Consider the following 71,312-nt stretch of genomic DNA (forward strand, 5'->3'; position numbering starts at 1 on the left):
AAAATATGGTCTGCAATCTGTCGTCGCGATATCGTGCGATAGCGGATGGGACACCCCCGCCCCGATAGATGGTGCTTTACCGTAACGGCGTTTGAGATAAACTGTTTACTTCCATTCCATCCTCTTCAAAGTATGTACCTACCTATGATTACATTTAAGCAGCCTGCGGGCTCAGCATGGTCCCATTTTTATCGACTATCACTATGCCCGTCACTTTCGCACTTACATACTTGTTATAACGTGATAGACATGGTGACAAACGATAAAAATGCGACCGTGCTACTGATATGTATGTATTCTGTTTAATTTGACTAATCCGCGTATTTCGTGCAAAATGAAAAACTGCATGTGATGTGGATTGTCAAAATGTACAAAAAGAAGTACTACAAAGAAAATCCTAATGTGTCTTTATTCACCGAAGTAGCATCTCATCCATTAGTGTATTACAATTCTGTACCTACCTTGCCCCGGCTCTGAACCGAACAGTCGGCTCGGCTGGCTGCTCTTTTGACAAAACTTCTCCGTGGTGTGTGATTAGTCTCTTTGGTACTTAATGCATTGGGAGGATTGTAAGGCAGGATGTTGCACTATATTCTTTGGTAACTTTACTGAGCGTCTGACCCGGAGGTGGCGGGTACAAAACCCGACTTTTACTAATGACATTTTTGACTTTAATGACACGAAATGTATACTGACTTAGGTAGATATATCAAGTCAATGGCGACGAAAAGGTTAAAAAGTACCTATATGTACTTATTCATACATATATTATACCTACATATATGATATCCGAAGGTGAGGCGTGAAGACTATATCCCAAATATTGGTGTATTCTAATAGCTGTAACCGTAACATTGATGCGACAGCTAGAGGCAACATTTGTAACCCCTCAGTAGGTATATAAAATGCTTATAAAGTGACGTACTCTCAAAGATGAATTATGGATTGATTGCCGCCCTGTGGCATCTTCCCCGTCTTCCCCGAGGGACTCGTAAACTAAATGTGAGTAGTTTGTATCGTTCTTGAACGTATTAAGTTACGTTATTGCCATACTTTATTGGAGCAGCGAGAGCTGTAAAAACCATTCTCTTGAATTAAGGCATTTTATTTCCTGTTTAATTTGCCTTCCAAATGAAATTGACGCTACTAAATAACAATTCCTGGTGCGGCAATAGCGTTCGACGATGGACACAAGTAAAGGGTGAGTAATTGAAACAGTTGAAACATGTACACGACACGATTAGGCGTTTGCGAAGCTCGGTTGTATTAGGTACCTAAATATGTAGAAGCGGGGCGGCATCGGCTTGAAGCTGACCGGCTTCTCTCCGAGCCGACTTGCTCCATCACGACACACTCCTTAACATGTTCAACACAGTTTTCAGGAGGGGCTAGGTTAAAAGGCTTAAATTTAAACATTTGGGATCATTTGGGTCCCTAACACTCAGAACTGCCATACGTCAGGATGTCACCAGGATTTTCAGGATATTTGGTCCCTTGTCAGGATTTCGGGGGGATACCTATGGCGAATGTCAAGATGATTGAAACCTCACAGTAGAAGATAGTTATTAACATTCAGTTTGGAGTTGGGCAAAGGAAAGGGAAGGTCTCTGGATTCTGTGCCTACAAAATATGGTGGCGAGTTAAAGGGCTAGTGGCCCATCAATATTTTTGGAGAAGTGCCCGTCCAGGATATGTCATTTTTTTTTTAATATCCGTATTTTTTTTATATGGCAACCCTACCTGTGATAGTCTAGACCCTACCTATAAGATTTATATTGCATAAAAGATCCATTATACATATAGATCTAGTCTAGAGAACACTGAGGAGAATGTTCGAATCTGGGGGCACGGTAGTGCCCCCGCCAAGACGAGCAAAGCGAAACACCTTAGCCAAAATATGTGGCTTGGCCGTTTCATTATTACAAGAACTATTTTATAATAAAAAATAATGAATAGTGAATACATTTTTCCCCTAACGCCCATGTGACGAAACGGTCAAGCCACATATTTGGACTAAGGTGTAGAGTCTGTGAAGGTAAGGCCTGTAGAGTTAGAAGCTTGGCTCTACAAGAGATCTGATAACTTTTTGTCAGTGCGAGCCTTATGGTTTCGTCTTGGCAACATTTTACATAAAAATGTTTTTGGTGGGATAATATTATTGTATGACATAAATCTGGGGGCACGGTAGTGCCCCCGCCAAGACGAGCAAAGCGAAGCGCAAGGGCACTACCTACCTTTTCTCGAAGCGCTTCGTCGTTTTCTTGAACCCTCATAACTTGGGTTTGGATTATGCCAGATAAACAAAATTCTCGGGATATGATGTCAATAGTGGACTTATTAAACGTAAAAAATTTCAATTGCATAGCTCTTATACTTAAAATTTTATTCATATCTAAAATACCCCAATTTCGTCACTGACAACACTCAGCAGCAACTGGCAGCTCCTGGCAACACTGGCTGGGACTAAACGTCAAATTTGCTCTTCGTATTTAAATACGGAAAATAAATTAGTATAATGTAGAAAATAAGAAAATATTGTGATAAATGGAAGCATCATATTGTAATTAAAGTGGACAAGTGTTATTATAAGTTTTCATGTAACATAAGTAGCAAAATATTGACGACAAAAAACAAGGCAACTGTCAACGAATGTAACGTTTAAAATTTAAACTTGCACCGCATTTGCCTGTATTTCTACGAGGATATTTACAGATGAGTATTGTTTTCATAATTTATAAGCCCAGTTGTAGTTTATTTATCCAGAATTACTAGTTGCCATACTTCCTTTTGTGCTACCTGTTACATGTTTTGAGGAGCACTTTGTGTGTAATATGACAGGATTTTAACATATCAAAATATCATAATTCCTTATTAAGTCACCTTAAAAACAATTAAATCTTACCCTGTGGTGATCAGTTAACTTGTACGACAGTGAATAATAAAGTTTATTGTATGAAATCTTACATAGAAAATCACGTCAGTGGATTCATGTTTACATTATTCTAGTCACTATATTCTGTTAAAAGCATTGCAATTCATTCATTTCTCTGGCTCAGATATCTTACATTATGAATATGTTTACAGCAAAAACTACTAAAATGACTACACGCAGAGATGTCCTGGTGGCCAAAGTGCAACAACTACAGAAAGACCTCAAAGAAGCCAATGAGTTGAATAAAAAACTCCTTCAAGAACAGGAAGAGAGTGAACAGCAATTTGAGAGTGTTGTTCGAACAAATACTACTCTCAAAACTCAGCTTGCAAATCAGGATGTCGAATTTGAAGACATGCAAGGGCAGCGGGATGAACTTCAGGTTGCCGTTGACCGATTCCAGCAATGCCAGGAGATACACGAGCAGGCATTGCAACGCATTCAGGACCTGGAACAGCAGCTGGAGGAGTCGGAAGCAAAAAATACATGCAAGTATTGCGCAGGCCAGTCCGGACCTCCCGACAACAATTTAAGTATTTTTGCTGAACTTAATAGTTTTGAAGTAGATTTAGTTAATGACAGCACATCAATGTTAGGAACTGTAGGTTCGACAAGTTCTGTGCCGATAGAGGGCAGGAGTGATTATAATAAAATTACACTGAACGGATCCAAGAAAATTAAAAATTATTTAAAACTAAGTAGATTCATAAAGAGATCAAAACTTTTACTAAAACGCCACAAGTCAGTATTCAAGGCACTGCAATCTAAATGTAATAGTGTCGCCTTATGTGATGAACTTCTATGCTGTCAATATCAACTAGACCAGACAGTAGAAGAATTGAATTACCGCTCCGATGAATTAAGAAAATTAGAATCGAAGTTAAAAGATCTCAATAATAGAGACGAGCTATCAAGTAAAGCATTACAGGAATACATAGCCTTTATGAATAATGTTCTAGAACCGGGCAGCGGCTACCCTATGCGCATGGACTCGCCGCGGCCCCCGCCACGCCCCGCCGCGCCGGAGTCGCCCGCGCTGCGCGCCGTCGTTTTAACAGAAATAAATTGCTTGACAATAATCAATTTGGTTTTACCCGAGGTCGGTCAACTACTGACGCCGGTGCGGTACTTCTAAAACACATCTTTGACGCTTGGGAAAAAGCTCAAGATGCTGTTGGAATTTTCTGTGATCTATCAAAGGCATTTGATTGCGTTGATCACGAGAATTTAAGAAGAAAATTATGCCGCTATGGGATAAAAGCTACTGCCCTTGATCTTGTTTCTTCGTACCTTTCGGATAGAACTCAGCGAGTAGTTATCAATGGAGCTCAATCGGCGGGGTCTCCAGTAGCTCTTGGAGTGCCTCAAGGTTCCATTCTTGGTCCCTTTCTGTTTTTGGTATACATTAATGATCTACCAAAACTAGTGCAAGATAGACATGATATAGTGTTATTTGCAGATGACACGTCTCTTATATTTAAAGTAGACAGGAAGGAAAACAGCTTCGATAACATTAACGATGCACTTTCCACCATAGTAGACTGGTTTACGGCAAATAACTTACTTTTGAATGCCAAGAAAACCAAGTGCATCAAATTTACGCTGCCGAACGTCAAGCAGGTAAACAACAGCAATATTAAAATAAAAGGTAATACGCTGGAATTCGAAGATCGAACGGTTTTCCTTGGAGTCACTTTAGACGCAAAACTGCAGTGGCATGCACATATAGCCACTCTAGCCGGCAAACTTAGTTCTGCTGCCTATGCAGTGAGGCGAATCAGACAGCTGACAAACGTAGAGACGGCCAGGCTGGTATACTTTAGCTACTTCCACAGTGTTATGTCGTATGGAATCCTGTTGTGGGGAAAAGCGGCAGACATTCAGACAATATTTGTGCTGCAAAAACGAGCTGTACGTTCTATCTATGGACTGGGCGCTCGAGCATCCCTGAGAGAGAAATTCAAAGAAGTGAACATTCTTACCCTTGCATCTCAATACATACTTGAGAATATTATGTATGTTCGGAAAAACGTCCACGAATTTAAGCTTAACAGTGATATCCATAACTATAACACTAGAAACAAACATAAACTTTCTGTGCCCGCCCACCGCCTCCGTAAGGTTAGTACGTCTTTCGTCGGGAACTGTACACGTTTTTATAACAAAGTTCCCACTGATATAGCGAATTTACCACTTAACAAATTTAAGTCACACATTAAGCGCTCCTTGTTGAGTAAGGCGTACTACACTGTAAATGATTTTATAGATGATAGAGATGCCTTTAAGCCGGCAGCTTGATTTCGATAGTATAATAAGAGTTAATATGTATTGTTTTTCTTTTCTTTTTTTTTCTTTTCATTGTGAATTAATCATGCTAGTCTCCAGTAGAATTGACACATGAGACCATCATGTTCTCGATTAATTAGGTATATTGTTTATATTGCTTAATTTAATTTTAGTTTTTGACACTTGGAGACCTTATACATCTCTAAGTTTTAATTTTATTTTTAATTTGTTTGTACATATTTATATTTTTAATGATTCTGACACTTGAGAGACCTATACATCTCTTAGTCAATATAGGGCATTTTGCTTAGTAATTATGTGAAGATATACCGTTTTTCATGCAACATACAAGAACAAAATGTTGTGTCTCACAGCTATACGTTATTACAATTTAAATATTAATATGGCCCGGCAGCTTGAATATGTCATGCTCGCTTAAAAGTCTTTGCTTACGGTGGCGTTGTTGATCGGGTCGCCACTTTCCCGAATGAAGGTTGAGAGAGGCGATGGCTGAGATACGCGTCATACTCGTGAACGGGTGCTGTTTGTGGAGACTGGTCTATTTAAGCTAACACGAGCTATTATATTTAGTAACTTTATTTTTGAGTATAATTACATGGACACACCTCATTCGGTTCTCGTATGCTATTTTATTTTTACTATCATTTTCTTTAATTTAATGAATGTTTTAATTAGGTATACAGGATTTTGACTCTTGGAGACCCTATACATCTCTAAGGATAATTTGATTAACTACTATATATTTTAATCTTTTAGTTATGATGACACTTAGAGACATTTACATCTCTAAATAATTTTAGATTATAGTTTTTGTATCTTTGTGTTTTTTTTTTTTCAATACTATTGTTATTGCGTTTTCTGTAATTCGACATTTAGAGGCTTTATACATCTCTATGTTAGTTTGATTTGATATTTACGGCTTAGTTGTATTTTATAATTATTGATGTGTTTTTTTTTTTTGCTGTATGTAAATTCCATATTGACGTGTAAAAGTGCCCTTGTGGCCTATTTGCTGAATAAATGTTGATATTTGATATTTGATATTTGACTCACTCACTCACTGTTGATCATCAAAACCTCTAGGGTACTTCCTGAAGTCCTAGGAAGCTGAAATTTGGTATGTGAGATAGTATTAGTACACAAACAACAAAATAATTCAAAAACTTGAAATTTTTTGCCCCTAAGGGGGGGAAAAGGGGGGTGGAAATTTGTATGGGAAATCAATAACCGCTGAACCGATTTAGTTGAAATTTGGTATGTAGATAGTTTTTGTAATGGGGAATGGCATTGAATAGTTTTCAACCCCAAAATCACCCCGTAAGGGTGAAAAGGGGGTGGAAAAGGCGTTAGGGGAAAAGGAGGGTTGAAGTTTGTATGGGGAATCAGTAAAAAGCAGATTGTATAAAAGATGCCCCGAGGTACGTATTTCAGGATTTTTAATAGTACCTTAAATCACACGCGCAACCCTTTAAATTAGGGGATGGAAGCAACTTACAAAAAGCAGTGAAATCCCACCAAAAACATTTTCATGTAAAATGTTGCCAAGACGAAACCATAAGGCTCGCACTGACAAGAAGTTATCAGATCTCTTGTAGAGCCAAGCTTCTAACTCTACAAGCCCTTCACAAATTCTACACCTTAGTCAAAATATGTGGCTTGGCCGTTTCGTTACTCCAAGAACTATTGTATTATAAAAAATAATGAATAGTGAATTCATTTTTCACCTTACGTCCATGTGACAATAGCGAAACGGTCAAGCCACATATTTTGACTAAGGTGTAGAGTTTGTGATTTGTGAAGTTAGGGCTTGTAGAGTTAGAAGCTTGGCTCTACAAGAGATCTGATAACTTTTTGTCAGTGCGAGCCTTATGGTTTCGTCTTGGCAACATTTTACATAAAAATGTTTTTGGTGGGATAATATTATTGTATGACATAAATTATTTTATTGATTTTTATTTTTTTTATATAATATTACATAAATCCAGTTTCTTCGGGATTTCTCAGTGAGATGTGGTTTGCGCTAAATTATGCTTCTCCGTCAGCAGTGAGACAGTTGCCTTACAAAGGTAAGTTTTGCCACCAGTTAGTAACGGTAACCTCAGTTACGACTATTTATGAATGATGTAGTTATAATTATGATTTATTTCAGGTAAGAAATAAGGACCTCGTGTTCATACCGTACAACCGTTTTCCTGGTGGTAAGAAGGATCGTGGGAGCTGTTGAGAATCGTAATTTGATGACAGGTGATTGATATAAGTGACTTGAATCAATCCTGATGAAGTTTGAAGCGTCCGTCTACAATAATTCAGTATAGGCTACAATTACCACTTACCATTTTCTTGTTTATTTGACGTCACCATGGTTTAAAAGCCGGACCGTACACTATGAATGCAACACTAGGTATATATATTTATTTTTTTCACTCAGAGTATAACATTAACATTACCATTCCACGTGGCAATGCGGTCAGCGTTCTGGGCACACTCGGCAGCGATTTGGAGAACATATCCTATTTATAACCCTTTATTTTAAGCTCATATTATTAATTTTAAGTTTATTTATACACTATTTTTATAATATTGTGTCGTTATCGAATGAAAGTTATTGTGAGTATGTATATTCAATATCACCATCTAGACCACCCCGCCAAGATAAGATAAGATATGATACATGAACAATAATGGGCGGCGGCGCGACATTCAACCATATACCGTCATTACCACAGACATGTCATTGTCGTCGCTGACGCTTGACAGACATCTGAAGTGTGCGAAAGGGTGATCATCCCATGATGCTAAAGAGTCAGACTACAAATGAGAAAACGTGACCATTTTTGAGTTTGACGACGGCCGCGAACGGCCAAGAGCGTATCACCGTAATTTTTAATTTGAAAATTATGCACAGATCGGAAAGAAAACTATTAAATAAAGTAATACAGTGAAGATGGTGTCTTGTAGTGTGCCGGATTGCAGTGTCACGGGACCAAATAATCCAAGCAAATACTAATTTCACGGCTAATTATGATATTTCGAGCAAAATTTTCTTAACGATATTTTGTCAAATTAACAGCATATAATGTATAAGAAGCCGGTTTAATACGGTTCATTATTAGTTTTTCTTTCATTGTGTGCTAATATTTCAGTCAATGATTTAGAATATTTTGTGTAAAAACATAAACCGTTACTTTACGCTAGGGCTTGACAAAATGTTCCTATGACAGTATCGATAACTCGTCGGTATATTAATAGCTATGTAATTATTTCTTCACAAGACATCATTAAGTTATTAACCTTTATAACCGCCTTTAAATAATAACGGTGCGAGTGTTGTACCTTTTTGAAGGTGCACATGTTTAGCGGTAAATTTAAACTGTGGAGGGGGCTTTTGAGTTAGACTAGACTAGACCAAGATAAGTCTGTAGGTACTGACTTTGAATATTTTGATAGCACACGCAGGGCAGATGTTATTTATCTATTGCAGTTTATAATTAAAAAAACCTTTTGGAAAGTAGTCGATAAAACAATCAAACACCGATAGATTATTAATATGTTGTAACATGACATCACTATTTTTGATCTCACATAGACAATTTACGCAAATACGCACACAATTGCATTTCATTTTTGGTCGCAATTTTTAAGTTTGACAGTTGTTCTTGTACATACTATTTCTATGGTCATTACTAACCAAAGAAAATTGACAGATGATATTATACTAATCTTTGATTAAAAGGCTGAACCATGGCTGAATTAAAGGGCTGACACACGACTCGTAAAAAGGTCGGTGGTAAAACTAACCAAAGACAATCTCCTAGAGTGTCTTCCCCTTTCTTCCCCTTTATCCATATTAATATGAACCAGATATGAACTGAGAATACTGCGACAAATGCATATATTATATTATTATACTCTTTGGACAAATGTCACAATAATATATGTCAGCATCCTTGCAGCATCCTTCTTCGGTCTACAGAAATCTAAATATTCATAAATATTGAAATAATTTGTTCCTCTCGGTGATTAAGGTCCCTATTTGGCCAAAGCTTACATAAACCAAACACATTAAAGACTAGAAAAGAGAACAGACTCGCAACAAATCCCAATGCTAAGGACAGTGTTGATGTTATGCGCCGTATGCGTGTGCGTGGCGGCGTGTGGGGGCTACACGTTCTTCCGCTCCATGAAGATTGCGGGAACTCGACGGATGTTCGGCGGCAATGAGGTAAAGGCTAAATACTATTATAATACATACCTGCGTGTGCGTTACGTTACATGAGTTACATGTGTATAGCAGTTGATGAAGAGAACATGCCATGACGTTTTTGTTGTATTCTTATGTAGGTACCCAACTGGTACAGAGGACCGTAACGAGTTCACACCACCTATGTCCAATATAGGGTCGCTTCAGCTCACCTGAAGGGCATTTCAACAAAGCGAAAGCGCCGTCATGTAGGTAACTGTGCTGTTGATATTATGGTGATAGCTATTGACGAAACGTGCGCGTTGTGTGCTCATCAGTGTCAGCGGTACGTAGGTAATTTCTGTTAAGTATTGAGAAAGTTTCCAAAATTGCCAATTTCCCACATTAACCAATTTCGGAATCTTCTCGTAATTTTGTAAAGGGATCAAAACTTTCCATTCCCGAAATGGAAACAATCCTTATTTTATTGTAAAATACAGAAATTCCGTAAAACTTTTTCAACTTATTAATGCTTGCCTACTCGTACAAATTCACCTGTCATACACCTGTATGTGCATATTAGTTGCGCTCATGCGCCTATACGCCAAGCGCATACGCGCTTCCTGACTATGCGCAGTCATCGCGGTGCTCCTGCGCCATGTTGGCGGCGCGCCGCGCTGGGCGCTCACGGGGGCGCACTGCGTAACTGTAACGTTGTGTGTGTCGTGCGTGTGTAGGTCCGCTGAGGCGCCTGGCCCCGTGCATGCGCACTGCTGGACTATGCACAGTTGTTGCACTGCCCGTGCGCAGTGCTGGCGCCGCGCTGGGCGCTCACGGCCGCACACTGCGTACCTAACTGTAACGTTGTGTGTGTCGTGTGTAGGTCCGCTCAGGCGCCTGGCCCCGTGCATGCGCACTGTTGGACTATGCACAGTTGTCGCACTGCTCGTGCGCAGTGCTGGCGCCGCGCTGGGCGCTCACGGCCGCACACTGCGTGCGCCCCTTTATCGCCTACGTGCAGTACAACGGCTTGGAGATAGCCGAGTCCGATTTGGCGAGAGTTGACAAGCTGTACGAGCACCCTGAGTAAGCGATATTAACTAATACTTACTTCTTCTACTCCTATTACTCGTATTCGTCGTTTTATTTGCCACATTGAATAAGGACATCGACTAAGCGCCTGCCTAATTATGCCACTACCTGAGTCTGTCATCGGGGGCGGTTTTTTTGGATACAGACTAAGGATAAGGAGCGTCAGCAGTAGTGCCATACTTATAGTTAACATTCGCTGCCGTCAATCATGCCACACTATAAGCCTGACCAGGGCATGTCACAGGTTTCTCGTAGGAAACCCTTTTCTTAGAGACTACGGAAGACTAATAGGAAAACTCTTAGCTGACCATCGATCGGTGATGGACCTTCTACCTTCGCCATATGGTTTACAACTTGTCACTACACTGCGTGAATGATGGTTCACGGATAATAAAACCCCCAGGTACCAGGCGGTGATGAAGCCCGTCGATGACGTCACGGAAGTGGTCATGCTCCATCACGACGTGGGCCTGGCGCGGACTAGCAGCGACATGCGGCTGCGCGTCGGCGAGCACTGGCTGCGCTCCGTGTCCACGCCCTTCGCCGCCATCGGCCGATATGACGTCGGTGAGCTCAAAGGACGGGAAGTTGAAGTGAGAAGGCCATTTACTTGTCATCTGTCATATAAAAAATAAACTGCGTAAAGATTTCTGATAGTTATAGATAACCCATGTTGTGATCGGTTCGGATGAACTTCATATCACAATAATTGTACTCTGTAGCATATTATCTGAAACGCTAAGAATTTAAGCATCACCACATTAACTGAAAGACGACCACAGTAGGGTTCCAGTTTATTAATGTGAATAAAAAGTAGCATAGGGAGATTGGTCGCGGACCTGAAGAAGCCCTAAATGTTCGTAGTACGATGCTTTATACCAGGACAAAGCATCGTACAAGCAAGGACATGTCCTGGCGTACCGGAACTTGCATATCTAAACATATATCAAGGATTTCTACAGCGATTGGTGGTTACTATGTACGCTGCACAATCCAAAGTTTTGAATGCCAAATCACCGGTCCACTTTTATGAAATGCCTTGTGCCAACCAGTGATTGATATTCAGGTGCTCGGATTCGGCACGACGGACGAGAAGCCGACAGCGCGGCAGCTGCACCGGGTGCAGCTGGTGCTGCAAGACTGCGACCGCGAGGACTGGCTGTACTGCGCGTGCGCGATCGGCGCGGAACGCGGCGTGTGCGCTGGGGACTCCGGCGGGCCCGTACTCTATAACGGCACGCAGGTTCAGACCTAACCTAACCAGACATTTGAGACCAATAGAACTGCTGAGGGGCTAAATGATCTAAGTACACAGTTTTTCTATTGCCAAAAGTACCTAGTCAGGGCAAGTGGGGTTTTAGGGATAATGCGTGCGAGGGAGGTGCGTACTGTATTTACTTACCGTTTGTAACCGCCCTTTGCTACAAGATAGAAAAAATTACGGTACTATAGGTATTTAATATTTCAGAATAGACGTTCTTGCTTTAACTGCAAGGTTCCATTTACTTACATTAGTTTGTTGTTCCTTATTAGGTACTTAAAGGGAGATTTCTATTAGAGAAGGAATTAACAATAAAATTTAAGTACCTAATAAGGAACAACAAACTAATGTAAGTAAATGGAACGTGTGTGCAGTTAAAGCAAGAACGACTACTCCGAAATATTAAATGATGTAGGTACATCCACTGACCATTACGCCGTCGTCACCTGAAGGGCGTAAGATTCATCACCTTGTCCCATTCTGCTTTGCCATCGGCCATTGTCGTCACGCTTTCTTTGATCTGATCACCCTCCTCTAAGTTGCGTCCCCCCAACAGATCGGCTTGACCTCCCTCGGCCCCACATCCTGCGGCGGCCTCACCGCCAACCCCCTGCTGTTCCGCTCCGTGTTCACCGTCCTCCAACCATACACTGACGTCATCAACGCTACGCTAGACGCCACGCCGGGCGCGCTGCGCATGCGCGAAGTGTTGCGATCAGAGGCCAGGCGTGTGGCCATCAGCGTGGTGCTCTTGTATGCAAGGGTTGCTTCGTATGTGAACTTAAATGAGTAGTAATGTGACTATATAGTACCACTACATAGAATAAACAGAGGGTATTCGGCTTCTACTCTATAGAACTTGCTAACTATGTAAACAAAAGTCACTAGTAAATTGACATTCAGAGACAATTTTAATATAGCGGTTTGTTTACATAGTTAGCAAGTTCCATAGAATGACACTTTAGGTACTCGTACCTCTATTACGACTTTCCACTGCTCGGTGGGGTCTCCCTAGCTTGCATTAGTGATTAGTGTAGCTCTAAGAAATAGCTGAATTACAAAAGCTGAAGCCGGGACTACGAAAAAAGTAGTATAAAAGTACCTATTTATATTACCTACTTAAAGATTAGATTAAAAGTGTCATTCTATGGAACTTGCTAACTATGTAAACAAACCGCCATATTAAAATTGTCTCTGACTGTCAATATACTAGTTACCGTTGTTTAAACATTGTTAGCAAGTTCCATAGAATGACACTTTAGATATATTTATTTTTTCTTAAATAAAAATACACAGTATTGCACACAAAAGGATAAAACAAAAGATATTCACTAAAAGATATGTATATATAAGTAATATAAAATATTTTTATACTATGTTTAGTACATATTATTAAAATGTACTTAAATATTACTAATAAAATGCATACTTTCATACTGACTTGTATTGTTTAATTTCCCTAAATGTTGATGCCTGCCCCTGATGGCGCCATTTCTTCTAGCTACGCCCCTGATTGTACGCAACGCAGTTATACGGCTATATATCTAACTGCGTTCCACAGATTTTCCTTAGGTACCTACTTACACATCGTGCTTAACCTTTTCGACGCCGTGTCAAACACAAAAGCTGTCACGCGGACGCCACGTCACCGAAGTGTCTAAACTGAAATTGAACTTTATGCATATGCACGTAGGTCTATGTTGCTCTGTGGTCTGTGACCGATTAATCGGCGACCTGGGGTGCGGATATATCGGTCATTGGCGTCCAAAAGGTTAACAGTATGTTTTTACTTGTTCGCAGAGCGCTCTTGTAGCGCGGCGACAGCGGGCGCGGCAGCGGGCGCGGGCGCGGGCGCGGGCGCGGGGCGTGCCATGCCGCGATGAGCGGCGACGGCCGCAACGGCACCAACGGCACGCTCGAGTGCGACTCGGACGCCGACGTGTCCGAGTCCGACAAACTGATCCGATTCGTCGTGCACGGCGTGCTGCTGAATGTGGTGGGCTGTGGGGGGCTGCTGGGCAATGCGCTGTGTGTGGCCGTCCTCAGCCGGCCGCAGGTGAGAAACCTAGTTTCTTGTTCATCTGTTACGCTGTAGGCGGTAGCCAATAATCCGATGTGGAGTGACATAGAGTGTTACAGACTTTGGATAGAATGTGGAATGGCGAAACTAAATGTAGTTTAATTTTTTTTTAATGAATATAGCTTTCTTTTGTCAAAGTCGGTGAAGAGCTAGATTAGACGGATTTAATTTGATTCCGCTTCGTCATATATCCTTCTATGGAACTTTTCAGATGCGCTCATCGATAAACTGCCTGCTGGCCGGGCTCGCGGCCGCCGACGCGGCCCTCCTGGTGGCCAGCGTGCTGCTGTTCGGGCTGTCGGCCGTGTTCCCGTACACGGGCCGCCTGCGCTACTACTACTACCACATCTGCCCGCGCCTGGCGCCGCTGGCGTACCCGCTGGCGCTCGTGGCGCAGACCATGTCGGTGTACCTGACGCTGGTGGTGACGGCGGAGCGGTGGGTGGCGGTGTGCCGGCCGCTGCGCGCGCGCGCACTCTGCACGCCGCGCCGCGCCCGCTTCGCTGTCGTCGGAGTCGCTATATTCGCGTTTGCTTATAACGCGCCCAAGTTTCTTGAGGTCAGTTCTGTTTTAACTGCACGAGTGTACGCTCGAGTGGCGATGATCAGCGCGGAGTCCGTACGCGTTATCACTGTAAGCAGCGTATAACGTCACTTTACAGTTTATGTAAATGTGAAGTATTACTGAATGTTAACTCACATTTATGGACGGGTCTATCGCGAAATTATTTTATTACACAGACAACACATTTTCAAGCCACCCACTATACATAAATTCGCAAAATAAATTCGCGATAGACCCGTCTATAAATGTGAGTTCATATGTGTTCAAAACGCGAAAGTTTTAAATATTTTATTACTGAATGTTTCAATTCAGTAACGTTTGTCGAGTACCTAGCTCAAAGTTATTTTTTCTACTCAATTTTCCCATTTCTTTTAAAACTTGTTCTAGTACCTATTAAATTTTTCTCATATTAATTTTATTAATAAGATATATGTAATGAGATTAATTAGATGATAAAATCGTCAACTTTGACGTTAGAAGACTACATTCATTACCTTTCGTCACCAAATTCGTCAACCTTCAGATAAACGAAAATAATATGCGACAATTTACACATTCGTCAACTTAACGTTCGGCAGGTGGAGGTGGTCCGCATCCCGGCGCTGGGCGAGGGCGCGGACAACGAGGAGGACGCCATCTACTGCGTGGCCGCGGCCGAGTTCCGAAGCGAGCTCTATGTGGCGGTCTACGTGCACTGGCTGTACCTGCTCGTCATGTACGCCGTGCCCTTCATTGCGCTCGCCGTGCTCAACGCGGCCATCGTGCGGCAGGTGAACACTAGACACAGGTCACACCCCCCGCGGCCGACTCGGCGCCGCGTGCCGCGGATTTTACCAACAATTTCACCCACGCGCGTGCGCCCGCTCCGTGCACGCGCGCCAGCTAGCGGACGCATATAAACATACAAAGATTTATAAAGCAAAGAGTTGAAATGGTTGAAATAATAAACACTCCCTTTCCGCAGGTGCGTCGCGCGCAAGCGGAGCGAGCGCGGCTGTCTCGCTCGCAGCGACGCGAGCTATCGCTCGCCACCATGCTGCTGGTCGTCGTGCTGGTTTTCTTCCTCTGTAACCTGCTGCCACTCGTCACCAACTCCTTCGAGGCAAGTCCTTACTCGCTCTGACCATTGCTGGACTTTAAGTATTAGCGATAAGGTTTACGGAATGATTAGGGTCCGTCCCACGCCACCATGCTGCTGCTCGTCATGCTGGTCTGCTTCCTCTGCAACCTGCTGCCGCTCGTCACCAACTCATTCGACGCAAGTACCATCACACCAGTGTCTAGCAGAGCTATGTACCTATTATGCTTCTCTCACAATTAACCATCTCATCTGCTTTCTGGTATTAAGATCGCACAGAACCTTTGGATCAGAGCAGCACACATAGGGCCCGGCCACATGTCCACGGTGCGGCGCCGGCCACCGTGTAACGGCGCGGTGCCGCCACCGTGAGACGGCACGGCGTCGTGCCGTAGCACGGTGCCGTGCACGGTGCGACGGCACGATGCCGCCACACCGGCGTCTTCCTTAGTCTTGTCCCAGAGAACGGGACGAGCTTCCACTAGTGAAATTAAAAAGTCGACATCTAAATTGTCAGCCATTTTTGTGCATTGATTAATACGTGAGACCTACGCAACAGCAAAATAATAACTACCGAGCGGTGCGCCGTCCGCCGGTGTGGCGGCACCGTGCCGTCACACCATGCACGGCACCGTACACGGCACGACGCTGTGCCGTCTCACGGTGGCGGCACCGCGCCGTTACACGGTGGCCGGCGCCGCACCGTGGACATGTGGCCGGGCCCATAGTCCTTGGGAGAATTCATTAATTGAGGAGCTTTCCCATCTGGTGCAAAGCTCCTCAATTAATGATCTCTCTACTTTCATTTTGCTTACATTGAAATTGAAGATAATATCTGGGAGACCGAGCTTTGCTCGGAAAACATATAAATTTATATGATTTTGCATATAAAATCTCAAAAATTAGCGTTTTCCCAGGGATAAGACCTAGCTAGATTGATTTTTCGCCCCCGAAAACCCCCATATACTTACCAAATTTCATCGAAATCGTTAGAGCCGTTTCCGAGACCCCGAAATATATATATAAATAAATAAATAAATAAATTTACAAGAATTGCTCGTTTAAAGGTATTAGATTAGATAAACTGATATACGATGTTTATTATGCAGGTGTTCCTGGGCTCTGAATTGGAGCGGCTGGACGCGCTGGTGAAGATGTCGAACCTGCTCGTGACCATCAACTCCTCGGCCAACTTCCTCATCTACGTGCTCTTCGGTGACAAGTTCAAGCGCGTCTTCCTAGCCACGTTCTGTCGGCCGGCGCTGGCCTGGCTGCCGTGCATCCGCCGGCGCGAGGAGTCGCCCGAGCACACTAGAGACGATTCCTGCGCGTCGGGCCCCGAGAGGCTAAGTCTCCGGGTGTCTCTGGCCAGGGACACGACGCTGCGCCGGTCCGTGCCCCGCCGGCAGCGCCCGCGGCGCCTGGAGCCGGCGCCGACCGTGTACTACCCGGCCACGCCCTCCTCGTCGATAACGACTCTCCCCAACGACTTGCCGCATAACGGTCACGCGCGCGACCACTTCTAGACTGTGCTCAAATGTGAGAGACGGCGCTTTGACGCTGGGACTCTTTAGTAATGTTATCTGTGATTCGCTGTACGCGTTATAGAACGAGAGTGTCTCGGTTAAATAAACGTTCATCGATGTATTTGTGTGTCTCATTTCATTCCTAGCTAAAAATACTACAGAGTTATTTGTCATATTTTTATTTTACACTTTTATTTACAATTAGCTTCACTGCATAATTATATACCTAGGCATATCTCTACTATGTATGGTGCTTCAAATCTTGTAACTTAAATTTAAACCACTTCCGGGTGTTTGCGCTGAGCTGAAATTACGTATACTTTCATTTACTTGCATATTTCCGATGACAATGCAATAATGAGCTAACATATGGAGCTGATCTGATGATGCAGTCGGAAGGTAGCCAAAGGAACTCTTCGATGGAAAAACGTAAACATTGAATTTAGGCTCATTTGAAAGTTCTCGAGAAGTACTTGATAGATATTCTATGCAAATTATTTCCGTTCACTGCATCAACTGCATGCAAAAGAGAGAAAGTACAGTCGGCAATAAAAGTGTGTCAAGAGCATTTTTGACGGATACTTGTTATTTTATTTATTTGTTAGCCTGTTGTGCCCCACTGCTGGCAAAGGCCTCCCTCACGCGTCTCGTTCTGTGGCAACATTGGGCTAATCTTTCCGAAAGACGTCAAGATCGTGCCGCCATCTCCGTCGTCTGCCGTGACGCCGCACTATGTTTGGTGTCCACTCGGTAGTTTTCTTGGTCCACGAGTCGTTTGACACCAAGTGCTCACAAAGTTAAATTACTTCAAATAGGATCCCATCATCATTACCATGATCATTAATACGATAGTCTAATTGCGGCCTTAATATCAATAAATATTATATTCTGTTTACAGAAGCGCTGGTGGCCTAGCGGTAAGAGCGTGCGACTTGCAATCCGGAGGTCGCGGGTTCAAACCCCGGCTCGTACCAATGAGTTTTTCGGAACTTATGTACGAAATATCATTTGATATTTACCATTCGCTTTTCGGTGAAGGAAAACATCGTGAGGAAACCGGACTAATCCCAATAAGGCCTAGTTTCCCCTCTGGGTTGGAAGGTCAGATGGCAGTCGCTTTCGTAAAAACTAGTGCCTACGTCAAATCATGGGATTAGTTGTCAAGCGGACCCCATGAACCGTGGCAAAATGCCGGAATAACGCGAGGAAGAAGAGATTATATTCTGTTTACAGCCACACATCAATGAGCAATGTCATCGTGCACCACAGTGAAAGAGTTAACAGCGATTGTCTTTGCATGATAAGTGATAAAGGATCTTGACAGAATTGTTAGTAATCTTTTAGCATTTTTTTCATTATAATGTATTTTTCTGCACTATACAGCACAACCAAAAGGTTTGACATCACCACTCACGATTGTTAACCACCACACAGTCGCCACACATTTCCATAATAACTAAAACACAATGCTTATCAAGGCACTTGTTTAATAAAACCGATTCACTTTATAGTACAAACACAAACAGTAAAAATACACGATAGACTCTTAGTCACACGTTCCAAAATCTAAAGAAAAGACGTTAAGCACGCGGGGAATTTCGTAAGTACATTAGCCCGCCTGTTGCTATCTTTATTGCACGCGAATAATAATATTGCTATCCCGCTCGCACATTGACATCGACAGCCGGTATCATGGGCGGGACAGCAATATAATTATACGCGCATGCGATAGAGACAGGAACAGGCGGGTCGTGTACAACATTTCCGCGTGCTAAGCGTCCTTCCTTTAGCACATATGTTTAAATATAGATATCCAGTTAAAAATACTATACATTTATGAAAGACAATACAAATGTTGATCAAATTATTATAATTTTGGTTTTAGACAGGAATCGTCATACTAGTAATTTACTCGTAATTCCTGGGTATCTGGTATTTTGGGAACGAATGTCACAAACATAAGCTATTAGAGGCGTGAAGAAACAGCAACCACTGTTTGAAGCAACAAGACTTCAGGAGGCAGGACAGGAGACATCAGAACAGGATGACTGGAGAGTCGTGCGGGGCTGGCGGTTATAAGCTTCTGTGGGTAAAGTAATTCTATGATATTTAGAGTCCGATTCTGATTTTAATTTCTTGTTCTGAAACTGTTATGGATTTGATATGTTGATGAATTTGAACAGTTTGATAACCAGAAATTAAAATAAAAACGGAAATCTTAGACTAGGAACAAAAATGCATGCACATACATCATTTAAATAAATAAACAATCAACGAAACGTATGTGCCGCATATCATTATCACCTAATACGTAGAGTAGTCAGTAAATATAAATATGACTTGACTTCTAAAAATTATTTAAATACCTTCTTCGGTGAAAAAATCAGTAGGTTGTATTGTACTAAATTATTCATAAAATATCTACTTGCTTCTTTGTTATAAACGCAAAAATAATCGCATCTACAGGCACAAGTTAAGCATCAAGTAGGCAAGTAGTGAGCACAACGTACAAAGTGAGAGCCGTGAAAACGGAAACTCGAGAAGTACTCGAGTAGTAAGCAGAAGCGACGCCGCACACACACCTGCACACCGGTCCAGTGCGTCTCTTGGCCGCGGAGCGCGCCTCTTCGCGCATGCGCAGCGCTATGCCCACGTCGTAGATGGTGGAGTTGATGAGCGCGTCAGCAAGGACACCAGAGTGGTACCTGCAGAGTAGCAGCGACGCCGCACACACCACTTCCACGCCGGTGCGTCTCCTGGCCGCCGACCGCGCCACTTCGCGCATGCGAATAGCTGTGTCCACGTCGTAGATGGTGGAGTTGATGAGCTCGGCGTACGGCCGGAGCATCGTGAACACGGAGACGGCCGCATCCGAGGCCTTCCCGCCGAGCGGCGACGGCGCGCCGCACTCCACCGGGCCCATCGACATCACGCCGATCTACAAACAGACATATTTTTAACATAGGCCGTGCTGGCCGCCCAGGCTCAGTGGCGCCAGCCCCTACACCGCGCCTCGCGGTTAACTGCAGCCGCACCTACCTGCGTGCCGTTGTAGAGCACGGGCCCGCCCGAGTCGCCGGAGCACACGCCGCTGACCGCGCCGACCGCGCAGGCGCAGTGCCGCCAGCCCTCGCGCCCGCACGTGTCCAACCTCAGCCGCACCTCCCGCAGTCGCTCGCCCGCCGGTTCCGCCTCCGTCATACCGTAGCCCAGAATCTAGAAGGTTAAGCGGTAAATACTTGCAAGACACTCCTTGGTAAACGAGGTCTCTTTGTTAAGGCCCCAGTACACAATGGGCCATCGCCGGCCACTCCAAGAGACGCATTTATGCGTTAGAGGGAGCAAGTGATATTGCTATCTCATTCTACCGCATGGCTGCGTCCCTTGGAGTGGCCGGCGATGGCCCATCGTGTACTGGGGCCTTTAGGTTATAGGTTATAGACGGGGTATGGTGTGGGAAACTTAGTTTGATTTGCCCCTGCAAAGGGAACTCTTTTTGGCTTTGGCTAAGTGTCGTTCGGAAAATCTCTTAACTAAAGTAAATAGACACCTAAACTAACTTCTACTTATAGGGGTATAAGCTAATAGAGGAATTTGTGGTTTCTAAATAAAACATTCAAGGAAAATCTGTAAGAACAACACAGTTCACATTAGAAGCATTATTCCCAAAACCAATTATTCTGGTATAGATGTCAGTGATGTCACTGACTTGAGTGACTTACCTCATAAGTTTCGCACGTACAGTCGCCATCAGATATATCGGATAGCGTGTTATTGAGCTATTGTCAGGGCGTTAGAGTGCGTGTAAAGATATTGTGAATACCTTAGCCGCTCCGATATATCCGGTTGTGGCGCGTCACTATGTTGATGTAAACTACAGAGGGCCTACCGCTAACACGAATTCTTCCTCCGCCTCTCTGTCGCTCGAATACCTAATGCAAGAGTAATAGAGAGCCAGATAATTCTAATGCCGATTATATTATAAAGGACCTGTCGGATTCTCAGTTATCGATTTTCGCCTTGATCATAGTCAAAATGCAGAAATTCAAGATGGCGGCCGTTTATTCCAGTGATGACCTCAGATTCACAATAAAGGGCCTCTCGGGGATCCTCAGATATCGATTTCCATATTATTCTTAGCAAAAATGCAGAAATTCCGGCAGTCGTTTTTATTAGGGTTCCGTAGCCAAATGGCAAAAAACGGAACCCTTATAGATTCGTCATGTCTGTCTGTCTGTCTGTCCGTCTGTCCGTCTGTCTGTCCGTCCGTATGTCACAGCCACTTTTCTCCGAAACTATAAGAACTATACTGTTGAAACTTGGTAAGTAGATGTATTCTGTAAACTGCATTAAGATTTTCATACAAAAATAAATAAAAAACAATAAATTTTTGGGGTTCCCCATACTTCGAACTGAAACTCAAAAAATTTTTTTTCATCAAACCCATACGTGTGGGGTATCTATGGATAGGTCTTCAAAAATGATATTGAGGTTTCTAATATCATTTTTTTTCTAAACTGAATAGTTTGCGCGAGAGACACTTCCAAAGTGGTAAAATGTGTCCCCCCCCCCCCCTGTAACTTCTAAAATAAGAGAATGATAAAACTAAAAAAAATATATGATGTACATTACCATGTAAACTTCCACCGAAAATTGGTTTGAACGAGATCTAGTAAGTAGTTTTTTTTATACGTCATAAATCGCCTAAATACGGAACCCTTCATGGGCGAGTCCGACTCGCACTTGGCCGCTTTTATGTTTTTGATTTTGATCATATAGGTCCCTAAATAACGGCCTCTCGGATCCTCAGACATCGATTTTAATCTTGATCCGAGCAGAAAAGCAGAAATTCAAAGTGGCGGCATTTTTTATTACAATTCTGGGATTTCTGACCTCAGATTCATAACAAAAGGCCTCTCGGAGCAATACATACAATTTTCATTTTGATAAGATCAAAAATGAGGAAGTTCAAGAGGGCGGCCGAAATTTTTTCTTATTTTGACCTTAATTTCATAGTAAAGGGCGTCTCGGTATTGATACGAGATTCGGTCAATATTTGATCAAACAACCGCCGCTGATGGGTGAGGTTATTCTATTTAGGGCGGGGTGGAACGTGGCCAATCCGTATGAAATATTATTTCCACGATAAATTCTCATTGCACCAATAGACCGCGGGCCAGCCCTAGTAGCACGGTGGCATTTTTATCGTTTATCACCATGCCTGTCACGTTCTAACAGGTATGTAAGTGCGAAAGTGACGGGCATGGTGATAGTCGATAAAAATGGAACCGTGCTGAGCCCGCAGGAGCATATATCGTCAGCACTGTCAGCAGTCATCGCCTCCCGGCTGATACTTTGTCAGATGATAGTTTAGATGCTATTATGAATTAAAAAAATAGTCAGCCGGTTATATCGCGGTGAAAAGACCGTCAGTTGATGACATGAACATGTAAAAAAAATTTTTTTGTCATCGCCTCCCGTCTGATATTGTGTCAGAAGCTATTTCAATGACGTTTATGTTTTATATTAATAAAAGAGTTGTGCCCAGCAGTGGGACGTATATAGGCTCACATTATTATTATTATTATTATAAAAGAGTTGTATTAGATTTAAGCAATACTGTAAGCGTCCTGAATAAATTTATTTTCTTCTTCTTCTTCTTCTTAAATTAAAAAAAAACCGTCAACTGGTAGCATCGCGGTGTAAAAACTGTCAGCTATCCACATGAACATGTAAAAAATACGCGCCTTACCACTTATGTCCGCAAAGTAGGTATGCGTAATGCGTAATCCGTTTATTGAAACGCCTAATGAAATGACAAGCAAAGTTTTATGAGTCTGGTTCTGGTATTACTATTAACAGGTAAAGCGCTTATTTTTACATGTTTAGGCGATCAACTGACGTTCTTTCCAGCGCGATACTACCGGCATTTAAACTATCATCTGGCAAAGTATCAAACGGGAGGCAATTACTAAATTTACTTAATTTTTTACGTGTTTCGGTGGCTGCTATTTCTCAACCCCCCAACGGAGCGGCAGCTGACGTCCACGAGGGTTCATAATACATAGCCGTTAACCACGCACTATATGAGTTCTCACTCGGGAGGCGATTGGTCATGGACATCTGTTCGTGGTTCGCGGTCCACAACCACTTATACCTACTTAAGGAACACCCATCTCACATCAATTTCCTTATTTAGCAGATCCTCGATATTGTACAGCATCATGCCGCCCACGATGTCCCCGTTGGTGCGCGGGGCGCGGGGCATGGGGAAGTACGAGTAGGAGGAGAGCACCATGTCGCTGCGCGTGCGCACCAGACCCACGTCGTGCTGCAGCGTCACCACGTCCGGGCCCTCGCCCAGGTCCCTCACCACGGCCTCGAACCTGGACAGATCAAACCCCACTCAACCCTTTGCCATAAAAGGAACCCACTTCACAAAAATAGTCGGCTATTATTTTATGGTGTTTATGGGTAGTTCCTCAGGTTCCTCTTCACCAAATGATGCTTCACCAGATATCTGCGGTAGGAGATAGGTACTATAAATAATCTTAACCCTTCTCCAGGCATAGTGCACTGCACCTAGCGACCACATTCGCGCCAATAGATTTTCAACCTTAGGAGTTCGATTTAAGTTTCATATTCGATTGGTATTCTGGTTTTTTTGCCAAAAACTATTCATCATCTTCCTCGCGTTGTCCCGGCATTTTGCCACGGCTCATGGGAACCTGGGGTCCGCTTGGCAACTAATCCCAGTAATTGGCGTAGGCACTAGTTTTACGAAAGCGACTGCCATCTGACCTTCCAACCCTGAGGGTAAACTAGGCCCGTATTGGGATTAGTCTGGTTTCCTCACGATGTTTTCCTTCACCGAAAAGCGACTGGTAAATATCAAATGATATTTCGTACATAAGTTCCGAAAAACTCATTGGTACGAGCCGGGGTTCGAACCCGCGACCTCCGGATTGCAAGTCGCACGCTCTTACCGCTAGGCCACCAGCGCTTCCCAAAAACTATTAAATCACTAAATTGCAACACACTTTAATTCGCGGTCTATTTAAAAATTAAAGAACAAACATTGTTACATTGTGTTATTATTACTTCATATAGAGAAGCCATACCAAACAATGAAATTATAGCAACCGCAACTTGTAGGCGGCTACCAAAACGACGTAAGCGGCGGTCGCGAGATTCACGCTCCGCTTCCATAATTTGTTGTCGGACGACAACTCATAGCAGAAAATACTGGTTCTCTATGCCGGTTCTAATGTTTTTTGAGTCAAATTGTACGGGTTGCTTCTCGTACAGTCTTGAGATGATAGTTGATAATGATAACACTGCAGTTTCCACCGAAATAATGATTTATTGATAATATGATAAAATGATACAATTAGCGGCTTAATGAATACACTCCGCGGCGGTCGGGCATGTACTGTCTTAAAATAGGTAATAAGTATATGCTATGTGACGGAAAGTGCTGACGGGCGAAATGTTATCCTTTGTACGGACCGTACATGCTCCCGGGCGCGAGATGAAAAAAGATAAAAAATTACAAAAAAGATAAGACTTATAAAATTATGCAATAAGATGATAAAACTTATAAAATAAACACAATATTAAATCATTCACTCGCTGCGAAGCGTCCTCCAACGATGGGTGACGTGGCCTTCTCGAGTCCCCGTGCTCTTGAAAGGTGAGTCCTCGAGTTGGTTTTGGGTTGAACATTGATCTTAGGCGTGAGTTGCGGGTTGGCTTCCTCTCGGTTGTCATCTCTGGCAACGTACTGAATTCTGATATTCGCAGATGCGTCGCTGGGGGGCACAGGAGGTATCCGCGCCGAACAGCGAAGACGCAAGCGTTTCCATAGATACACGCTGAGTACTACTATGGCGGCGCCTAGTAGTAAGTATACAAGGACGTACTGGTGGACGTCATGGGTTGATAATCGGGTGGCTAAGATACTAGCTTCACTAGCCTTCATTTGTTCGACTTGTCGATCGATATCCAAAAACTGCTTCTTGAAATCCATGCTAATAGACGTAGAAACGTTGTCTTCATGTATAGGTATTGATAAGTTTATGATATTATTAATAGGAGGCATAACTATCTTCACTAAATCTGGCTGGATGTTAAGGTTGTTCATGTGATATTTATGGGCGAATATTGTGAGAGATTCGCTTTTAATGACACAGCCATCTCCTAGAGAAATAATGCCTGCTCCGCTTATTTGCTCGGCGGTAACTTGAGATTCACATATGATTCTTATGGTTCGATGACCGCAGGTAAAGAATAGATAATTGTTTTGTTTATTCAACCTTTCCCATTTGTCTATGCAAGGTTGCTTGATACTCCTGCATTTTGCCTCATTTTTATCCTTGATACATAAGTTGTCGTCTTCGTTCATGTGATATATTGGCCTTTGTAAAGGGCATATGTGATTTGATATATCATATTGTATACATTCATCGGCTTCTTTTTCTGAGAGTGGTATGAAAGAGTCCTTTTGTATGTTCATGGCAACATACTCGGAAATAGGTATAATACTGATCATTGCTTGACTTTGCTGTTGAGGTACAGGTATCAGGTGGTAGATTTCGTAGTCGTCCCGGCTGGCTAACGGAATCCTGATTTCAAATATGAGGTACTTGGTCGTCATCCTTGTCTTGACCTTGAGCAATTGATAGATGTCTTGTAGATCTGTTTGTATATTTTCAATTGGAATAGTTAAGTCCTTTGATAACTGGCCGGAAATTATGCTTAACTCTTTCCTTAGCTGAGCTGGAGTCAGTAAGTGAAAATTAAACTGCCCATGGTGAACGTCGGTGATAGTATCTAATAATGTTTCTTGAATGCCTTTTAGATTCACCAATATTGAGTTAGTGATAATCGATGATAACATAAATTCACTTGTGTTTTCGACAGCGACAACTTCCTTTGCCAAAACATTGGTCGCCTTTTCAAGATTGATAAAGTTGCGGTTGAGGATTTTATGTTGCTTGTCCATGGCCTCTTCCACTCTTTTTAGTAAATTATATTCAGCCTCAACCACTGAAGTCTGATTTTTCCACAGCAACGCTAGGTGTTTCTCATTATCTCTGATAAGATTGATATCCTTCTCGTATTGTTGAGCGAAACGTTCGTCCAGTATTCCAAACAAACTGTTCGCGACATATCCGACTCCGTTGGCAAGGCCGCGCCGGCGGCGAGCCGGGCGCGTGAGCTGCTGAGCTTGCATTATACTGTTGTAATACTCTAATTCTGCGAATCCGTGCCTTAGTTGTATGAGAATAACGTCGCATTTTGATTGCTTGTCTGCCTTGATACACATGTTTTCTAATGAGTGCAGATATTCTTTCAATAATTTTTGTCCTTGCCAATAAGGTCCCATGTTGTAATAAGCAATAAGCTTCCATTCGTCGCGAATAAGATGCATATTTGATATCTTGTCGAAATAAATTCCTTGATGTTTATTTATGTTCGTAAGGCTGTGCTCACACTGGACGGGTGATATGATTGCGAATAATAGCATGAGCGCAAGTGTCAGTAAATTTCCCGTTCTCTTAGGACGTCGTTTTTTAACGTCGGGCTCTGCTTTTTTCGGTTCGGGGTCGGATTTCAAATCTTCTTTCGTTTCTTGATTAACAGGCAGTTTTGATAATTTGGTAATGGGTCTCTTGAGCAATCCGTTCCTTGTTTTGATTGACACTACACGTACATATCCGTCGTGACCTTGATGAACGGTCACAACCTTGCCGAGTGCCCACTTTCCGGCTGGCAAGTTGACATCGTGAATGATAACTATGTCTCCGACCTTTAAGTTCTCTTTTGGTTTTTGCCACTTGCTTCGTTTTGATAATTCACACAAATATTCTGATTTCCACCTCTTCCATACGTCTGAGAATATTTTTTGCACCAGTTGCCATCTCGTCCGCTCGTCTCTTTCGGTTTCGTATATTGTCAAATTTGGACCACTTGATAAGAAGTGAGACGGCGTCAGAAAATCCAAATCGTCTGGGTCTTCAGAGATAGCACACAATGGTCTGCTAATATTAAGACATGCTTCCACCTGGGATAATAGAGTTGATAATTCTTCGTAGGTCAGCTTCTGTTCACCCATGACTCTGCGAAGATGATGCCTTAGGCTTTTTACTGAAGCCTCCCACAAACCTCCTGCGCTGGGCCATGATGGGGCATTAAAATGCCATTCAATTTCCATCTCTGATATAGCCGTGAAGAACTCTGCGTCCAAGGTGTTTTTCAAGTCTATAATTTCCTCATGTAGTCGCTTGTTTGCTCCAATAAAATTTGTCCCCTGGTCACTGTAAATGTGACGTGGAGTTCCTCGACGCGCTGCCATTCGACGAAGAGCTGATAAAAATGTTGAGCTGCTGAGGTCTGATACAAGTTCGAGGTGTATGGCCTTCGTCGCCATACACACAAATACTGCTACATATCCTTTCGTTGTCTTTATACCTCGGCCTTTATTTGATTTAACGTCAATAAAGCCGGTATAATCAACGCCGGTGTGATAAAACGGGCGTGTCGGGTTACACCGCGCCGCCGGCAAGTCTCCCATGATTTGTTCTTGCTTCATAGCTCTATGGCGTATACAAGTGACACAATTGTTGATATATTTTTTGACTGCTCGATTCCCTCCTATGATCCAAAATTGATATCTGAGCTGTCTCAAGGTCAGACGAGCTCCACCGTGAAGGGTCAATTTGTGAGCATTTTCTATGAGAAGATCGGTTACGTGACCTTTGTGAGGGATGATAAGTGGATGTTTCATGTTTGGGTCAATATTTGCTTTTCCTATTCTTCCTCGTACTCTGAGCAGCCCATTGTCGTCCAAAAAGGGATTTAGTGATAAAATGTTACTTCTCGATTTCACTTGCCCATGTCGAGACAAGTTATGGATATCCTCTCCAAATGCTTCTTGTTGCACATGTTTGATAATCATATTTCTTGCTTTTCGTAATTCCGCCACCGTAAGATAAGGCACTGTAGGCTTGCATGTTGATACGGCGCGTAGTATCCATGCTAATACTCGCGTCATACGGTTGATATTGCTGTGCTTGATAATTAAGTCACTTACGACGTTATTGCCTTGTACCGTCGTGACGTTTGTTTGTTTTGATACTTTGATATCTTCATCGGTAGTATATTTCTCTTCTTGGGGGTTTTCTTCAAATGTAGATAGCCAGGAAGGTCCTGTCCACCACAAGGGATGTTCTTTTAACTGCGTAGCGCTGATTCCGCGACTCGCGCAGTCTGCCGGATTTTCGGCAGATTTGACGTAACGCCAGCAATCCGAAGATGCAATTTCTTTGATAATTTGTACTCTATTTGATACAAACGGCTTCCATCGGTTGATATCACCTTGTAACCACCCTAAAACGGCGGTCGAATCCGTCCAACAGAAAAGCTTGATATTATTTTTTGATAAACTTTCCATAACGTTTTTCAATAATTTGGAAAGTAGCAACGCTGAGCTCAGCTCCAGCCTGGGCAGGGACACAGCTTTCTTGGCTGGCACGAGCTTAGATTTGGCAGCCACTATGGTTATCTTTGGGGGCGTTGAACTTGATCCAGTACAGTCGCTTCGAATAACACTGTAAATGACGCACGCATACGCACGTTCCGAGGAATCACAAAAGGCGTGCAATTCGATCGTGTCCTTTCCTTCGTTTTGTAACCATCTAGGGATTTTCATATGATTGATCTGATATAGGTCTTGCTTGATACTTTTCCACTCGTTTTCAATTGTTTCTGATACTTGATCGTCCCATTTCAAATCTTCTTCTTTCCAGACCGATTGAAATAATAGCTTCAGTTTTGTTGTTGTAGGGCACAACCACCCTAGAGGGTCGAAGATCTTCGAAATGTCTGATAACAGTGAGCGTTTCGTCGTTTTTTCAGTCTGCGACGGTTGTATTTTAAGTTGGAATGTAAATTCGTCGTCTTGAGGGTTCCATCGCAGCCCCAAGGTTTTTTGCGACTCTTGATGTTTGAAATCGAATGATTGTTGTTTTGTGGTGTCTACGCCTTCTAGCAATCTGGGGTTATTTGATGACCACTTCCGTAAGTTGAAACCCCCTGCTTTAAGGAGGTTGATAAGATCCGTTTGCAATTTCTTTGCTGATATGATATCGTGCGTGCCACTTAGAAGGTCGTCCATGTAAAAATCTTGATCCAATATTTTTGCTGCTTCAGGATATTGATGACCTTCGTCGAGAGCCAGCTGTTTTAAAGTCATCATTGCTAAAAATGGTGCGGCCTTTGTGCCATAAGTCACCGTCGTTAAGGCATATTCTCGTAGTGCTTGTTTTGGATGATCTCTCCAAATAATTTTCTGATAAAGTTGATCTTTTTCGTGACACAATATCTGGCGAAACATTTTTTCTATGTCCGCGAGAAAGACAATTTTATATTGCCTCCATCTTAAAATCAATTTAAATAAATCTGATTGTAAATTGGGCCCACTGTACATTTCATCATTCAAGCTGTAACCCGACGATGTAGGTGCTGACGCGTTATAAACAACTCGAAGAGCTGTAGTTGATGATTCAGCGCGTTGCACACAGTGATGTGGTAAGTAGTTGCTAGGTTTTGTGTCTCTTTCGCACTCGCGCATATGTCCCAGGTCGTAGTATTCGTTGATAAATGATTTGTAACCTTCCGATAATTTTTCATTTTTCATAAGTTTTCTCTCAAGTTGATAAAATTGTGCCACAGCCTTGTTTCTTGACTCCCCCAATTTTTCTTCAATGTCAGGTTTTAGGGGTAATCGTACCACATAGCGTCCGTCGCCTAGGCGCGTGGTTTCTGATTTGTATTGATTGATACAATATTGATCTTCTGTTGATAAGTTGTCTGAATTTTCGGCAATGTCTTCTATTGCCCAAAATCTGCTGATATCGTCAATGTTGTTTAGAACCATATTGCAATGATAAGACTTCATGTCACCGCAGAGAAGCCACCCAAGATGAGAGTCCAGGGCTATGGGGGTTACGTCATCTACCCTGAGGATAGAGCCCAAAATGAGTCTTGCGTAAGCACCTGCGCCCAATAAAATGTCAATGGGGTTGCTGACATTGAATTCGGGGTCTGCCAGCTTTAAGCCTTCAAGATGCGGCCATAAAGGCTTGATAAATGATTCATTTGGTAAATCTATGGTAAGACGGTTCATTATGTAAACTTTTGTGATAAATGTGTAATCCGTATGCATAGATTCGGCCTTGATAATAGTATATCCTTTGCAGCTACTCTCCTTTTTTCCGATTCCAAAGACCGTACCACTGTAATTTTGGCGTGGTAGGCCTAGTAATTGGGCAGCATTTTCTGATATGAGGTTTAGCTGGCTTCCTGGGTCGATTAAGGCTCTAAACTTGATATAAGATCCATCTTTTGTCTGCACCTTAATTTGGGCAGTCGATAATAGAGTGTCCAAATCTTCATCTTGAAACACGTGTACCACGTTTTTTGATGTACTTTGTTCATTTGTGGCCCCCTTTTTCTTGCTGACAAAGGCCTCGTGGAGTATCGTATTATGTTCGCCACTGCATTGCTTGCAACGTTTTTCCGACAAACATGGATTGCCGTAATGTTTGTATAAGCAGTTCGGACATATTTCCTTTGTTGTTATTGTTGCAAGTTTCGTCTCGGGTGTCATGCCTAGAAACTTCGAGCATCGAAATAGATCATGATTATAAGTGCAACAAGGACACTTGAAATTGTTGCTTGAAAATGATTGATGATTTTTTGCTTGATTTCCTTGATAATTCTTGTTTGGCGAATAATGATAATTGCGGTTTTCTTTGATATAACCTTCGGAGCGGGGGCTTTGATATGACGAAGGCTTGCCGCCAACCCTTTTTTCATAGTTGGCATGTTGAACAGGTTTCGTTTGCTCTTGTTTTCGCCGAGATGATTCTAGCGCAGTAAACTTTGCTTCTAAGAATGATAAAAATTCAGCCAGTGTAGGTAGCTCCCTCGGGTTCGCTACATGCTCGACGTAGTCGTGATGAGAGTCAGCATCTAATTTTTGTGCTAGTAGATGTACAATTAACGGGTCCCACGTAGATGTGTCAACGCCCAAATTCTGTATGGCGTGAAGGCATTCTTTAGTATTGTCGTGTAGCCTTTTTATTGCTACGGCAGTCTGCTGTTGCATAGTGGGTAGTCCAAGAAGGATGTTGACGTGGGAACTGAATATTAATTTGGTGTTGTTGTAGCGATGATTTAAAATTTCCCAGCAAACTTGATAATTGTCGGTACTGATTTTTAAATGCTGGATAAGCTTCTCCGCTTCGCCCTTGACCTTACTTTTTAAGAACTGCATTTTTTGCGCGTTTGATATAGAGTTGTTCTTGTGTATAGTTTCTGTGAACAAATCCTTAAATGATGTCCATTGATGATAGTTTCCATTGAATATGGGTATTTCTATTTTTGGAGTTGATTTTTCTCGGTGCGAAGAGTCCCACATCTTGATATTGATACGTTTTTTGATATCGTTGTATTTTTGTTCGCATTGGTTGTAGGTTTCTTCGTATTCCGGCTTTTCGTTGATTTGTTCACTGTCGATTTCCCAATGTAAGGTGTCGATGGCGGTCCACCGAGCCTGCACGGTTTTTAAAGCATCTTCGAATTCCCACCGTTCGGTGAGTAATTCTAATCTAGTGTTGTTGATAGCGCGTTGGAAGGCCTTGAAGTTACTTTGTTGTTTTCGGTACATCTCTTCCAACTTACTTTGATTACCGCGTTCAGCCGTTTGAGCGTTAGATTTGGGTACCGAAGGTTGCGAGGTTGAGGGACCGGCTTGCTCTTCCGGTGGCTGATTCCAGTCCATTTTCAAGTTAAACTGGGGAGTAGCGGGCCTGATGATAGACTTTGTCTCTATAGCTAGAGACTGTTGCAAAAGTTTGCGAGTTTCGTGATAAATGTTTGACACTCGATCATGATGATTTTCGGCAAAGTAAATAAAATCTTGATTTTCAAACTCGCAGAGAGCAACATGATTTGTCTGGAACTCTCTCCAGTATTGCTCTAGAGTTTCTGAACGTCTCTGGATATCTTGAGGAGTCTTACGTTCAGCGCCGTCCTTTTTAAAATTGATAAGTAGCTTTTCAATAGCAATGGCAAGTTGACCTTGTTTATTTAGTAGTCCCTCCATTTTAGAAGTTTTGCCAATAACTTGCTATGATAACTGAACAACCGATGATAATGATGATACAACTCCGTACGAAGACCGACGGAAATTTGTGTTTAAGTGTCCTTCGTGGATATATGCGCCTTCTCAATCAGACGGTGAGACCCGCTTGTGGGAAGCCGCCTAACCGATTCGCTATCGCACAAAGTTCACAGTTCACACAAACTTGCTTAAAATTTGATCTTGATAATCTTGATATATTATTTGATCTTGATACGTAATGCTGATACTGATGGCTTTGATATTTCGCACGGCGATGGTGTCACAGCTCCTGGTCACGTTGCGTCGACACGTGGCGTGGCCCAGGTATAAGTTGTGCACTGATCCAAATCTTCGAAGGACCAAAAAGATGTACGGGTTGCTTCTCGTACAGTCTTGAGATGATAGTTGATAATGATAATACTGCAGTTTCCACCGAAATAACGATTTATTGATAATATGATAAAATGATACAATTAGCGGCTTAATGAATACACTCCGCGGCGGTCGGGCATGTACTGTCTTAAAATAGGTAATAAGTATATGCTATGTGACGGAAAGTGCTGACGGGCGAAATGTTATCCTTTGTACGGACCGTACACAAATAAAAGCTTTAAAACCGGTCAAGTGCGAGTCGGACTCGCGCACGAAGGGTTCCGTACCATTATCTATTGTTTTTAATATTTGTGGCTATAGCGAGAACAGAAATATAAATCATCTGTGAAAATAATATCAACTGTCTAGTATTATGAGATACAGCCTGGTGACAAACAGACAGACGGACAGTGGAGTCTTAGTAATAGGGCTCTTAAAAAAGGATGATGTCGACTTACGCGGGATGTCGGTAGATGAGCTTTACAGTCGCGAGATTGGAGTCGGAGCGAAAAAGTCCATTAAACTGCACGTAGGCGATATCGGGCTTCGCGCAGTGCGCCGCCGTGAGTGCCCAGCGCGTCGCCAGCACCGAGCAGGAGCAGCGCGGCACCAGCGAGGAGTCCAGCAGTGCGCAGGCGCCCGGGTACGCGCCCTCCGGGGCCTGCATGCAACACACACAACGTTACAGGCGTACAGGGAGCGCCCGCCTGATAACTTCTACCAATTGAACAGTTATATTGTTGAGTTACAGTCATTGCGGGGAGGGCCGTCTACAGATGTAGTGAATAATCCTTCACCGTCGTATTTTACGGGAACGCACGAATATGTTATGCTATTTACAAAAACCGACCAAGTGCGAGTCGGACTCGCGCACGAAGGGTTCCATACCATTAACCTTGTAAGGCCTACCATACAAATTTTACCAATTGTTAATTTGAAACTTGTTGCATAGTAGTAGTAATAGGGTCCCATTTTTACCCTTTGGGTACGGAACCCTTAAAAGTACTGAGGTTGACTGAAGTAGCATAACAAATACTAACGTTTTCGAGAAAATACGATGGTAAAGGATTGTTCACTACATCTGTATCAAGTAAGACCTCTACAAAATACGATGATAAAGGATTGTTCACTACATCTGTATCAAGTAAGACCCTCTACAAAATACGATGGTAAAGGATTGTTCACTACATCTATATCAAGTAAGACCCTCTACAAAATACGATGGTAAAGGATTGTTCACTACATCTGTAACAAGTAAGACCCTCTACAAAATACGATGGTAAAGGATTGTTCACTACATCTATATCAAGTAAGACCCTCTACAAAATACGATGGTAAAGGATTGTTCACTACATCTGTATCAAGTAAGACCCTCTACAAAATACGATGGTAAAGGATTGTTCACTACATCTATATCAAGTAAGACTCTCTACAAAATCTTTCGTAGCTTATAACTCTTGTGTTTGTAGACATACTCCGGTTACAGAAGGTCGAAAGGAGCGTATCTCTGCGTTTCTGACTGTGTCTGAGTGAAATAGGTACGTATACATGCGTATACAAATACGAGAGTTCTTGCCCTATTATAAGAAGTTAGTTCATAAGTAAGTAATAATGCAAGCTTGCTGTTTTTGTAGCTATAAATTACGTGTTTATTAAATAAAACTTTAGTCTTTAATCAGCATTCACTTGTTTAATTGCTCCTCCAACTTCCCGCACCACATGGCGATCCTGCCACGTGAGGTGTCGGGTTCGCGCGCCGCCGCGGTTCCGAAATTACATTAATCGGACAATAGCCGACACACTCATACATCATTCGGGTTCTTTTATAAAATCGAACAATGTGCAATTCAAGAGTAGAAAAAGAAGATATTTTCATCAACCGAAACGCTGCGGGGAAATCCGCCAACGACGCTCATCTGCACGAGATGAAAAATCATTTATCGTCGATCAGCATTGTCATGATAGTGATTTGCTCACTATTGGCCATCGGAGTACTCTACGCTTGCTATAAGATATACAAGAAGTGCCACGACAAATGGTTAAGAGATTTGATCGTGCAATACAACCTTCGCCGCTCTTTCAATCGAGATCTTCGCGAGACACACACTCACTGCCATCAATGTGGACCTGCTCGAGGTGTTTCTTATTCAGCGAACAAGACGAACGAGTGACCCAGTATCCAGCACCAGCACCAGGACATTACGGCGATTCCAGAGTGAAAGTGAAGTGCGCGTATTCGGTAAAATTCGGTAATGTGAAGTGAAATTAGTGTAAAAATCGGCATGAACGGTAATTAGAGCGTACCTACGAGTAAGTTTTCTTTATTTCTCAGCAAGGATTGTCTGCATACTTAATTTTTGTTTTATATTTTCATGATCGTAAGATTTTTTAATGTTAATATAAATAAGACAATTTGATATGATAAGTAAATTGCAAGAGTTATTTGGTGATTTAAAAACCATTAAAGAATACTTAGTTAAGCTTAGTTATGATAGAAGGACGTCTGAAGTCCTTAATGCAAAGTTAGAAGAGGCATTTTTAATATATTCTAACTATCTGATAATTTGTGAACAAATCCAGTAGAAATCGATAAGAAAAAACTGTCTGGTCAAAGCTTATTGGATATTCAGAGTTTTTGTGAACATATTAGGAGTTTGTATAAGCAAATAGAGGATTTTTGTCACAAAACCTATACAAGTTCAAATCCACCGTCTAATAAAAATTTCAAAATGGGCGAGTTTAACTTGAAAATAGCGCTTTCATTAATACCGTCCATGACTGACGATGAAGTTGCAATTAATCAGTCAATAGACTCTATAGAATACTACGACTCTACCTTGAAAAGTAACGGTCTTCCCAACCAAAAATTTTAGGTATATACCGGTCTTTTCCACACTGACCTTGGTCAAGCTTGGATGTCTTGAGTATTAAATAAAAATCGCAGATACTTAAAAAGCTTCTAATTCTGGTTCCACAGAGGTACTTAAGATTACATTGTATGAAAAATATATTTGCGAGTGTGACGCGCACATGAGCGTGTATCTCAGAGCCTAATGGCTCGCTAGGCGTCTATAGAGACGGCGGGGGGCGCGGCCGATGGGCCAACTGGTTTAGTGGTGTACGGTCCCCGCTTCCCCTTCGTTGGTAGGAGCCGCAACATCCTGGGGGCCCTTGGAGGCGTCAGCCTTCAAGGCTTCATGAGTGTCGTCCAGCAGTGGGCAGAGGTACTTCACACCTCGTTTATAAGTGCCCGTTACTGTGGCAACTTCGGCCACTCGCGAAATCCCGTCGGCGCCAGGAAACAATTTGGCGATTCGTCCAAGCCGCCAGTGTAGGGGAGGAGTATTCTCTTCCTTGATGAGGACCAGGTCACCCAGTTGAAGATCTCGTCCTGGAACACGCCACTTCGTCCGTTGTTGGAGCTCGCAGACGTATTCCAATTGCCAGCGCCGCCAGAAGTGCTGTCTTAATGCCTCGAGCCTCTGAAACCTATCTAAACGGTTTGGATTTATATCCGCGAGGTGGGGCGACGGCAACGAAGTGAGCGCGCGGCCGATGATGAAGTGACCTGGGGTTAAGGGTTGGAAATCGTTTGGTGAGGACGACAAAGGACATAAAGGACGACTGTTAAGGATAGATTCTACCTGACTAAAGAGAGTTGCCAATTCTTCATAGGTTAAATGAGCGTTACCTAATATACGATTGAGGTGAAATTTTGCCGATTTGACTCCTGCTTCCCACAAACCACCAAAGTGAGGAGCATATGCCGGTTGGAATTTAAATTGTATTCCCTCATTTGCTGCAAAATTGCAAACCGAGTCTGAGTTTGAAGAAAGATAATCGCTAATTTCCTTGGCCGCTCCTACAAAATTACGTCCATTATCGCAGAAGATCTCGCGAGGTCGCCCTCTGCGAGAGATAAAACGTCGCAGCGAAAGAATGAAAGAATCCGTCGACAGCGTGCTTACTGCCTCTAAATGCAAACATTTGTACCGGAAACAAACAAATATAGCTAAATAGCACTTTGTTATTTTGCAACCTCTGCCATGCCTGTCTGTAGTCATAAAGGGCCCAGCGAAGTCTACGCCGACACTAATGAAAGGGAAATCAGGCGTTACGCGCTGAGAAGGCAGAGCGCCCATCAAAGGAGCAGAAGTGTTGCCAGCTGCGCGGCGACAGGTCACGCATTGCTGCGATACGGTACGCGCAAGCGTGCGCCCCGATACGGGCCATACCGTCTCGCGAACGGCGGCTAGAAGCAGCTGAGGAGGAGCGTGCAGGAGACGGATGTGTTCCTGTTGAAACAGCAATCTAGTCAATCTATGTTTAGAGTGTAACAACATTGGGTGACGTTTGTCAAATGGATAAAACGACGAGGACAGACGTCCACCAACTCTGAGAAGCTTGTCGTCTTCATCGTAAAATGGGTTCAATGATAAAATAGGGCTTTTAGGGCCTAGAGGTTGCTTGTCACGCAACAAATTCAATTCAAGGGGGAAACTAGCCTGTTGTGACAAAGCGACCAGTTTTTTAAACGAAACCTCGAGCTCCTCAGGTTGTAGCACACCCGTAGTTTTATTGGATGAAGGGCGGCAGTTATGCGCAAACCTAAGCATATAAGCTACCGCACGTTGTAAATGTGTAAGTTTCGAATATCGATCGAAATCAATAACATTGGTTTTTTGCGAGTCGTCAGTAATCGCGACGTTAACCTTTAGCTCGGGTAAATCGAGTTCCGAGTTTGCGGAAAACTGAGGCCAGTTATTTTGTGGCTCGTATAAGAAAGATGGCCCGGTCCACCACATGTGCAAATCAGGTAAGCGACGCGCTTCGACCCCTCTAGATGGGTAGTCAGCCGGATTTAACGCGGTTGGAACGTGACGAAACTCACTGCCATCGGTGAGTTCTAAAATATGAGCCACGCGATTGGCAACAAACGTTTTTAATTTGGTTTGATTAGTTTTAAGCCATGCGATTACAATTGACGAGTCAGTCCAATAAAATTTCTGCGCAATCTGGCAGCGCAACGTCTTAGAAACAGCTGACGCGAGCTGCGCGCCTAGAAGGCAAGCGCATAATTCCAATCGCGGAATAGTCGTAGCCTGGACCGGCGCGACCTTGGCCTTGGCGCACAGCAACCTGACTACAACATCGCCCCTCTCATTAGTGGACTTTAAATAAATACAGGCCGCGTATGCAACTGAGCTTGCATCACAAAAGACGTGCATCTCGATATGCGTCGGCGAGTCGCAAAGTACATTACGAGGTATTTGGAGCGAAGTTAAAGACGCTAACCCGTTAACAAAGTCCTGCCAAGACTCGTTTATGTAACTCGGCACGGGAACATCCCAGTCGATTTTTTCAATCCATAATTTTTGAATTAAAACTTTAGGTATAATCGTCAGCAAACACAAGAGGCCTAGGGGATCAAATATTTTACACGAGTCCGATAAAATTGAACGTTTCGTAGGGTGGCCGTCCTTGGCAGAGTATTGAGTAGGAAAATGAATGACATCTGCCTCAGAGTCCCAGCCTACTCCTAGCGTGTGCGACGACGAGCTAATGATCAAGCTACCTTTATTTTCACTGGCGTTTTGTGAGTCGTGCAAAATTGACGATAAATTTGAGCGATATTTGCGCAAGGGAAAACAACCAGCTGCCAGCGCACGCTCAACCGACTCTTTAATATAACGCAATTCCTCCTCTGTGTCTGATCCCGTTAATAAATCGTCAACTAAAAAATCATTTTGAATGATGGTCTTAATTTTTTCATCTGCACATTCCTCGCCCAACTGCCACAAACAGCGTGTACTCAAAAAACTAGCACTTGAAAATCCGTAAGTGACCGTGTTAAGCCTTAAAGTTTTTAAAGGCTCGTTCTCATTGGAGCGCCAAAGGATTAATTGTAAATCGCGGTCGCATTCCTGAACCAGGACCTGCCGATACATCTTAGCGACATCCCCAGTTAAAACATATTTGTAAGTACGAAACCTCAGAAGAATGTTAAACAACGAATCTTGGATCGTCGGCCCAACCATCTGTAGGTCGTTTATAGAATAGCCAGACGTAGTGGGGGCACTGCCATTGAAAACGACCCTTAATTTTGTAGATTCGCTGGAGGGCTTTTGCACAGAATGATGTGACACAAAAAAAGAAGGATCCGGAATGTCAGAATCGGACACAGAGAGATGGCCTAATTCGGCATATTCATTTATAAATTGCTGGTAAGCTGTTTTCAAATCAGGGTTGCGTTTGAATCGTTTCTCTAATGCAAAGAACCGTTTTTTAGCATATCGATACGAATCCCCTAAACAATCGGGTTCCGTAACTAATGGCAAACGCACGTGAAACCTACCGTTATCGTCACGATAAGTGTGAGTGACAAAGTGTTGCTCACATTCCGCCTCTAAATCGGTAAACGGTTGACTAGGTTGGGGCACCTGCTCCAGCTGCCAGAATTTGGTAAGCGAGTCGTCGAGATTATCACTGGTGTACAAGTGATTGCATTGTAAAGAGGAATTGAACGACTTATCGTTCAACATTGAAAATGCATTGTACTTACTGACCACTAACCAACCTAGTTTCGATTTGCGCAAAACAAGCGAATCGTGCCCTATATCAATTTGCTGGCCTTCAACCAGACTCCAAAAAACGTCACCGCCAAGTAAAATATCTACAGGTCCGGGCTGATTAAAATTAGGATCAGCGAGCGTTTTATTACGTGGCCACTGGACGCTCGACACATCGACATACTCTAGTGGCAAAGTGCTATTAATTACAGGCAGCGCTAAACATGCGATATCGAATTTAGATTTTTTATCATGTTTAGACCGAATTTGCACAAAGCAGCGCTCCGGATTACTAGATATAGGAACGTCGGACAATCCGAAAAGCTTGGAATTACTGGGCAGCGGTGCGAGTTGCAATTTCTGTTTAAAACTGCTTGTAACAATAGAAGGCATGCTTCCGCAATCTAAAAACGCGCGCGCTGTTACATAATCATTAATAGCCGGGCTATATATGTCTATGTACGCGGTAGGCAAGAGTATTTGATTTGAGCGCGACACGGTCACATTCGACGACAGCCCGAGCTCGGGCTCCGAACGCGGCGGAGGCGCATCTACGGGCGCAGCGGCAACCTGAGGAGTCTCCCTATGCAACAAAGTATTATGGCGCTTCTTACAAGTGTGACACGGAGCTACTCTGCAGCGATGAGAAGTGTGCCCCTTCCGCAAACAGTTGAGACAAAGGCGTAACCTTGACGCTCCGGAGATCCGGTCTTCAACTGGCAGGGACAGGAATGACGAGCAATCGTAAATCCGGTGCTCGCCGCTGCAGAACACACAGGCAGGAGGAGAGGTCGAGGCCGAAGCAGCAGGAGTGGCTGAAACCGCAAAACATTTGGTGCTAGACTTCTCGCGTTTATTATGAGGCGAGGCAATAGGTTCGCGTTTATTATTATTATTAGTGATAGGCTTATCAGATTTATTACGCTGAACCGATTCCAAAACATCCGCACGTCCCTTTAAAAAGCGATTAAAATCGGCCAATGACGGCATATCATCATTTGAAAATGAATTACTTTTAAATTCCTCCCATTTTAAACTCATATTACTATCAAGTTTATTCGCGACCATATGTATAAGAAGCGTGTCCCACTTATCAGTGGGCTGGCCCAACGTATTTAAAGCCCGTAGGTTTTTGGACACATGATCCACTAAATAGCGCAAGGACTTTGCCGATTCGCGACCAATCTGTTGTAAGTTAAACAATGAGTTTAAATGGTTGCTAATCAGCTGTTTTTTGTTGTCATATCTCTCGCAGAGTAGACGCCATGCCTCAGCGTAATTATTGTCCGACACTTCTAAATTACTTATCACCTGAGCCGCTTCACCGTCCAAATAAGAATTTAGATAGTGAAATTTGTGAATCGGCTTGATGTGGTCGGAACTGTGAATGAGTGAATCAAATGTGTCTCTAAATTCGAGCCACTTAAAATACGAACCATCGAAACTAGCGATTTTAATCACAGGCAAACGAAAATTTAAACCGTTGCATACATTGTCATGACCACAGTTACTTTGAACTTCAGACTTTACGCTGGCGAAATCAGATCTTTCGGCTATCTTATCAATAATTTTCTGCGCCGTTGCAATAAGAGAAATAAAATCATTTTCCATCTCTTCTCTTATGTCAATTTCGGACTGCATATCAGATGTAGTCGCAATTTCTATTTGAGTTTGGATCTGGTCGAATTGTGTGAACATATTACGAAAACGATCCAACTTCAACGAAAGTTCGTCTACATCTTTCGAGGAAATATTTTCCTGAGCATTCAATTCCACAATGTAATTTTTAAATTTAGTAATACGCCCCTTAATGGACGTTCTAGTAGGAATCAACGTAGCCATTATATGAAAAAGATCCGATTTCAATTAAAAACAGCGAATGAGGAAATGAGAAATCAAAAATAAAATATTGGAATAAATACGTAAATTTTTCCGGCCTATGTTCACAGTCACAGTGGTTGGCTCGGTCGGCAACAGTGCTATGCGGAATGCAGGAGTCAGCGGAAAACGCACCGCAGCTGCAGCTGAGTAGTGGCTGTTGCCGGGAGCGATGCGACCGGTTCTTATCTGTAACACGGTGAACACTTGTGTTACTATGGAATGCAATGGAATTTTTTGCGTTGAGATTTAACTGTGCGTAATTAGTAAAATCGCTAGACAGTATTCTATATAGCACAAAGTGGGAGTATGCTTTATGAAATAACGGACTGTTTAAATTAAGTTGAAGAAATTAACTAATAAGAATGTCACTCAAATAAGCGTTCTGTTCTTTAATAGTTTTAAGTTCTTAAATTGTCGTGAAAGACTATAGGTTTTAAGTTTGGCTATAAAGCAGCGATCAGATTATTTCACTGACACTAGCTATTAAATGAGGATACGTGCTAAAAAATGTTTACGTCACTAGTGCAATAAAATGGCATACAATTAAACTTAAGCACGGCGAAGGGTGAAGACGGCAAAGCTAAATAGTCAAGTAGGTGGAGGATAGTACGAGCAGAAAAATAGGAAATATGAAGGAATGGTGCACTTCCCTTGCTAAACCTTGGCTGCGGCGGCGGCGTAGTTCTGACCGGCGGCGGGCTTGAAGTAAGGGTGTCTGCAGCTTCCAAAATGGCGTCGTAAATCTCCGAATATATCTCTGTACAGTGCAACTGGCGTCGTGGATAGGTACACTCCGATAGGCGTCGTAAGTTCAGAATGCTGCGTTGACGCCGGGATGTCCAATTTCTGCCACGTTGTAGCTGTCGTGACCTTTGCTCTCTTCACACGTAGAAATTCCGTTCGACTCGGGCAGAAGCAATCGTTGCGTATTAATCACGTCGATGGGTCACCATGGTCAAGCTTGGATGTCTTGAGTATTAAATAAAAATCGCAGATACTTAAAAAGCTTCTAATTCTGGTTCCACAGAGGTACTTAAGATTACATTGTATGAAAAATATATTTGCGAGTGTGACGCGCACATGAGCGTGTATCTCAGAGCCTAATGGCTCGCTAGGCGTCTATAGAGACGGCGGGGGGCGCGGCCGATGGGCCAACTGGTTTAGTGGTGTACGGTCCCCGCTTCCCCTTCGTTGGTAGGAGCCGCAACAGACCTCATAGTATAGTTTTATTGACATGATAATATTGATAATATTTACCTCCGTGCCGCCAAAGATGCGCCGTGCAGATGCGTCGCGTCCTATCGAGCGGAAGAATGCATATCGCGCGGTGACCTCACACAACGCGCACAACACAACCAGCGCCCACCCCTTCAGCATGGCTCACGCTTCAGACACGAATCGGTCCAAATCGACTATTTAGATACACTTAATACCTAATACATTAGATCGAACATTTACGTAAAATTTACGATAGAAGAATGGACGCTGGACGTGTAGATGACAACTTGTGACAGTTTTGAAGTTTTATGTGCTGAGCTGTGTGAGCTGTAGTTCAGGGGCAAAGCGTATCACTATTATTGTCTATACGAGTGAAAAGAGTATTCTGTACATTTTATTTTAGGCTAGCCATTAGCCATGCATTAGCCATACATAATGGACTGTCCCATTTCCAACATAGACAAAGAGACAAACTTTGTCTTACACTAGTACTATCATAGTACTATCACCCAAAAGAAAAGGATGAGAATAGTTTTCCTGGTTCTTACTGACAGTTTGACCAAATAAAGTTATATAATTCAGGTAGGACTCTACCGTTATCTTATTTATGATTTAACAATTTTGTGTGGCAAGTACATTTATTTGCTTCACGATCAGATAAATACATACTGTATACCTAATGCCCGTGCACTTCGTTGGCGCTTGCCACTCTTGCCAACTCGGGGCTGCGTCGAATCACGGAACGTGACAATCATTTTCACATTTCACGGAACGTGACAATCATTTTATGATCTAGCGGATATTTACCACTAGGCGATAGGCCGCCGACGGTTAGATTTAATCAGTCTTGACACTCTTGAAGAGAAATAAAAACATGCGAGACACCAATTTTTATCAATTTATTTATTTATATTTAACAAATGCAAAAGTATTCACAACAACTAACTTTTCGTGAATCTATTGGAATAAATAGGCATCGTACGAAGTATGGTGTCAATAGTTTTAAAGAAAGCTCTGTCTTTGAACTTCGGGTGTTCAAGTATCGCGGGTCCTAGAAGAAGGTCTTGCACTTGCAGTGCGGCTGGTCGTCGCCGTCGCCGGCCGCGCCCCGCAGCGCCGCCGACACTGCCTGACCCACATCTGTAGTATCACGCATCTTGGAAGAAGGTCTTGCACTCGCAGTGCGGCTGGTCATCGCCGTCGTCGCCGTCGCCGGCTGCGCGCCGCAGCGTCGCCGCCTGCGCCGCGAGCGCCAGCACGCGCAGCTCCGCTTGTTCGAGGCTCTCCTCCAGGCGACCCAGCTGGCACTGCATGCGCTTCTGGGTCTGCGAACAGTATTACCGGTTTCAAAATACACATCCGAGTAGATTGTTAAATAAATTTAGTTGTCTAGAAAGTGTCAAACCATGTTAAGTTTTTATGCCGAGTGCATCGTCAAGTATGGCGACATAACGACATTGTCACTGCCAAGTTATGTTGCCTATGTTGGGTGTGTTTCTCCGTTGATATAATAAATCCACCCTGTCGAATATGTATTTTTGTAGCTCCAGGAAAAAAAATAGAAAAAGAAATAGGTATGGCTCCTCTACACGATGGCACTAGTTTTAAATAAGCTAGTTAAATCAATAAGTAATGCAAAAGAATTGGTAAGGTACTAGCTCACCAATTCTTTTGCATTACTTATTTTTGTGTTTACCAATTTATTTGACTTTATTTTATTCACATAACAACTGTCATACTTGTGCGGCGATGGCGAGGGAGAAACTTATGTTATGACACAGTTATCCGGAAAGTTGACGGAACGAACTGTTGTCCCTCGACGACTATTTTTACTGAAGTTACTGAAGTTATAAATTCTTGTTAACTGGCTCCGCTGACTGAGGAGTCCGTCCCTTGATACTTTCGGGGCATAACTTTTGCCCACTAGACTAGACATATCCACTTGTTAATACAGCCAATGACGATGTTATTTAATTAATGCTATTGGAATGTGACAGATGCTGCTGTATTATAATGGATTAAGCGTCATAATTATTATCAAAATTGATTAGAATGACCAATCATGTTGAAAATGTTGTCATTTAAAATAATCGCCCATCGGTCTAGCTAGGTGGTTGTTTATACATATATTATACTCGTAAGAAAATTATCAATTATCAAGATGGGTTGATTTTTCGCCCCCGAAAACCCCCATATAGCAAATTTTATCGAAATCGTTATCTAGAGCCGTTTCCGAAATCCCCGAAATATTTTATTTTTGTTTATTTAAACTTTATTGCACGATAAAAAAAAAATACAAATGGCGGACTTAATGCCTTAAGGCATTCTTTACCAGTTAACCATTGGGTCAAACAGAAACTTGTACTTAGTGCAGGATTGTAGACAACGAGAAGAAATATGAAACACAAATCAGGTTATTCTAAATTTTAGTTGAAACACCATTGTTTGAGGGCAGCTTACTACATCTCGATTTTAGAACAGACCCTTGGGAAGGTTTTTGTCCAACGTTAGAGACGTATTTTGGTTGATATTATGACGAGGATATAGCTTATGATGACGGTACCTCGTCGCGGTCCAGCTCGGCGGTGGCGAGCGCCTTGTTGGCGGCGGCCAGCTTGCGCTCCATCTCCGTGACCGTGGTCTCCGGGCAGGCGCCGTGTCCGCCTGCAAGAGGTTAGTGTTGGTGACGGTACCTCGTCGCGGTCCAGCTCGGCGGTGGCGAGCGCCTTGTTGGCGGCGGCCAGCTTGCGCTCCATCTCCGTAACCGTGGTCTCCGGGCAGGCGCCGTGTCCGCCTGCAAGAGGTTAGTGTTGGTGACGGTACCTCGTCGCGGTCCAGCTCGGCGGTGGCGAGCGCCTTGTTGGCGGCGGCCAGCTTGCGCTCCATCTCCGTGACCGTGGTCTCCGGGCAGGCGCCGTGTCCGCCTGCAAGAGGTTAGTGTTGGTGACGGTACCTCGTCGCGGTCCAGCTCGGCGGTGGCGAGCGCCTTGTTGGCGGCGGCCAGCTTGCGCTCCATCTCCGTGACCGTGGTCTCCGGGCAGGCGCCGTGTCCGCCTGCAAGAGGTTAGTGTTGGTGACGGTACATCGTCGCGGTCCAGCTCGGCGGTGGCGAGCGCCTTGTTGGCGGCGGCCAGCTTGCGCTCCATCTCCGTGACCGTGGTCTCCGGGCAGGCGCCGTGTCCGCCTGCAAGAGGTTAGTGTTGGTGACGGTACCTCGTCGCGGTCCAGCTCGGCGGTGGCGAGCGCCTTGTTGGCGGCGGCCAGCTTGCGCTCCATCTCCGTGACCGTGGTCTCCGGGCAGGCGCCGTGTCCGCCTGCAAGAGGTTAGTGTTGGTGACGGTACCTCGTCGCGGTCCAGCTCGGCGGTGGCGAGCGCCTTGTTGGCGGCGGCCAGCTTGCGCTCCATCTCCGTGACCGTGGTCTCCGGGCAGGCGCCGTGTCCGCCTGCAAGAGGTTAGTGTTGGTGACGGTACCTCGTCGCGGTCCAGCTCGGCGGTGGCGAGCGCCTTGTTGGCGGCGGCCAGCTTGCGCTCCATCTCCGTGACCGTGGTCTCCGGGCAGGCGCCGTGTCCGCCTGCAAGAGGTTAGTGTTGGTGACGGTACCTCGTCGCGGTCCAGCTCGGCGGTGGCGAGCGCCTTGTTGGCGGCGGCCAGCTTGCGCTCCATCTCCGTGACCGTGGTCTCCAGGCAGGCGCGCGCCGTGTCCGCCTGGAAGATCATAATGTTAGTAACTTCAGATAAATGAAAACAACCATTCCGCAGGCTTGGCCCATGGAGTGAAGTACCTACTTACCTGTTCTCTTATCGTAGATATAGAAAGAAATTCATATAAGCGCTGGTGGCCTAGCGGTAAGAGCGTGCGACTTGCAATCCGGAGGTCGCGGGTTCGAACCCCGGCTCGTACCAATGAGTTTTTCGGAACTTATGTACGAAATATCATTTGATATTTACCAGTCGCTTTTCGGTGAAGGAAAACATCGTGAGGAAACCGGACTAATCCCTAAAACGGACCTAGTTTACCCTCTGGGTTGGAAGGTCAGATGGCAGTCGCTTTCGTAAAAACTAGTGCCCACGCCAATTACTGGGATTAGCTGGGATTAGTACAAGCGAACCCCAGGCTCCCATGAGCCGTGGCAAAATGCCGGGACAACGCGAGGAAGATGATGAGAAAGAAATTCATATAAGTACTTACAACTTCTAGAGAATTCGCTTGTATACGAGACAAAAGACGTTACCAAATCATGCATTCACAATGCCGATCCTTTCTTTCTTGCAGAACCTCATGGTGTAATTTCTCGCGAACACCTCACTTTTATTTCAAAACCGAAGAGTTTGCGGTAGGAAATTCCTCCACGCATTAATCATAGTACGCGGCCATCAAATCAACTAATTCTTCTAACCGTTATGACACCGAAGTGAGTTTGAAGAGGTGGACAACAGTTTAAGGGGTGTTAGGGAGGCACGAAGCAACGTAGTTCGGAGAAATGAGCCGAAGTAGCAAGAACCCAACACGGTTCCCGCGATTCGGTCCGTACGACACGAGCCAGGGAAGTCCATGAGGAGGTTATGACAGTTGTGTCTCACCCGCTGGTTGGCCCGCAGGATCTCCCTGGTGGCGTGGTCGCGGGCGCGCTCCAGCTCGCCGCCGAGCGAGGCGCACTCGTGCATCTTCTCCTGCAGCCGCTTGTCCGTCTGCAACACCGTCTCCTCCATGCGAATCACGTTCAATCTGCATATTTAATACATGTGTCAGTGACAAAGTTTTGGCTATAAAGAAGTACCAAACTACCAAATTTTTCCCGTTGTAAAATAAGGTTGTGTAACTTACTTGAGTCGTTAAATGTTCTCGAACATGGCATTTGTCTCTGCGAGCCGGGCTACGCATGCCTGCGCCTGGGCGACTATCTTCTGTCCCTGTCTACTGTCTGTCTTACTCACTGGAGCCGGTCATCTCCTGTTTCAGCGCGCGCGACATTGGTCTCCGCGAGCTGGGTTGCGCACGCCTGCGCCTGGGCGACCATCTTCCGTCCCTGTCTTGTCTGTCTTACTCACTGGAGCCGCTCGATCTCCTGCTTGAGCGCAGCATTTGTCTTGGACAGCCGGGCTGCACGCGGCTGCGCCTGGGCGACCATCTTCCGTACCTGTCTATCTCACTCACTTGAGCCGCTCGATCTCTTGCTTGAGCGCAGCATTCATCTCGGACAGCTGGGCTGCGCGCGCCTGCGCCTGGGCGACCATTTTCTCCTCGTAGTTTTTCTCTGGGCCCTTCTCGGGCGGCGGCCTCGAGATTGTGTGCAAAAGCATGTGCAACTATAACATGTATTAGAATCATGGGAATGCTGAAGTCGAACCCAAAATGACATTTGTTTATATTATAAATAAGAATGACAGACACTTGTATTAGCTGTAAACTCTAATAGGTACCTTCTCCCTGGCGGTGCTGAGCTCCTTGGCGAGGTTGTCGGCCTTGTGCTCGGCGAGGGCCTGGCTCTGCTGCGACTCCATCAGCCGCCGCTGCGTGTGCTTCAGCACCTCGGGCAGCGGGGATAGCTCCGACAGCTTCTCTTGGAATTTCAGCTGAAAACGACAAGCAATCATGAATTTGTATAATACGGTTATTGGTCTGTGTTTGATAAGGATTCTGAATGGGTTTCAGTATGTGTTCAGCATTTCAATTCTCCAAACGGCTACTATTGCCGATGTCGGACAGAGTCTGTGCGGAAAGAGAAGAGTCGTGGCAGAAACGGGACCTAACATTTTCAATTTTATATGGTAATCAAACCTTTGACACCTGTCTTGTAAAAAGTAAACAAACTTCTGTCATTGTATATTTTTATTAACAAAAACCGCAGATTTTATATATAAAATATTTTCAAAACACGATAAAACCGTAAATAAAACCACAAGGAAAATTATATTTAACATTGTTCACTTTTGTCAGCGGGAAGAAAACGGCTAAAAGCCGACTATCGACTTGCAAAAAGTAGAGAACGTGTTTCCGCTATTGACGGGTATTGATGTTGTATATTTAATAGGCCCCCTAAGTAACTTGTCTCCGGTACATAATCGGTAAGTATATTCATTCAAAATATATTCATTTTCATAAATATGCAGGCAGTTATGCAGGTCATTCATGATCTTTAAAATAACTGACAAATATTCTTGATACTTGCCATTTTATGCATATTTATATGTAATTTTTTTTTCAGGATTGAGTAAAATTACTTACGGTATCTCAAATAAAAGACCACTAAGTAGGTTATAATATGCAAGAATTTGTAATCTACGTGCCGGATTCAAGCACATCCAATTCAGATGAAGATAGTTCTATGAGTCTCCCTGGTTCTGAAGCTAGCTCAAACATAATTGTGTGATAAAACAGAATTAAGTGACATTGAATAATTTAGACTTCGATTACAAAGAATAAAACTTTTCAATAAAATATTTCTTTATTTGTTCGTTAGTTACGAAATTATACTTCATATTTAGCAGTGACTTTTCGACGAAGTAAAATATCGTGAGATGAGAGAACCGGACATATCACAATAAGGCCTACCTACTTATGCACTATTTTTATATCCCAGATAGTTCTAGTTTTAGTAGTTTTGTCAATCGCACTGTCACTTTAATATCTGACAATTAAAACGAAAGTTTGTTTAAAAAAAAATATGAATAAGGTAGGAAAAATTAGTGCCTGCGCTAATTCAGAGGATTGAGTTGACGAGCCGACAGCACCACCAGGCTCCCTTTAGTAAACCGTGGCCAAAAACCGGAACAAAGGGATTCAAGTATCAAGACCTTTAGTGTCGTACTATAATCACGTGACCAGTGTTGTCAGCATAGCAAAAACCGTAAAATAGCACTGGCGCGCCCTCAAATCCCACGACTCTTCTCTTTCCGCACAGACTCTACACATGTCGAAAACGGGAAAATCGGAACTATTGTGTGGGGTGGTGGGCATGGTACGTCTATGTATTGCTTCACAGCTAAAATAGTAGGTATGCTACCAACGCATGAAATAAACATTCGGACTCGTTAACCATACTAGTGCCTACTATATTTCAGTACTAAATAATCAAAACGACCAATCACTATTTGGATCCAAAAGGATTTGATTTAAAATAAAAAGATCACATGAAACGTTCAAATCTTTATTCCAGTCTAAACCGGTTCCAACCCTACACCTCTGACCCGAGAAGATTTAACCCGGCAACAAACTCGGCGGGACACATCTTTTCAAAACAACACATAGTTTATTTATTTTACAAAAGTAAGCTTCTAATGGCACATAAGAAATCAAAATAACACTTGGAATAAAACACTTAGCTAAACGTTTAAAGAACGTGAGAATCTATAAGCTTTCAGAGTAATCCTTCAGGTATAAGCCTTCAGGAACGTGGCGAATTAGGCACGAGCTTGGCTAACGTCCGATCTCTAGCGCGGTCTGATCAAGAAGAAAGGAAGCAAGTCCCAGCGGCGGAGCCAACTGCTCCCGCCTCCAATTCAAGTTGGCAAACATGCCTGACCAGTCTACCAACATAACGACAAGAATGCCAACTCGTGCCTACGTTCACTCAAGATACGTTGACGTTCCAAAGCCTTCTACCTGTCATCTTAGTTCAATACGCCAATAGATGGTGGCGTTACTCTCTACGCAACTTTATTATTCCGTTACAAGCAAATAATACGTAGCCAACCATTGCTAATCGACTTTATACAGGCATCTAACTATGAACTGTAACGCTGCAATACGTTCTTCTGGTGTCTCGCTCCGACATACATAGTCGTCATCTGATTTTCTAGCTCAACCTGCATCCTGCATATAAGGTTACCGCGAGCCAGAACCTATATGACATGCTATGATGATTGATGATCTCCGCTCGACGACACTATATGGAAACCTTGCGGTATTAAATTTGATTTTAGAGGCCGATGCTGCAGTACAACTACAAACAACAACACTGTTAACTGTCCATCGGTGAACCTTTATTACAAATGGTAGTTAACAATGTGGACGATGGTACTAAGAGTTTGAAATCTGACAAATAATAATAGATCCTAGACTAAACCTAAGAGAAAAGTAGTACTTTAACCCTTTGAACGCCAAGAATACCTAAAGTCGTCGTTACTTAGACGGTGCGAGAACTCACATGCGAGTTTCATTACATTGCGTCATTTGATTGGTCGGCTGAATTGATATAACCTCAATGGTCCGCAATGTAACTAAAATCGTATACAAGTTCACGCGCCGTCTAAATGAGCCCTTATCTAGAGGTACATCTGCAGATTGTACCTTGATCCGTTGGATTTCGAGGTTGATCTGGTCGGCGATGCGCTGGTTGTCCATATCCTGTATCGACAGTTGTCTCTTCTGCTCCTCGATGGTCTGCTGCGCGCGTTGGAACTGAACACAATACAGATAAACAATGATAGATAAGCCACGTGGGAACTAAGGCTAATAGTGTTTCTGTTTGTATTCAAGCTACAGGGAAAAAATTCCACTAGTTGGATTGGTAAAGTTAAAGCTGCGATAGATGGCTCGTCAAGCCATTGTACACAGGCAACCAAAAATAATGTCGGCATTATATGAAGCTAACCCAGCACTATAGCCTCTGTATTATCAACAAGGGTGTAAGACTAAGACAATCGAGGTGCCATTATCCACGCGGTCAACTGATAACTTTATTTCATTTCATCACTTTAATGCCAGGACATAAGGACCCCCGATAGTGAGTTAGTACCTAGTGTTGGTGGATGGTGTTGGTGTAGGTACCTTAGCGCGGTAGTCCTGGACCTGTAAGTTCTGTTCGGCGAGGAGCATGCGCAGTTCATCAATCTCTTCTCGCGCCTCGCGGTAGCACTGCTTCAACGTGTTCGTTGCCACCTCCTGTCACATGATTTATATAAACTAGATTTTTTAAGAAAGATCACTGTTTATATGAAATTTCACGATGACAGACGATAAAAGCGGCCAAGTGCGAGTCGGACTCGCCCATGAAGGGTTCCGTATTTAGGCGATTTAAGACGTATAAAAAAAAAACTACTTACTAGATCTCGTTCAAACCAATTTTCGGTGGAAGTTTACATGGTAATGTACATCATATATTTTTTTTTAGTTTTATCATTCTCTTATTTTAGAAGTTACAGGGGGGGGGACACACATTTTACCACTTTGGAAGTGTCTCTCGCGCAAACTATTCAGTTTAGAAAAAAATGATATTAGAAACCTCAATATCATTTTTGAAGACCTATCCATAGATACCCCACACGTATAGGTTTGATGTAAAAAAAATTTTTGAGTTTCAGTTCGAAGTATGGGGAACCCCAAAAATTTATTGTTTTTTTTTCTATTTTTGTGTGAAAATCTTAATGCGGTTCACAGAATACATCTACTTACCAAGTTTCAACAGTATAGTTCTTATAGTTTCGGAGAAAAGTGGCTGTGACATACGGACGGACAGACAGACGGACAGACAGACAGACAGACATGACGAATCTATAAGGGTTCCATTTTTGCCATTTGGCTACGGAACCCTAAAAAGGCAATAATCTCCATGAAACCTGTTCTAGCGCGTGCTCCTTGACCCCCAGCATGTGTACGGCGCGCGCGCCGAGCAGCGCGAACTTGTCCTCGAGCTCCTTGAGCCGCGCCGCCGCCTCGCTGCGCAGGCTCCGCTCGCGCTCCGCCTCCTCCTTCCGCTTCACCACCTCGGCGCGCAGCACAGCGCACTACAACGGCACACTTTTAAAACTGCTTTTTGAAAGAGACCCAAATTGTTGTTTTAAATTTGCCAAATAAATTGTCTATTAGGTAGTTTCATTATCAGGAATAGACTCAAATGAGGCTGATCAAGAATAAATCAATCACAACCTCGTCCTAAGTTATCCTCGTTCTGCATTAGATAGTTAAGAGTGTTAGACAGTTAAACTCTCTGTGTTAGAAAGTTAAGAGTTGTTGCCTCAGTGATCTTGGATTTGAAGCTCTCCTCAGTCTGCTGCAGGCGCACCGCCAGCGACGCTGCCTCGCGCTCGGCGGGAGTCTGAAACATAAGGCTTAATGGTGAAGAAGCTAATAAAAGAATTAGTTTTCTAACACAATGTATTATTGTTATAGAAATAAATAGATAAATAAAAATAAATGCTTTTTGTACATTGACCCGCTTGTACAAAAATCAACAACTTGTACATTTCTGAATGGGATGTACAGCCCACCAAATCTGCCCGCCAAGACGAGCAAAGCGAAGCGTAAGGGCACTACCTAGGTACCTTTTCTCGAAGCGCTTCGTCTTTTTTTGGACCCTCTTAACTTGGGTTTGGATTATACCAGATAAACAAAACTCTTGGGATATGCTGTCAATAGTGGACTTATTAAGCATAAAATGTTTCAATTGCATAGCTTAAGATTTTATTAATGTCTAAAAAACCCCGATTTCGTCACTGACTCACTAACTCACTCACTCACTATTAATCATCAAAACCTCTAGGGTACTTCCTAAAGTCCTAGGAAGCTGAAATTTGGTATGTGAGATAGTATTAGTCCACAAACAACAAAAAAATTTAAAAAGTTTAAATTATTAGCCCTTAAGGGGGTGAAAAGGGAGGTGGAATTTTGTATGGGAAATCAATAACCGCGAAACCGATTGATTTGAAATTTGGTATGTAGATAGTTATTATTATGGAGAAGGATATAAAAGGGTGGAAAAAGGCGTTAGGGTAAAAAGGGGGTTGAAATTTGTATGGGGAATCAGTAAAAAGCAGATTGTATATAAAATATGATTTCTAATAGTAAATCACCCGCAACCCTTTAAATCAGAAGATTGTCATAAGCAACTTACAAAAAGATGTGAAATCCCACCAAAAACATTTTCATGTAAAATGTTACCAAGACGAAACCATAAGGCTCGCACTGACAAAAAGTTATCAGATCTCTTGTAGAGCCAAGCTTCTAACTCTACAAGCCCTACCTTCACAGACTCTACACCTTAGTCAAAATATGTGACTTGGCCGTTTCATTATTACAAGAACTATTTTATAATAAAAAATAATGAATAGTGAATAAACACTAAAAACACTGATGACATTAAGGTCGGGTAAATATACATATTTTGGGACGTTTAGTTGGCTTGTTAAGATGTTTGTGAACTCGACCGTAGGTACCAGATTTCTGAATGGGATGTACAGCCTACCAGATCTGTTTGGTGCACAGCTTTTCACCACATTACAAAAGAATAAAGTGCAAAATTGTAAACATATCTTTGAACTCGACTGTACCTAATTCGGCTAACACCGCATTATGAAGAGTTTACAAAGAGCACAATATCATCAGTTGTAAAATATAATTAATTTTTGTGAACGCAATAGAAATAAGAAGTTATACGCTCCAGCACATGAATCAAATTCCTTCACCGAACATTTAGATATCTACCTAAGACATCTAAGTAGCAGTAGGTACTCGTATTTGAAAGAAGCGTCGACAACCCTAGCGTTATGTCGGCGCTCGCGGTGCCGGGAGCGGCGTATTGAAGGTCATTGTATTTTTGTGTAGGTATCAAAACAGTAGGTACCTATTTGCGTTTTCTTTGAGAGATAAGTATTTGTTTTTAAGAACTATTATAGTAGTTAGAAATATGTGTTGTCAAATAGAACCACGTCTTGTCAAACAGCGCAGATAGAAATGTGTGTTGTCAAACATATTTTTTTAATAAATCCAAAAAAGTATGGTACATTTCAAGCTTATATTAGGTTCTCCAAACGTAAAATGTAACGTAACGTAACGGCGAAATTGGGCACTGATAACTTTAGTAGGTACCACTGACTTGTAATTCTCGCGCTCGCGCTTGACAGCTGAAGTGTGCGAAAGGGAAGCCATCACGTATATGAACATCGCATGAGTGCGAAAGAGTCAGACTACAAATGAGAAAACGTGACCATTTTTGAGTTTGACGACGGCCGCGGACGGCCAAGAGCGTATCACCGTAATTTTCAATATGAAAATTATACACAAATTCGGAAGAAAACTATTAGATAACGTAATACAATGAAGATAGTGTCTTGTAGTGTACCGGATTGCAGTGTCACGGGGCCAAATAAACCTAGCAAATACTAATTTCAGAGCAATTATGATATTCCGAGCGAAATTTTCATAACGATATTTTGTAAAATTAACAGCGTAAAAAGTGTAAGAAGCCGTTTTATACAGTTAATTATAAGTTTTTCTTCCCTTGTCTGCTAATATTTTATCATATTACTTAATAATTTAATAGTAGTTTATGCAACAGTGATATAATAAGGGTTCTTAAAATTCAAGGGTCGAAGTTACAAAACGAGACGTAGTCGAGTTTTGTAAAAAAAGACCCGAGAATTTGAAGAACCAATTATGAGCTGTTGCATACATTACTTTTTCTGACAGCTGCAGCAAAAAAAAAAAAAAAAAAGAGTTATTATTAAAAAAAAAGAGTTATTATTAAAAAAAAAGAGTTATTATTTAAAAAAAATTGAGTTATTATTAAAAAAAAAGAGTTATTATTTAAAAAAAAAAGAGTTATTATTGTAAATGAAAACATAACTCTTTCAATCAAGATGATCGGAACTTGTATCTTAAAAAAAAATAAAGCAGTTGTATTATACTCATAAGATGACTGCTAGCAGTCATCTTATGAGCCTATAGACAAAGCATTCAAATGACATTGCTTTAGATATCACTGTCAGTCATTTAATTGACACATTTAAGTGCTGGAGTAGAAAAAATATTTTGTGTAAAAACAAACTGTTACTTTACGCTAGGGCTTGACAAAATGTTCAGATGACAGTATCGATAACTTGTCGGTATATTAATAGCTATAGCTAGTCAAGCAAACCTTGTCAGTAAAAAAAGGCGCGAAATTCAAATTTTCTATGGGGCGATATCCCTTCGCGCCTACATTTGTCAAATTTGCCGCCTTTTTCTACTGACAAGATCTGCTTGACCTATACGTAATCATTTCTTCACAAGACAAGACATCATTATTAACCTTTTTCTACTCCAGCACTTAAATGTGTCAATTAAATGACTGACAGTGATATCTAAAGCAATGTCATTTGAATGCTTTGTCTATAGGCTCATAAGATGACTGCTAGACTGGTATGTTTTCATTTACAATAATAACTTTTTTTTTTTAAATAATAACTCAATTTTTTTAAATAATAACTCTTTTTTTTAATAATAACTTTTTTTTTTTTTTTTTTGCTGCAGCTGTCAGAAAAAGTAATGTATGCAACAGCTCATAATTGGTTCTTAAAATTCTCGGGTCTTTTTTTACAAAACTCGACTACGTCTCGTTTGCATAAACTACTATTATAACCGACTTCAAATAATAACGATTGTTATACCCTTTTGAAGGTGCACATGTTTAGCAGTAAATTTAAACTTCACTTTCCAACACAGTAAGAATTAGACTAAGATAAGTCTGTAACGATTTTGATAGCACACGCAGTGCAAGTGTTATTTATACCTACGTCATAATGTCGTAGAATTTTAACGTTGCAAATAACACATTTGAAAAAAGCGGCCAAGTGCGAGTCGGACTCGCCCATGAAGGGTTCCGTATTTAGGCGATTTATGACGTATATAAAAAAAACTACTTACTAGATCTCGTTCAAACCAATTTTCGGTGGAAGTTTACATGGTAATGTACATCATATATTTTTTTTTAGTTTTATCATTCTCTTATTTTAGAAGTTACAGGGGGGGCGACACACATTTTACCACTTTGGAAGTGTCTCTCGCGCAAACTATTCAGTTTAGAAAAAAATGATATTAGAAACCTCAATATCATTTTTGAAGACCTATCCATAGATAGCCCACACGTATGGGTTTGATAAAAAAAAAATTTTGAGTTTCAGTTCGAAGTATGGGGAACCCCAAAAATTTATTGTTATTTTTCTATTTTTGTGTGAAAATCTTAATGCGGTTTACAGAATACATCTACTTACCAAGTTTCAACAGTATAGTTCTTATAGTTTCGGAGAATAGTGGATGTGACATACGGACGGACAGACAGACGGACAGACGGACAGACGGACAGACAGACAGACAGACAGACATGACGAATCTATAAGGGTTCCGTTTTTTGCCATTTGGCTACGGAACCCTAAAAAGTAGTTAATAAAGCAATCAAACACCGACAGATTATTAATATGTTGTAACATGACATCACTATTTTTGATCTCACATAGACAATTTACGCACACACTTCCATTTCATTTTTGTTCTTGTCTATTCTAATTATATGGTAGGTACTAGCTAGTTAATCTAAGTTACCTATATTATTACTAATGTATTGTTTGGCTCACCGGCGGCGCGGCGGGGTTGCACGGCGCCTGGCATGGCGGACACACGTCGCACGGCTGCAAAATAATTATTGCGAAAAAATATAAATAGGTTACTCCTAGTTTTCTTTCATCAGGATTGACTACTCATAGAGACGAAGGAGCCTAAAGGTGGCATTCCACAAAAGTTAGGTGCAGCACATTTGTTTATGAACATTTTGTGCACGCACAATTAGTGCACGCATCACTGAGTTACGCATCCGTCTCCACCGACGAAGCTATTATGCTTAGCAATTACCTTCTTTTTAGCTGCTGGTGTAGCTTCCACCGGCTGAAACAGCAATCAATAAACTGAATAAGTATTTTACGTAGTAGGTAATTACGCTAATCATATCAACGATATCGAATATAAATATTGGATGGATCGGCTTGCATACCTGGCGCGTGCACGCGTGTCTGCAAGCGTGATTATCTTTGTTCGCCTGCATCGTGATGTGTATTCAAACTGCCAATATAAATATTATTATTAGTTTAATTGTTTTGTAATTATATTAACTTAGGTTCAGTCCCTCAACTCCCGGTACTTGTTTCGCCTCTCTACACTCTACATAATATACGAGGTTCTCAGGAGAATACTGGAAGTTTAACGATAGCAAATAACACCTGATTTAATAAATGACATCTCTGTTATTCGGTTAACAATAGAAATACACGAATCTTTAATAAAAGCCTTAACGTTTATTTCCAAAGTAAGTGAGTCTAAGGCTTGTAGGTAAACATTTTACATGTAGAAGTGCCCCTCCCTGTGGCCTATTAGCTGAACAAATGTTTAATGTTTGATGCTGAGGCGGAGATATATGAGAGAATAAATCAATTAATAATGCTATTACTAAGGTAGCCTAAAATATGATAGTAGGTACTCATAAAAACACGCAAAGCGTGATTATATCCGTGTTATGCCTAAATATACGTACCTCCGAATAGTTGTTATAAATAGTTTTGCATCTCCGCACCCGAGCCGCCCTGTTTCAGCCAACGTCACCTGTCACTGAGTGGTCTGTGTCTATGGTCCGTCGAGTCGAGGAGGCCATGGACCATCCATCGATCATGGACCCATGGATGGTGAAATATTCTCTTTTTGAAATGATCTAAGTACCAAACAGTTTGACTCTGTGTCCACCGTGGAGTTCGGAGGCACATTTCATAACAACTATAGCACAGAATAAGTAATCCCATTATCGTACAGAAGGGCCACGCACCGCCCCGCCCCGATTCGCATTACCTCGCCCCGCGACTGGCCGCGACATGAATCTGGCGAGCTTCTGGCGTCCTCTAAGTAAAGCGACTTACCCTTACCCACACGTACATACACAATGACGTGTGTACAGACGTGCCGCACACACAATATAAACGAAAATGATTTTTGATGTATGGCGTGTCCGCCCTGTGACTATTGCTTATGCCTAGTATTGCTCCAATGTTTTGCCGCCAGAGTGTAGCACTATCGACGTAAGTATACCTACCATAGAGTAACTTAATACATACTGTACCTTAAACTGTTTTTGATAAGTTTCACACAATCAAAAATTATGTCATTGATACATCAAGGCGGTTTGTTTACAAAGGGTCTACCGGGAAACGCGAAATCGAAACTCAGCTATCTGCCTCTTTATCGCTCGAATATGCAAGAGTGATAGAGTGGTTAGATAACAAAATTTCGACTCTCTCGTTTGCGGTAGACCCTTAGACACGTGACTTATGTGGGAGTGGCGCCCCCTACGCAGACTTTCGCGTAATATTGCCCATTCATAAGACATAATATCTTAAAAAGTGGAAACTCCTTTTATTATTTCCTTTCGTTAAGGCGCCCTTTTATGACTGTAAGTATGTTAAAAGCTTGGTTAAAAGGCACTGGTTTAGGAGATAACAAAATGTATTCTGACAAATAGTAAAAATAGACAAATCAATATCAAAAACCATTTATAAACAAAAATAGGTAACGTAAAAAAGGTAGATTTATAAAAAATGTTGTACACGCCCACTGATTAACAGTCCGCCGGACGGTATCGGCCTGTCAGTTGTTCAGAACGAGGAGGCAAATTGACATTTTATCACGCCAGGTGGTGCCACCATAACATAAATGGTCATTTTTTGTCAATTTTCTTAAATAACTTTATTTGAAAATTTCAAAAAGTATAAGTAAATTTGAGATTCTCAAAATGAGCTCTTTCATTGAATATGTATGTGTTTAAAATTCATTTGTTTACGTTACATGCCTGTCTTTGGGTCACAAATTTACATATGTGTACCAAATTTCAACTTAATTGGTCCAGTCGTTTTGAAGAAAATGTGCTGTGACAGACGGACAGTCAGACGCACGAGTTATCTTATCCTATAAGGGTTCCGTTTTTAGGGTTCCGTAGCCAAATGGCAAAAAACGGAACCCTTATAGATTCGTCATGTCTGTCTGTCTGTCTGTCTGTCCGTCTGTCCGTCTGTCTGTCCGTCCGTATGTCACAGCCACTTTTCTCCGAAACTATAAGAACTATACTGTTGAAACTTGGTAAGTAGATGTATTCTGTTTACCGCATTAAGATTTTCACACAAAAATAGAAAAAAACAATAACTTTTTGGGGTTCCCCATACTTCGAACTGAAACTCAAAAATTTTTTTTTCATCAAACCCATACGTGTGGGGTATCTATGGATAGGTCTTCAAAAATGATATTGAGGTTTCTAATATCATTTTTTTCTAAACTGAACAGTTTGCGCGAGAGACACTTCCAAAGTGGTAAAATGTGTCCCCCCCCCCCCTGTAACTTCTAAAATAAGAGAATGATAAAACTAAAAAAAATATATGATGTACATTACCATGTAAACTTCCACCGAAAATTGGTTTGAACGAGATCTAGTAAGTAGTTTTTTTTATACGTCATAAATCGCCTAAATACGGAACCCTTCATGGGCGAGTCCGACTCGCACTTGGCCGCTTTTAAATATTTGAATTTTAACTGTGACAAGGTGTTGCCACAGTGAACGCGAAAAATACATTGTAATATGAACGGCATAACTGAACACCCTAAACAGAGTTAATAAAGAACACCGACCACCCCCATACGACGGCGCGAGAACTTTGTACATGACATAAAATATTTTTACATTTTTGTAATTTTCGTATGCAAACTGCCACGCTGCTGCTATAATTTCAAAACCTAAAATTTGACCAAAATCTAGTAGCAGTGTATTTTCGCCGTAGCCTTAAAATCTATTGGTTTGAAAATAAACGTAAACACCTAATTTAACGAAAAAACATGCTTAAGTAATACTGTTACATTCTTTGGAGAAAGTTAGTCAAACAATTAAAGTTCTTATAATCGTTAACGTCGTAAGTGTGTACTGATGGTGTGTATATTTGTAGTAGTTGCACAGAACCAGTCACAGAATTAACATACTACTACTGCCATCTAGTGAGGAATAGAATTACTAACCATACGCAACCAACATAGGCCTTCATGTGACCACAATAACGGAAACTAACTGTTTTTGTTGCCACTGCTGGCCAGCGCCGGCGTGGAGGTCACGAGGATGACCACCTCTATAAAAAATCGCGTAAGGCAACCTGAGGGGGTGGAACCCGGGGTTTTTTCCATCTCCTCCCGGCGTGGAGGTTGTCATGAGGGACCAGTGTGTGGTGTCGCCCTGCATACTACCTTCGAGAGGGGAGCTTCGGCTCCAGGGCCTTCGGGTCTAAGGAGGGGACAGCCTCGGCTGTCGGCAGCAGGCGGTGTTCGCGGTGGAATGCTCTGCGATCCCGTGTTCACCGTCACCATTGCTGCGAGACGGGCATACCGTGGAGGGTTTAGTCGGTATTTGGCCCCTTGGCCACGAGTCCGACATATCCGTCCTAGTTCCCCGGCTAGGCGGAATGCCTAAATGCATTACTCCACGTTAAAAAAAAAAAAGGTTTTGAGTTAGGTTAGGTTTTGAGTTAGGTATCAAATACTTGGGCCTAGTCTTGGATAGCAAGTGGGAGTTCGAGGAACATTTTACCAACCTGGTTCCTCGGCTCGTTGGTGCCGCTTCGGCGCTGAGCCGACTATTGCCCAATGTAGGAGGCCCCCAAGCTCCATGTCGACGCCTATATGCGAACGTGGTTCGCAGCATGGCAATAGTGCCAGACGGGGCACCTATATGGGCCGGGAGGCTTAACAGCAAAACGAGGGCCCTCCTCCGAAGGCCGCAGAGAGTGATTGCGCAACGTATCATAAGAGGGTACAAAACCATAGGGCATGCAGCCGCTTGCGCCCTCGCCGGCACCATACCGTGGGACCTTGACGCCCAACTCCTGGCTGAGAGGTACCATCGGCGGACGGAGTTACGCATCGCCGATGAGCGTCTGGCTCCCAGGGAGTTGGAGGCTCGGCTTGATGCGGAAAAGAAGAGAGATCGTTGGAAAAGCCAGCTGGAGGACGAGCCCTATGGTACACCATAGGGGCGCTCCTCACATCTTTTGACAGCTGGCTAGACCGAAAAAGAGGTACTCTTACGTACAGACAAGTGCAGGTAATGACTGGACACGGCTGCTTCGGTCATTACCTGTACACAATAAGGAGGGAACCTTCGCCGGTTTGTCACCATTGCGGGTACGAAGACGACACCGCCTATCACACGATGGTGGAATGCCGAACCTGGGCCCCTGAGAGATGGGAACTGGAAATGGCCCTGAACGTGGATGATCTCTCGCTGCACAATATAGTAGCAAAAATTCTAGTCAGCGAGAGATCTTGGGCGGCGTTCCATAACTTCTGTGAGAAAGTTATGAGAAGGAAAGAGGAAGCGGAGCGGGCGCGCGAGGCCAGAGCCGATGCGCATCCGCTACGACAAAGACGGAGGGGAATCAGGCGGCGGCAATTCGTCAATGCCTTGATTCCCCAGTAGAGCTGCGAGCTGGGGACCCGCAAATTAGGTACTACACGCTCGAGGAGGGGGTGTAGCGTTACACAATCCCTCCTCCTTTATTCTGAGGGTGCCTCCGGTGAACAGCCGGGGAGGCCGGGGGAGCATCGTGGTAGAATATTAGTGACCTCACGATGCTCCCCTATAACGGCAGAGAGGGTAACGCCGCAGGGGTTTTAGTGGGTATTCTCCGATTATTAGAGGATCTCCTCTGATTAGCAGAGGGAGTTACGGGAGGAGCGAGTCCCACATACCACCCCAAGATGGGCCTCTCCAGCCCGGGGTGGATGCATAAATGCATTTCCCCTGCGTCAAAAAAAAAATAAAAATTTTGAGTTAGGTTACGATTTGAGTTAGGTTAGGTTTTGATTTAGGTTGTGGGGCATGGTGGAAGAATGAATGCGCGACCCCATAATAAAATAAAATAAAAATAAAAAATAAAATAAAAACGACCCCATGATGCCCCCAAACAACGTCTGAGTGGGTATTGTCTTTCACTCCCTCTCGCTAGGAGAGGGGGCTGAAAAGAGGGAGTCCTACATACCCCCCCAATGATAGCCTTCCGCACGGCCGGGGGGGATGCGAAAAAGCATTCCCCACTCCGACAAAAAAAAAAAAAAAAAAAGTTTTGAGTTTGGTTAGGTTTTGAGTAAGGTTAGGTTTTGAGTTAGATTGGGGTGCTACGGACAGGAAACCTCCTAGAGTGCCGAGTCCTTTCTCATTCCTCTTGATCAGTCGATCCGGGGGAAAGGTAAGGGTTCTTGGACGGTGCGCCCCGGGGGCAAACGGTAAGTAATCTCTTGATTTCCAAGTAATTCCTTACCGGTGCTGCCAATGTCCTGTCGTGGGGGGTTGAGGGGGTTCCACACAGGGTGTCCTCTCAACGAGGGAGAGTTCACCCGAGTGTGTGCTGGAGGGGAGCCTTCGGGCCGAGCGGCTTCGGTCGCGGATGAGGCCTTCGGGCCGGGCGCCTTCGGGTGCGTGAGGGCACAGGAATGCCGATGACCTGTATAAAACTGCGGTCCCCGTAACTGTATAGGCAGAGGGCCTATTATGACGGCCGGGGGGGTTGCCACTGCTGGCCGGCGCCGGCGTGGTGGCCACGAGGTCATCCTCTATAAAAAATCGCTAAGGCAACCTGAGGGGGTGGAACCCGGGGTTTTTCCATCTCCTCCCGGCGTGGAGGTTGTCATGAGGGACCAGTGTGTGGTGTCGCCTTCGAAAGGAGGAGCTTCGGCTCCAGGGCCTTCGGGTCCAATGAGGGGACAGCTTCGGCTGTCGGCAGCAGGCGGTGTTCGCGGTGGAATGCTCTGTGATCCCGTCTCGCAGCAACGGTGACGTCACCATTGCTGCGAGACGGGCATACCGTGGAGGGTTTAGTCGGTATTTGGCCCCTTGGCCACGAGTCCGACATATCCGACCTAGTTCCCCGGCTAGGCGGAATGCCTAAATGCATTACTCCACATAAAAAAAAAAGCGGCCAAGTGCGAGTCGGACTCGCCCATGAAGGGTTCCGTATTTAGGCGATTTATGACGTATAAAAAAAACTACTTACTAGATCTCGCTCAAACCAATTTTCGGTGGAAGTTTACATGGTAATCTACATCATATATTTTTTTTAGTTTTATCATTCTCTTATTTTAGAAGTTACAGGGGGGGGGACACACATTTTACCACTTTGGAAGTGTCTCTCGCGCAAACTATTCAGTTTAGAAAAAAATGATATTAGAAACCTCAATATCATTTTTGAAGACCTATCCATAGATACCCCACACGTATGGGTTTGATGAAAAAAAATTTTTTGAGTTTCAGTTCGAAGTATGGGGAACCCCAAAAATTTATTGTTTTTTTTCTATTTTTGTGTGAAAATCTTAATGCGGTTCACAGAATACATCTACTTACCAAGTTTGAAGAGTATAGTTCTTATAGTTTCGGAGAAAAGTGGCTGTGACATACGGACGGACAGACGGACAGACGGACAGACGGACAGACGGACAGACAGACAGACATGACGAATCTATAAGGGTTCCGTTTTTTGCCATTTGGCTACGGAACCCTAAAAAAGAGAAAAAAAAAAAGTTTTGAGTTAGGTTAGGTTTTTTTTTTTTTTTTTTTTTTTTTTTTTGAGTTAGGACCCCTTCGAATTGCTGTCACCTTGCCGTGGTGAAGGGGCTTGCGTGCCCCAGTGACCCTCAGGGCTATGCCGGATAGGGCCTCCCAAGCCGGACAGGCCTGAGGAGAGGGGCCAGACTAAGAACAGCACACGGGGGGCGGCTCCGCGTGTCCCTCTGAAACCAGCAGAGGGCACAGTGCGAGACGCCCGGTTGGGCGGAGTTGGAGCTCCATGCAAGAGCTGCCATAGGTGGCTTGTCCACCAGGCGCGATGTTGTGGCTACGGCCACCGTCGGGCAACTCGTAACCCGCACTGAGCGGACCGAGGACCTTCCTCACTGAGCGGAAGGTCACGTGGAGTTAACCACTATAAAAAATCCCCAATCCTAAGGTGTGACTGGCGTGCCGATGGGATGCATGGCTGGGGGGAGCCCAGTCCCAAACGTCAGAAGGGGGGCATACCCCTTAAAAATAGCAAAAAATGAGTGGCCTGAAATGGAAAATACTACCCCAGGAGGTTCCAATCCTCCGTGTCACCACAGAACGGGCAAGTGCCCGCGCTGTGGTGACATGCCGCCCACCGTATTCTGGGGGGGCACTCCACTCTAGAACGGAAACCGACGACTCTGGCAAATGTTTACTTGACATCGATGCATGCGGATTAGTTTTAAGGTTGCGCGGAGGAGGGGACGAGGTTGGCGCGAGAAGGGCTGTGGCGACAACATCTCCAAGCCCCCAACCGATGGAGTTCCGCCCTGTCCGGGACAACCGAGGGCGCTTTGTAAGCCATGCCATCCCCGATGGCAGGGACGGAGAGGAGCAGGCACCCGTGGTACCGCAAGAATACGTGCGGTCACCCACGCCAATCCCCACGAGGGTGTTTTGTGGGAGAAGGGCTCGCGGCGGGCTGGAAATGTTCCCGTCAGGTAACGAGGAATTCTTTTCCCCCAGAAAAGTAGACATGCGCGACCTGCCTGGTGGGGACGTTTACTGGTCGCCGCTGCAAACTGACACCGAAAGCGAGACGACCGACTGCGACGGCTCGCTGCATGGTCCCACCTCCGGCCAATCCGGGGAAGTGCGGAAGCGGCTGTTGAGCGAGGAAGACGGGTCAGGGGCATCTGATGGTGATGCTTCCGCCTCCAGAGCAAGGCCCGGGTACGGGCCAAATAAGAGAGGACGAGGAATCTATGTGGGTGCGGCCCGGGCCAAAGCTAAATACTCGAAGCCAGAGCAACCACTCGAGACCACCCCACAACCCACGGAGGTCATGGCGGGGCCCCCGATTACAGCGGCCCCCCCGCGGAGAAAATCTCTCCCGGACTTACGGGTGGTTCTGACCCGCTGCGATCGCGAGCTTGTGGTCCAGGCACTTTCTCACAAGAGCGGTGAATTGAGGTCAGAGATGGCGACTAATGCAAAAGAACGGGAAGCCCGCGTTGCCGAAAAAGAGGTGGATTGCATATCCGCTGTGGAGAGCGTGGCATTGAGCTCTGAACCAGCCCACGGTAACGAGCATGGTGATAAACGGGCTGAGGTGGACTGCAGCTCATTGAGTGACAGTGACCACGGACAACTCTGGCAAGGTTGTCTGTCACAAGAGTCGCAGGGATCGGACTCGGAGGGGGTCCTCAAGAGGAAAGTCCAGTCCAAGTCTAAGCGAGGACGCAGTCGGCCCTCTTCCTCAGGCTTTGGACTGGCCTCGCAAATGTTGGATGATTTCCGCCGCAAAGAGGCAGACAAAGCTAAAGCTGACGCGGAATTAGAAGACATGACCATCCGCATGCGGCCAATGGAAAAGCATGGAGACTCACATGGCTCTGACATAGAAGACCGGCTCATGTCAGCACTAAACACACAAGTGCTCGACAGCGTGGCAGTTGTAAAAAAAGTTATTGCCACGTCAAAGAACCTGAAAGGTACCCATCAGAGGAAGCTGAAGGACGCTGCCGCTGCCATCACGGATTTTGCCCAGGTGATGCTGGCCCGCACCACCACGGATGAGACCAAAATGCTACAGCGGACTGTCTCCCGTCTGCAAACACAAATAGCGGACCTTCAAAAGGAACATGAAGAACTCAGAAATGAGCTGCGACTCGCTAGAGCAGCCCCGCCTCCGATGACACCGGCCTCACAGCAGTCGCTTGTGGCACCATCCAACGTGTCCCAAGAGGAAGCCGAGCGCACGATGATGATGAGAGTGGGCACAATGGTGAACTCCCGCCTGGAAGCCTGAGAGGACAGGCTCCTTCCAGCTAAGACTGTACGGCCACCGCTGGCCGCAGACAAAACAAAAAAGACGGCCCAACCTGAATCTCAGGAGGGCAACAGGCAGGCTACAACACCTCGCCCAGCTCCGACGGTACAACCTACCCCTGGACCTAGTGTGCTAAAAAAGTCAAAGGCACCCAATGCTCCGCAACCATCTTCTACTCCTGGGAAGGAGGGGAAGAAAACGGCAGCAAAAAAGGGAAAGAAGAAGAAGGGAAAGACGGCTCAGCCTGCAGAAGCACCGCGCGAACCTCGCCCATTACCGCCTGCTCCGGCTAACGTGAACGAGCCATGGACAAAGGTGGTTAAAAAGGGCACAAAGAAGAAGGCAACAAGTCCTCCAACGCAGCAAGCAGCCCCCAAGAAGGCACGTAAACTACGCCCTCCACGCTCAGCGGCGATTGTCCTCACGCTGAAGCCGGAAGCTGAGGGAGGTAAAACGACCTACGGGGACATCCTTAAGGAGGCTAGATCTAAAATCGACCTAAAGGAACTACAGATCGAGGGAGTCCGGTTCAAACGAGCAGTTACAGGGGCTACCATTATTGAGGTCCCCGGAGCAACCAGCGGCGAGAAAGCAGATGCTCTCGCTGCTAAATTGAGGGAGAAATTAAATAATGAGGTTGTCCAAGTCTCCAGGCCTACAAAAACCGCTGAAGTCCGCATCTCAGGGCTAGATGACTCTGTCACGCCTGATGATGTGAAAAAAGCCGTGGTCGAAGTGGGCGGGTGTCACTTGGACCAAATAAAGTGTGGCGAAATCCGCCAGGACTTCTCAGGCCTAGGTTCCATTTGGGTCCGCTGCCCAATTACGGTGGCTAAAAAGTTGACTGATAGCGGTCGACTAATTGTAGGATGGGTATCGGCAAGGGTCCAACTGCTGGATCAAAAACCTATGCGCTGTTTCCGCTGCCTTGAAGCAGGCCATGTCCGCGCGCAGTGTCAGGCTCAAGAGGACCGCAGCGACCTGTGCTACCGCTGCGGCCAGCCCGGCCATAAGGCGGCCACGTGCTCTGCCACACCGCACTGCGCTGTTTGCGCGGCAGCCAAAAAACCGGCAGGACACACAGTTGGGAGCAAGACGTGCACTGCTGCCAAAAACAACAAGAAGGGGAAGAAGAATGGCGATGGCTCCCGAGCCCCCTCGCAATCCGTCCACCAACCCGCCACTGATGCGGCCGAGGGTGAGCAGGCAGCGCCAATGGAAATCTCATAATAATGGCGTTAAAATTTGTGCAGGTGAATCTCAACCACTGCCTCGATGCTCAGGATCTCTTGTTTCAGAGCATGGCGCAGTGGTTGGCACATGTGGCTATACTCTCCGAGCCATACCACATCCCCCAAAGGGATAATTGGGTTGGGGACCACGATGGCACGGCGGCGATTATAACTCAAACAGCTACTGGTTCACCGCCCTTCGAAAAGGTGGAAAAAGGGAAGGGATTTGTGGCCGCGCTCCTTGGTGGCATCACAGTAGTCAGTGTTTATTTCTCGCCCAATAGGAGTGTGGCCGAATTTGAAGCCTTTCTAGTAGAAGTAGGAGCGGTTATTGGTCGCTGTAATCCGCGTCCCGTGATTGTTGCGGGTGATTTTAACGCCAAGTCTGTCGCATGGGGATCCCCAGCAACGGATGTACGTGGGCGGGAACTAGAGGAGTGGGCGGCTGCGGCTGGTCTGGTGGTTGTCAATCAGGGTTCTGTCGATACATGTGTTCGAGAACAAGGTGGTTCCATTGTCGATGTAACCTTTGTTAATGCTGCCTTGGCCCGTCGTATTCAGGGTTGGGAGGTGCTTGGGAGTGTAGAGTCCTTATCTGACCATCGCTACATACAGTTCAGGGTCTCTGCACTCCCAGGTACTCTGAGCGGTCCAATTAGTCAGTCACTGCCAGGCGACGGTCCAAGATGGGCACTAAAACGCCTAGACAGAGAGGCATTGGTTCTTGCTGCTGAGGTCCAGGCATGGAACCCGTCTCCGGCGGATTCAATAGATGTAGACGAGGAGGCGAAATGGCTTGGCGAAGCAATGTCGAGAATTTGCGATGCAGCGATGCCCCGAGCCAAGCCTCTTCCTCCTAAACGTCAGGTCTACTGGTGGTCTCCGGAGCTCGCGCAACTCCGAGACTCATGTGTTGCGGCGAGGCGCCTCTATAGTCATCAGCGAAGGCGCAGGCTCCGAGATCATGCTCGGGAGACAGAACTATATGCAACATATAGAGAGCGTGCAAAAAGCCTGAAGATCGCTATTAAGCAGGCAAAGGAGGGCTCATATCGGGAAATGCTCGAAATGTTAAATAATGATCCTTGGGGGCGACCATATAAAATGGTCCGAAACAAACTTCGCCCTTGGGCTCCCCCCCTAACTCGAAGTCTGGAGCCGAATTTATTGCGAAATGTGGTGGAAGCGCTGTTCCCGGCCTGCGATAACTTCGCACCGCCGGCAATGGCGCCCCCCACTGAAATTGAAGGTGACGAGGAGGAGATACCCGACGTGACTGGTGATGAACTTGGAGCAGCTGTGCTAAGACTTAAGGCCAAAAACAAAGCCCCTGGGCCTGACGGCATACCGGGTCGCGCCTGGGTCTTGGCCAGCAATGCTCTGGAATCACGAATGCTGCAAATGTTCTCAGCCTGCTTTCATCAAGCCAGGTTTCCACGGCAGTGGAAGACAGGCAAGCTGGTTCTCATAAGAAAGGAAGGACGCCCGGCAGACTCTCCATCGGCCTACCGCCCAATAGTGCTGCTTGATGAGATTGCGAAGCTCCTGGAGCGCATAATAGCCAGCCGTCTCATCAAGCACCTCGCTCGTGTCGGACCTGATGTGTCAGATTGCCAGTTTGGTTTCCGCAGCGGCCGTTCAACGGTGGGCGCCATTCAGCGCGTTAAGGCTCTTGCTGACGAGGCGGTGTCCCGAGGCGAGGTAGTCTTGGCAGTGTCCCTGGACATTACCAATGCCTTTAACTCGTTGCCTTGGGGCTGCGTTAAAGAGGCGCTGCGGTACCACCAGGTACCAGAATACCTAAGACGGACAGTTGACGCCTACCTCTCGGACAGGTACGTCACTTACCCAGGACGGGAAGAGTGGGCAAGATACCCAATGTCTTGCGGTGTTCCACAGGGGTCGGTCCTAGGGCCACTCTTGTGGAATATTGGATATGATTGGGTCCTGCGAGGCGCAAACCTGCGAGGCATAAACCTCACCTGCTACGCCGATGACACTTTAGTGACAGCTCGCGGGAAAACCTTTAGGGAGGCCGCCATACTGTCAACGGCAGGAGTCGCTCACGTCGTCGGTCGAATCAGGCGATTGGGACTCAAGGTGGCCCTACAAAAATCGGAAGCTTTATGCTTCCACGGGCCCCGCAATAGGCCACCGCCGGATGCGCACTTAATGGTGGGCGGAACCCGGATCGGCGTCGAGTCCACAATGAAATACTTGGGCCTCACACTCGACAGCCGGTGGAATTTCCGCGCCCACTTTCAGCGCCTGACGCCGAAGCTGCTGGGAGCTGCTGGCGCTCTAGGGCGTATACTCCCAAACACGGGGGGGCCCAAAGCGTCTAGTCGACGGCTGTACATGGGGGTCGTCAGATCCATGGCCCTGTACGGAGCCCCAGTCTGGGCAGACATTTTAAAGAGAGAGGAGGTAGCTCTACTAAGGGCGCCTCAAAGGGCAATTACAACTAGAGCCATTAGAGGGTACCGTTCGATCTCTTTTGAAGCGGTATGTGTGCTGGCAGGGACTTTACCATGGGATTTAGATGCGAGAGCCCTCGCAGCGGTTTACCGCTGGCGCGAGGAGGCGCATCACAATGGAGACTTGCCAGCACCGAGAGAAATTCTAGGACGACGAGACGCCTTTCGACTAGAAATGGTGGAGGTTTGGGAGCAGAGGCTGGCGCACCCTAGCGCAGGCCGTCTGACCATTGAAGCGGTTCGCCCGGTTCTTAAAAAGTGGCTAGACCGGACACATGGCGTCTTAACTTTCCGACTGACTCAGATCCTCTCGGGACATGGATGTTTCGGGAGGTATCTTAAGGACAGAGCCAGAAGGGAAATGACCGCAGTATGCCACCACTGCGACTGTCCGGAGGACACTGCCCAGCACACACTGGAAGTGTGCCCAGCCTGGGAAGAAGAGCGCCGCACTTTAAGCGCTGTGGTGGGACAAGACCTCTCGCTGCCCTCCGTGGTCCGAAACATGGTGGACAGCGACAGATCGTGGAAGGCTGTGCTGGACTTCTGCGAGGCGGTCATGACGCAGAAAGAGATGGCGGAGCGCCGTAGGGAAGACGATCCAGCTTCCCAGCCGATGCGTCGCAAGCGCGTGGGGCGGCGGCGGCTCGCATATGACCGCCGACTTCCCCCTTAAGGGTTCCTGTGGGCGATAGGCTCGGGGACGTCTATCGCCTACACAAGGGTCCCTGGGGTGGCGAGCACGCCGTAATAATGGCGCGCAATTAGGGAGGTAGGGGGAATACTAAATTTCCTCCAGAGTCGTGTCCGGAGTCCGGACGGCCGCTGGCGAGGTTGCGGAAGAGTGCCGCAGTGTCCCTGTGACCTCGCGATATTGCGTTGAGCCGGCCAAGAGGGGTTTTAGTGGGTATACCGTGGGCCTCATTAGCCTATACGGGAGTCCCACATAACCACCCAGGCCCGTCCCCGCGCCTGGGTGGTATGCGTAACGCATTTTCCCCTCTATAAAAAAAAAAAAAAAAAAAAAAAAAAAAAAAAAAAAAAAAAAAAAAAAAAGGTTTTGAGTTAGGTTAGGTTTTGAGTTAGGTTAGGTTTTGAGTTAGGTTAGGTTTTGAGTTAGGTTAGGTTTTGAGTTAGGTTAGGTTTTGAGTTAGGTTAGGTTTTGAGTTAGGTTAGGTTTTGAGTTAGGTTAAGAAGGGCATCTGAGGCTGCCGATGCGACAGTTTCTCCATCAGCCCCCGTGGTTGATTTGCCGGATGATCCCTGGACCCCGTTGCCTGCCCCTGCCCCTGTTCCTGCCCCAAGGCCCAGGAAAACGGCAGATAAAACTGTAGCATCGTCGGGGTCAACGCTGATGCCCCCTGCCAGAACTGCACCAGGGCCAAAAGTGCCGCGGAACAGACAAGCGGCAACCAAACAGGTACCCCGGGCGGCACTTCCCCTTTCTGCGGAAAGGTCGAAAAACCCCACCCCCGCTCCCCGAGCGAAGAGGGTCCCTCAGACGGGGCCGCCACCACCACCGACGACTGCTTCTCTGACGTGGACGGAAGTAGTAGGCCGTAAGGCAAAGAGGAAAGCTAAGAAACCAACAGCTACAGCAGGCCAACCGGCTGTTAAACCAAAGCCGAAGCCGCGGAAACTAGTGGCTCCATCGACGGCAGGCATAGTAGTGGCTCTCAAACCAGAATCTGAGGCTACTTATGCGGGGATCTTCACCAAGA

The 71,312-nt window shown here is 44.4% G+C and overlaps 5 protein-coding genes across 5 annotated transcripts; 2 read left to right on the forward strand and 3 right to left on the reverse strand.

Annotated features, from left to right (window-relative positions):
- The first annotated feature begins 10,907 nt into the window (after positions 1-10,907).
- On the forward strand, positions 10,908-17,158 carry LOC134661668 (FMRFamide receptor). Its single transcript, XM_063517821.1, has 8 exons — positions 10,908-11,104; positions 11,578-11,754; positions 12,329-12,535; positions 13,586-13,828; positions 14,064-14,411; positions 14,996-15,187; positions 15,382-15,519; positions 16,605-17,158. Exons 1-8 carry the CDS (start codon positions 10,928-10,930, stop codon positions 17,019-17,021), a joined length of 1,899 nt encoding a protein of 632 aa, XP_063373891.1. The 5' UTR covers positions 10,908-10,927; the 3' UTR covers positions 17,022-17,158.
- A 1,924-nt stretch (positions 17,159-19,082) lies between these two features.
- On the reverse strand, positions 19,083-33,469 carry LOC134661669 (chymotrypsin-1-like). The gene is made up of 6 exons (XM_063517822.1): positions 33,434-33,469; positions 33,042-33,244; positions 23,203-23,407; positions 20,061-20,237; positions 19,727-19,959; positions 19,083-19,104 (listed from the first exon to the last, which is right to left on the reverse strand). The coding sequence occupies exons 1-6, from the start codon at positions 33,467-33,469 to the stop codon at positions 19,095-19,097; spliced, it is 864 nt and encodes a 287-aa protein (XP_063373892.1). The 3' UTR covers positions 19,083-19,094.
- Positions 33,470-35,606: 2,137 nt separating this feature from the next.
- LOC134661004 (uncharacterized) lies at positions 35,607-37,273 on the reverse strand. The gene has a single exon (XM_063516900.1). The coding sequence runs from the start codon at positions 37,197-37,199 to the stop codon at positions 35,694-35,696; it is 1,506 nt and encodes a 501-aa protein (XP_063372970.1). The 5' UTR covers positions 37,200-37,273; the 3' UTR covers positions 35,607-35,693.
- Positions 37,274-43,252: 5,979 nt separating this feature from the next.
- On the reverse strand, positions 43,253-57,600 carry LOC134661546 (tropomyosin alpha-3 chain-like). Its single transcript, XM_063517677.1, has 13 exons — positions 57,533-57,600; positions 56,996-57,063; positions 56,857-56,889; positions 56,583-56,636; positions 52,211-52,291; positions 51,813-51,980; positions 51,025-51,138; positions 50,545-50,655; positions 47,676-47,828; positions 47,410-47,561; positions 46,836-46,980; positions 45,855-45,959; positions 43,253-43,576 (listed from the first exon to the last, which is right to left on the reverse strand). Exons 2-13 carry the CDS (start codon positions 57,044-57,046, stop codon positions 43,400-43,402), a joined length of 1,344 nt encoding a protein of 447 aa, XP_063373747.1. The 5' UTR covers positions 57,047-57,063; positions 57,533-57,600; the 3' UTR covers positions 43,253-43,399.
- Positions 57,601-61,123: 3,523 nt separating this feature from the next.
- LOC134660718 (uncharacterized) lies at positions 61,124-61,495 on the forward strand. The gene has a single exon (XM_063516500.1). The coding sequence runs from the start codon at positions 61,124-61,126 to the stop codon at positions 61,493-61,495; it is 372 nt and encodes a 123-aa protein (XP_063372570.1).
- Positions 61,496-71,312: the final 9,817 nt, after the last annotated feature.

This window comes from Cydia amplana, chromosome Z (genome assembly GCF_948474715.1).
Source record: "Cydia amplana chromosome Z, ilCydAmpl1.1, whole genome shotgun sequence".
Classification (NCBI taxonomy): domain Eukaryota; kingdom Metazoa; phylum Arthropoda; class Insecta; order Lepidoptera; family Tortricidae; genus Cydia; species Cydia amplana.

What these genes read in the sequence shown, in the direction of transcription:
- LOC134661668 (XM_063517821.1), top strand. Translation starts at nt 10,928, where the DNA reads ATGAAGCCCGTCGATGACGTCACGGAAGTGGTCATGCTCCATCACGAC. An exon ending in TCAAAGGACGGGAAGTTGAA is followed by an intron (nt 11,105 to 11,577) that starts GTGAGAAGGCCA and finishes ATTGATATTCAG; the next exon opens with GTGCTCGGATTCGGCACGAC. An exon ending in ACGCGGCCATCGTGCGGCAG is followed by an intron (nt 15,188 to 15,381) that starts GTGAACACTAGA and finishes CCCTTTCCGCAG; the next exon opens with GTGCGTCGCGCGCAAGCGGA.
- LOC134661669 (XM_063517822.1), bottom strand. Translation starts at nt 33,469, where the DNA reads ATGGAACCCTTCGTGCGCGAGTCCGACTCGCACTTG. An exon ending in CTCATCTACCGACATCCCGC is followed by an intron (nt 23,408 to 33,041) that starts GTAAGTCGACAT and finishes TGATCTGTCCAG; the next exon opens with GTTCGAGGCCGTGGTGAGGG. An exon ending in TGCTCTACAACGGCACGCAG is followed by an intron (nt 19,960 to 20,060) that starts GTAGGTGCGGCT and finishes GTCTGTTTGTAG; the next exon opens with ATCGGCGTGATGTCGATGGG.
- LOC134661004 (XM_063516900.1), bottom strand. Translation starts at nt 37,199, where the DNA reads ATGCTTAGGTTTGCGCATAACTGCCGCCCTTCATCCAATAAAACTACG.
- LOC134661546 (XM_063517677.1), bottom strand. Translation starts at nt 57,046, where the DNA reads ATGCAGGCGAACAAAGATAATCACGCTTGCAGACACGCGTGCACGCGC. An exon ending in CACCAGCAGCTAAAAAGAAG is followed by an intron (nt 56,637 to 56,856) that starts GTAATTGCTAAG and finishes ATTATTTTGCAG; the next exon opens with CCGTGCGACGTGTGTCCGCC. An exon ending in TCAAATCCAAGATCACTGAG is followed by an intron (nt 51,981 to 52,210) that starts GCAACAACTCTT and finishes GTGCCGTTGTAG; the next exon opens with TGCGCTGTGCTGCGCGCCGA.
- LOC134660718 (XM_063516500.1), top strand. Translation starts at nt 61,124, where the DNA reads ATGACTGGACACGGCTGCTTCGGTCATTACCTGTACACAATAAGGAGG.